This window comes from Rattus rattus, chromosome 7 (assembly GCF_011064425.1).
Source record: "Rattus rattus isolate New Zealand chromosome 7, Rrattus_CSIRO_v1, whole genome shotgun sequence".
Classification (NCBI taxonomy): Eukaryota; Metazoa; Chordata; class Mammalia; order Rodentia; family Muridae; genus Rattus; species Rattus rattus.
In genome coordinates, this window is record NC_046160.1 from 86815943 (window position 1) to 86886970 (window position 71028).

General features: G+C 41.9%; 2 protein-coding genes, 1 non-coding gene and 1 pseudogene across 3 annotated transcripts; 1 reads left to right on the forward strand and 3 right to left on the reverse strand.

Moving 5' to 3' along the window:
- Positions 1-3823: 3823 nt before the first annotated feature.
- LOC116906129 (pecanex-like protein 4) lies at positions 3824-15547 on the forward strand. Its single transcript, XM_032909124.1, is given in 4 exon segments — positions 3824-3887; positions 7481-8520; positions 9100-9286; positions 15395-15547. Coding segments are annotated over 4 exon segments (1425 nt in total). The 5' UTR covers positions 3824-3842.
- LOC116906342 lies at positions 14770-14973 on the reverse strand. The gene has a single exon (XR_004388622.1). It is a non-coding gene; the product is annotated as a small nucleolar RNA SNORA73 family (small nucleolar RNA).
- Positions 15548-32649: 17102 nt separating the features above from the next.
- Positions 32650-53470, reverse strand: LOC116905766 (dehydrogenase/reductase SDR family member 7-like). Its single transcript, XM_032908733.1, has 6 exons — positions 53344-53470; positions 51261-51413; positions 36778-36884; positions 35875-36114; positions 33671-33793; positions 32650-32865 (listed from the first exon to the last, which is right to left on the reverse strand). Exons 1-6 carry the CDS (start codon positions 53468-53470, stop codon positions 32650-32652), a joined length of 966 nt encoding a protein of 321 aa, XP_032764624.1.
- Positions 53471-68781: 15311 nt separating this feature from the next.
- The window catches only part of LOC116906130, a 31046-nt pseudogene continuing 28799 nt past the window's right edge, over positions 68782-71028 (reverse strand).

The following is a 71028-nucleotide window of genomic DNA, read 5'->3' on the forward strand; positions in this document are numbered from 1 at the left end:
CAACGTGATCCATTAAATAAACAAACTGAAAGAACAAAACCACATGATCAGTTCATTAGATGCTGAGAAAGCATTTGACAAAATTCAACACCCCTTCATGATAAAAGTCCTGGAAAGAATAGGAATTCAAGGCCCATACCTGAACATAGTAAAAGCCAAATACAGCAAACCAGTTGCTAACATTAAACTAAATGGAGAGAAACTTGAAGCAATCCCACTAAAATCAGGGACTAGACAAGGCTGCCCACTCTCTCCCTACTTATTCAATATAGTTCTTGAAGTTCTAGCCAGAGCAATCAGACAACAAAAGGAGGTCAAGGGGATACAGATTGCAAAAGAAGAAGTCAAAATATCACTATGTGCAGATGATATGATAGTATATTTAAGTGATTCCAAAAGTTCCACCAGAGAACTACTAAAGCTGATAAACAACTTCAGCAAAGTGGCTGGGTATAAAATTAACTCAAATAAATCAGTAGCCTTCCTCTACATAAAAGAGAAACAAGCCGAGAAAGAAATTAGGGAAACGACACCCTTCATAATAGACCCAAATAATATAAAGTACCTCGGTGTGACTTTAACCAAGCAAGTAAAAGATTTGTACAACAAGAACTTCAAGACTTGAAGAAAGAAATTGAAGAAGACCTCAGAAGATGGAAAGATCTCCCATGCTCATGGATTGGCAGGATTAATATAGTAAAAATGGCCATTTTACCAAAAAAGCAATCTACAGATTCAATGCAATCCCCATCAAAATACCAATCCAATTCTTCAAAGAGTTAGACAGAACAATTTGCAAATTCATCTGAATAACACAAAACCCAGGATAGCTAAAACTATCCTCAACAATAAAAGGACTTCAGGGGGAATCACTATCCCTGAACTGAAGCAGTATTACAGAGCAATAGTGATAAAAACTGCATGGTATTGGTACAGAGACAGACAGATAGACCAATGGAATAGAATTGAAGACCCAGAAATGAACCCACACACCTATGGTCACTTGATTTTTGACAAAGGAGCCAAAACCATCCAATGGAAAAAATAGCATTTTCAGCAAATGGTGCTGGTTCAACTGGAGGTCAACATGTAGAAGAATGCAGATCGATCCATGCTTATCACCCTGTACAAAACTTAAGTCCAAAGTGGATCAAGGACCTCCACATCAAACCAGATACACTCAAACTAATAGAAGAAAAGCTAAGAAAGCATCTGGAATACATGGGCACTGGAAAAAATTTCCTGAACAAAACACCAATGGCTTATGCTCTAAGATCAAGAATGGACAAATGGGATCTCATAAAACTGCAAAGCTTCTGTAAGGCAAAGGACACTGTGGTTAGGACAAAATGGCAACCAACAGATTGGGAAAAGATCTTTACCAATCCTACCACAGATAGAGGCCTTATATCCAAAATATACAAAGAACTCAAGAAGTTAGACCGCAGGGAGACAAATAACCCTATTAAAAAATGGGGTTCAGAGCTAAACAAAGAATTCACAGCTGAGGAATGCCAAATGGCTGAGAAACACCTAAAGAAATGTTCAACATCTTTAGTCATCAGGGAAATGGAAATCAAAACAACCCTGAAATTTCACCTCACACCAGTGAGAATGGCAAAGATCAAAAACTCAGGTGACAGCAGATGCTGGCGAGGATGCGGAGAAAGAGGAACACTCCTCCATTGTTGGTGGGATTGCAGACTGGTACAACCATTCTGGAAATCAGTCTGGAGGTTCCTCAGAAAATTGGACATTGAACTGCCTGAGGATCCAGCTATACCTCTATTGGGCATATACCCAAAAGATGCCCCAACATATAAAAAAGATATGTGCTCCACTATGTTCATCGCAGCCTTATTTACAATAGCCAGAAGCTGTAAAGAACCCAGATGCCCTTCAACATAGGAATGGATACAGAAAATGTGGTACATCTACACAATGGAATATTACTCAGCTATCAAAAACAATGACTTTATGAAATTCATAGGCAAATGGTTGGAACTGGAAAATATCATCCTGAGTGAGCTAACCGAATCACAGAAAGACATACATGGTATGCACTCATTGATAAGTGGCTATTAGCCCAAATGCTTGAATTACCCTAGATGCGTAGAACAAATGAAACTCAAGACTGATGATCAAAATGTGAATGCTTCACTCCTTCTTTAAAAGGGGAACAAGAATACCCTTGGCAGGGAATAGAGAGGCAAAGATTAAAACAGACACAGAAGGAACACCCATTCAGAGCCTGCCCCACATGTGGCCCATGCATATACAGCCATCCAATTAGACAAGATGGATGAAGCAAAGAAGTGCAGGCCGACAGGAGCCGGATGTAGATCTCTCCCGAGAGACACAGCCAGAATACAGCAAACACAGAGGAGTATGCCAGCAGCAAACCACTGATTTAAGTATAGGACCCCTTGAAGGAATCAGAGAAAGAACTGAAGAGCTTGAAGGGCTTGAGACCCCATATGTACAACAATGCCAAGCAACCAGAGCTTCCAGGGACTAAGCCACTACCTAAAGACTATACATGGACTGACCCTGGACTCTGACCTCATAGGTAGCAATGAATATCCTAGTAAGAGCACCAGTGGAAGGGGAAGCCCTGGGTCCTGCAAGACTGAGCCCAAGCAGGCGAACTAGATTGTTGGGGGAGGCGGCAAGGGGGGGAGGATGGGGAGGGAATACCCATAAAGAAGGGGAGGGGGAAGGGGGATTTTTGCCCGGAAACCGGGAAAGGGAATAACACTCTAAATGTAAATAAGTAATACTCAAGTTAATAATATATATATATATATTTAAAAAAAAAGAATCAACAAAACCAGGAGATGGATCTTTGAGAAAATCAAAAAGATAGATAAACCCTTAGCCAGCCTAACCAGAGGGCACACAAACAGTATCTAAATTCACAAAATGAGAAATGAAAATGGGAACAAAGCAGAAATTGAAGAAATTTTTAAAAATCATCAGATCCTGCCACAAAAGCCTATACTCAACAAAAGTGGAAATTCTAGATTTAATGGATAATTTTTTAGACAGATACCAAGTACCACAGTTAAATCAGGATCTGATAAACCATCTGAACAGTAAGATAACTCCCAAGGAAATAGAAGCAGTCATTAAAAGGCTCCCTACTAAAAAAGCCCCTGGACCAGATGGTTTTAATGAATTCTATCAGACCTTCAAAGAAGTCCTCATACCAATCCTTCTCAAAGTATTTCATAAAATAGAAACAGAAGGAGCACTACCTAATAAATTCTGTGAAGCCACAGTTACACTAATACCTAATCCACACAAAGACCCAAGAACTTCAGATTAGTTTCCCTCGTGAATATTGATGCAAAAATACTCAATAAAATTCTTGCAAACTGCATCCAAGAGCACAACAGAATGATCGTCCATCATGATAAAGAAGGCTTCATCCCAGGGATGCAGGAATGGTTCAATATATAGAAATCCATCAACGTAATTCACTTTATAAACAAACCCAAAGAAAAAATACATGATCATCTCATTAGATGCTGAAAAAGCATTTGACAAAATTCAACTCTCCTTCATGCTAAAAGTATTGGGGAGAACTGGAATTCAAGCTTCATTTCCATTCTTGACCTAATGATGGACAAAGTAGTTGAATTTGTTTATAGATGTTTAATTGGAAATATTTACAGGACAAAACAAGCCCAAAAGTCATTTCTTTTCTTTCTTTCTTTCTTTTCCTCTTTTTTTTTTTTTGTTTTGTTTTTGTTTTCCTCTCCTATTTTAAATTTCTTTTAGGTCTCCTTGTACCTGGGTCTCATTACTTGGGCCATTTTGAGGATCGTTTAATATGGATAATGACTCTAGAGTGTGGCTATACTTACTGCTGCATTAATGTTAAGGTCAGTACCCCTTGAAACTCTTCCAGTAGTCTTTACAGAGCATATGTCAAGTTTTACCCACTACGTACACATCAACAACTTAGCTTGAAAGAAGTGGATCTTATCCTGTGAAAATCCATGATAAATTTTAAAGATATATTTAAGTAAGCAACTATTGATAGCTGACTAGTGCTGATTACATACTAGAGCATGATAACAAGACTACCTACATTTTTCTTGTCTTTTTAAAATGTATTAATATTAGTATTATTTTATTACACATATGGTGGTTTGCCTATATATGTGACTACATGCCTGATATGTATGGAGGTCAGAAAAGGGCATCAGATCCCCGGGAACCACCATGTGGGTGCTGAGAATCAAACCAGGGTCCTCTGGAAAAGCAGCCAGTGCACTTAACTCTGTGCATCTCTCTGGAGATATATCCTAGTCTTGTTCTTGTCATCCATGTCTAACTGAACATCTCAAAAATGTGAATCAGTAATTTCTTAAGTTCCCATGTGTTACATAAACATTTTCAATTTACGAAAAATGCCCTCACACACACTACCCTCCACATTACAACATTCTTCTTTCTTTTAAGGGCAAAATTCTCTATGAGAGTTGTGTATTCTAAATTCTTCCCATTCTGCTTCACCTTACTCAAATGTTTGACTCTGTTGCCAACCTCGCACTCGTTGAATTTTCCAGTGACTTTCACTTTGCCAATAACTCCGGTGCGCATTCTTAGCCAGCCCCACTTAGCCAGGCAGCAGCAGCTGACAAGATACTTTGGTTTCATGAGTTGTCTGTACCAGTCCTCCGAGACAGCTGTCATTCTGGTTGCTCAGGTCACATGTAATAGACAGTTGTGTGCTTCCCACATTTGATCTGACAACATCCCTTCTTCGTCATGTAACTGTCTCTGTTTCCATCACCTCTCACCCCTGCATGTTTCATCCTTTACCCACCCAGATCATTTTAGTAGCCTGTTAATCTATTATTAAGCCAAATGATCTTGAAATAAGGTTAGTTCATGTCATTTCCCTGTTGGAAACCCTATAGTGCAGTGGTCCTCAGTCTGTGGGTTATGACCACTTTGGGGAATTGAATAACACTTTCACATGGGTCCCATGAGAGATATCCTGAATATATTTACATTTCAGCTCATAAAAGTAACAAAATGACATTTATGAAATAGCAATGAAAATAATTTATGGTTGGGGGTCACCACAACATGAGGAGCTATATTAAAGGGTCACAGCATTGGGAAGGTTGAGAACCATTGGTATAGTGGATCTGTTTCATTCAAAGCCAAGTTTTACTTCTACTTCTTGAAACTTATGTGCTACTTTAACCCCTGTTCTAGCCCACTGGCTGTTTCCTCTCCCTTCAGGTAATCAATCACGTGTCTCACCACCTTAAGGTGTTTTCTTTCTAGGCATTATAGCCATTGTATTTAAAACTATAGCCACTCCCATCCCAGCAGCCCCAACCCTTGCCTTGCCAACACTTAAACCTTCTCAAAACTGAATAAATGATTCCTTTTTATTGTCTGTGTCCTTCACTCATGCAATGCCACTGGGAATGTAGTTCTGCTTTAATCCAAGAAAGTAACCTAAGGCCCTGTAATAGTGCTCAACACTATAGCAGACCTTTAGTAAACAGTCCTGATCCAGAGTAAATGGATACACTCTTCCTCTTAACAAAGACTGGAAGAAAGTACTAGGAACCAAAATGCTGTCCCTTTACAACTGTGACTCTCAAAATTCACTCCTCAGTCTACGTGAATTAACTGCAAATGGAAATGCATGAGTTTCACTTTGGAACAAATCAGAAACTGAGGGTTGGTCCACTCGTGTGATCTAAAGTACCCTTTACATCTTATAAGTCACCTACACTTTGCTTGAATAGTCTGAGAAGGAACATGCAGACTATCGTGAGTATTTTTTTTCATTTTTTATTTTATTAAATTTTTAAATCATAGAGTTGATATTACCCAATGACATAAATCCTTCTAATGGTCTGTCATGATTTTCACACCATTTATAGGTAACTTTTATTGGTCTATCTATTATTTATTGGCTTTGGACTTACTAACATTTGTATTACTTTGAAATTTATAAAACTTAATCTTCATAAACATATTTACTAATTTTCTTGAACTCTTTGGTAATTTCATATGCAGATAATGTAGTTAGGTCATACACACCCCCAATCCACCCTCCAACTCCTTCCAGACTCTTCTCCCACCCTAACCCCCACCCCCATCAAGATGCCCAACCAAAAGCAAGTCTTGGTTTTGTTAGAACTCTGAGCCCCATCAGTGCTTCCTGTGTGCTGAGTGTGCAAGTGAGCAGGGCCATCTGTTGGAGCATTGACAACCTATGCAGGCCACAGCCCTGAAGAAAGTTCTTTCTCCTTCCCCGGAAGCCGTCAGTTGCCAAGCTCCTGTGCTAGGGTTAAGACATTGTGAGGCCTTTCCTGTGGACACCAGGATGGTGACCGCATGAACAGGGGACCACAGCAGCAGCTTCATCAGGTCCAGAAGACATGGTTTTGTAGCACTCCTGCTTAGCCTTGGGCCCGTGAGGTGTTTCGGCTCTCTCTTGCTGATAGTCTCTAAGCTGTGAAAGAAGTGGGTGTATGTAGATGCCCATGGAGGGTGGAGCACTCAATCCTTGCTCAGTGTCTAGCTGTCATATTTCCTGTGAAATAAGAGGAACCTCCCAGGAGACAGGAGATCTGTGGAAGGTCTATGTGGCATGTTGGTGGAGCAGCCCTTAAAAGTGGGTCAGGAAGGCACTAGTGGTTTTGTGATATATGTAAGTGAGTTACCAACTCTAATAGGGAAGAATAACTACTTTACTCCTAGTGTATTAGTCGTCAGCACAGCTAGACTGGGGACAAGTGATTCCCTTAATGAGCGCCTGGGGAATGTCTTGACGTCACCATGTCCAGGTTTGCCTGTGAAGCTACATCAGCATGTATCTAAAATTGATACAGGCACATACTCATTCACTCAACCCCTCATCTCATCTGGCTTAGACCCTGGGAATAGTCAAGACCAAAGATAGCTCTTTATAAAACTTAGGCTGCAGTTGGTTGAGATAGACAGTAATTAAATAATGTTATTAAAAATTAAAATAGGAATAGGATTTGATAATTCAGTACTCCCATACACTATAATAATTCTTTTGATCTCATATAAAGTAGGAAGAAAACAATACAGAATTATTGCAACACACTTATCTGTTCTGATCTTGCTTCCCCTCCTGCCAAACTAGTCTGAGTTACCAGTTTTTAATGTGTGAGGCATCCTTGACAGCAGATCATCTAATGAAGGTAAGGCACAGTATGCCACACTAAGTCTTAACTAGCTTCTAGTGGGATATTCTATAATTTCTTTTAAAATTGTAGTGGCCTTCCTTGTTATCTCTTTATCCAGCATCAAATGTGTTGGCTGACATAAAGCTTAAGTGGTATCTGCTCTTAGAATTTGCATTTTCCTTCTCTATATCTGTGTGATGAGATTCCACTGTACTCATGAGATTGGTTTCTGTTTGCTGGATAAGAGATGGTTGTGAACCCAAGGGCTTCTTTTTCTTCTTTAGGGGTTAGAATTGCAGGAAACATCCTGCCACACTGCTGAAGCCCAGAGAGTTGATGAAGTGTTTGAAAGTGCTTTCCAGCAAGAACACCCACAAGTGTGTTCCCTTAATGAGCACCTGGAGAATGTCCTGACGCCATGAACGGTTTTGCCTGTGAGACTGTATTCTGATGCCAGGAATTTCCTAAATGGAATAATTGATTTTCCTGAAAACTTGAAGGAATTTAAAGATAACCGTGTTAAGGTGCTTGAGTGGGTGCTAATTCAGCACTGCTCCAAAAGGCCCAGCATACAGGAGAATACTCACAAAACTGAGAATACAGGAGAATCCTCACCAGTGGTCCTGCTGGCTTCAAACAGTCCACCATGCCCCAAATCCCTGGAAGACTTAGATAGTTCAAATTCAGACACTGTCCATGAAAGTTGTGATAGTAATATTTTTGATAATGAACCAGCTATCAAAAACAGGAAGAAAAAAAAACTTAAGCTCAAAGTCTACCTTGTACAAATTTGCCTATTCCAGAGTGCAGATAAGCATTCTGCAGGCACTGGTACCAAAAATGATCTTTACAGGATGGTCATGTTGGGACTCACTGCTATTGACAAAGGACAGCGAGAAGATGGGGCATATATTCCTTTTGTGGAGTTCAGTTGTTCCCCATTTCGCTTGCTGAGTTTACCTGAAGAATGGAGATCTAACTGCACACCCCATTCCAAAATAATGGAGATGAGCCCCTTCTTTCCAGACGACTGTTATCAGTTTGTTCTAAGGGAATTGGAATGTTTCCACTCAGAAGGAAGGTCGTGTGTACTAGAAGAAATTGCAAAGGATACAGCTTTAAAAGACTTCTATATCCACACGGTGATGGCTTGTTACATTGGCTTATTTGGAATAGACAATGGCGTGCCTAGTCCTGGTCAGCTAGTAAGAGTATACAATGGTGGCTTGCCCTGGTCTGGCACCTTGAATTGGCTCTCAGAAAAACCAGAGCTTTTCCACCTAGTTCGGAAAGCATTCAGATAACTTGTTTTGATTATATACAAGTTGTTCTTATTTTTAATCACTAGAAGATTCTTTTATTTGTTTTTTGAGATGTAGTTTGCATGGATTTTTTTTATAGGACTCATTGGATTTCTCCAGTTCAGTTGCTTTCATTTTTCCCTCATTTTGTTTGTTTAAATTTTGTTGTTGTCTCTGTTGTTTTTGTCAGTATTGAGGGTAGAACTGGATATCCTGCCTCTGCCTTCAGAGTGCGGCTGTTAGAGGCATCGGCCACCACTGCCTAGCTTATAAGGTGCTGGCATCAAACCAGGGCTTTGTTGTGATGGTCAGCATGTACGCTGCCAACTGAGCTACACCTCCCTCTATGTTTTTTATCTGAAATGGATGATTTCATTTTAGGGGAGGCAGGCTATTGAGACGTGATCCCAGACCGGCCGTGAGCTCATTCTAGATAGGCAGGGATGGCCTGGTCACCTTGCCTCTGACACTGTCACATATGTGTCCCCCTGTGTCCTCTGTGACTTACTTCCACGTCCAAGTCTTAAAAATATTGAACAAATTGCTTTCATCTCCAAGGTTTTTTTTAATATTCTGAAATTGTTTGTGTTCCTATTTTTTAGGTATACACTGAAACTAATGGTTGATAAAGCAAGTTTGGGTTCAATAGAAGGCTTTAAGGAACTGACCAACTGCCTCAGAGAGTATGAGAGGGACTGGTACATAGGCTTAGTGCTGGAAGAACAGTGGAAGGAAGTGATTCTAGAAGAAAAGTTGTGTTTGTTCTGCCTGGGGTATGAGTCTAGTATGGTAAGGCATTTCCATGCAGAAACCTTAAAGATTGGATGTCAGTATGTAAATTGACAGATGATGTGACTTTCTAGCTGTGGATAATGTGTTAATAACAGTTAGAATGCATAGCCTTGGTTCTGTTATTAGATAGTGTAACTTGGACTAGCCAGTTCATTTCCTTCTGCTGGCTGAATAGGGAAATAGACAATGCTGTGCAGTTACCACACAACAGGTGACCTAAAGACAGGGCATGCAGTCTGCATAGCACAGTTGACAAAATGTGTTCAGGTTCAAGTATTCCCCCTTCAAGTGTAAGAATTACCACTTAATATTACCTCCAAAAAGAGAAATTAATTTGTAAGTAGTTCATAGATGTGCAAAAGTTCGTAGATGTGTTAGATGCTGGGGTAGGCCAACTCAGCACCATGGATCCTGGTCCAGGTGGTAGCAGAGTTGGTCAGCTCAGGTAGGAGGGCAGGGCCAGCTTTACTCAGTCCTCAGACATCAACCCAGGGAGCAACCCAGACCAAGGATGTCCCCATGGCCTTTGGTGGTAACATGGGCCACAGATATGAACATCGATCCCTGCTACCACAGGGCCACACCTAGACATGGTCCTTGGCCTCAGCACAGTCCCAGGGCCTCACCATGGCCTTAGGTGGCAGGGCAGGCTTTTCACATTAGGCTGTTCCTCACTATCCTCTTGTCTCCAGTTCTTCCTCACTCCATCGTGCATACACCATTCTGATTCTCTTTCTCTCACATTTCTCCAACACTTAGGAGATAATCTTAGTGACGCCTGCACCTCTGGGTGTCCTCTGCTCAACCTATGCCGTGTGCCAGCAAACAGGAATTGCTTCTCATTATTTGTCAATACATTCCACTCTACATTCCATTGCTGTTCCTCCCCAAAACAAAGTTTACAGTCCTGACTGACCTACGTGTCAAACATCTGGCTGCTGGCCATCTGCCCAGCTCTCAGCTCACTTGGCCCTGAGCAGCAAGCATGGAGGTACATTTCTATCCTGTGTCACCTGTGACATCATTTGTCAGGGCCCCCCCAACATCACATTCTTTGCCTTCTCTGGGTAATCATTCTCAGAACCTTTGCTGCCTTTCTTCTTCTGTCTGACCTCACAAGACTGTCACCTCCTCAGCAATTTCCTCTGCAGCTCATCACCTACATATACTGGACACAGTCCAATCCATTCCAAAGACTGAAAATACCACCACCAAATTGATGTTAAGCCGCATACACATGCCTAACCCAACTGAACCACTTTATCACTTTCCTCCTAGGTGTCACTTACTTTCTCTACCAGATGCTAAAATCTGACCCTCCTGACCTCTCCAAAGCTTACCCTTGGCCTCTAGGCAGTCTGCTCTTGTCTTCTCATGGAGAGCTAGAAAAACTCATTCAAAGAATAAAACCCAGAGGCCTGAGCTCTGGAGTTGGCTGTTCCCTGTTAGAAGCACAAGATGCCCTAGAAATGACAATTGAAAGTTTGAGAAGCTAAGAAATGCTTTGTGAACAACAAAAAAAAAAGTACAGCTCAGGGTTTCCAAAGAAGGAGGAGTAAAGCTGGGGATCCTAATAACTGAACACACAGGGCTGGAGACAGGTTCTAATTCAGAGGTGGAAAAGTCAGGGCAATGTGAATTCCGACTCCTGTAATCTGGCTTAAGGGGCCTGGATTTCTTTTGGCCCCAGTCACCACTCATTGGATGTACATCCTCTCTAGACCTAGTTTTAAGGTGTTGTTGTAAAAATATAAGAAATATAAAAATATTGGTTGTCTTTTACCTCGCTAGGTCTGGCACCTCAGTGTCCCAAGATATCTTCTAAATATGTTGGAAGAAACACATCCCAACTCCGCAGTGGCCCAGTGTCTCTTGCTGCCGCACACTTTCCTACATTCAAACTGTCACATAAAAGAACACAATAATCTTTGACCCAATTGATAAGATATAATTGCCCACCTAAACATACAAAGCCCAGTACCATCCGTCCCTTAAGAACATTTGTAACAACCTGTGAAGGTACTGCATGGAATCTTAATGTTACCCACCATGGCTTCTCACACTCTCCTCTCTCCTGTCTCCTCCTTTCTCCTGTAGTCTCCTCCTCTTTCAAACTTCTCTCCTGCACATCCTTCCTTCTCCTCCAATGACAGGCCTCCTTTATCCTGTACCTGCCCCTCACCTGTACTTTACAAATTCAATGGGGAGGTTCTGGTGAAGTCACCTGATTCCTGAGTACTTGACTAGGCAGCTGTCCTTGGGGCAGTGGAATTAGCATCAAAATACAGATAACTTCAGGGCAAACCACAACATTTCCCCCTTTTTGTCCAGTTAAAAAGCCTTTTCACTTATATATAAATTGAGTACAATTATTACCATTCTACAATTTATAAAGCATATGATATTCTCAACACCCAGTCCATCACTATATCAGTTAAACAGAACATTTAGTTATCCATTCCAGCTTAAGAAAGGCTTAAAATCTATATTATATCTTTGCTAGCTTGTATACTATCTGACAACTATTCAATAAAATATGTATATTCAGAGTTAAACAGCCTGATAGGCTATGAGACTATAATCGGTCTTCAACCCCATCAGAAATCTGAGAATAACCAAATATCTATACACATAGGAAGCCTAACATGGCTTCTAGAACTGAGAGGTTGCAGAAACAAATCTCCACTAGCACAGTCCCCTGTTAGCAACATGTGAGCACAAGTCTTCAGCCTTCTGGCCCAAAATCAACTTACAGACTCTAGAAATGCAGATTTTGAAGGGCTGATCACCCTGTCTTGGCAGGGTTTATCAGTCAACTATTCTGCATAATTTGTCCTTTTCTGGACAGTATTAGTCTGCAGATGAAACAGGCAGTTTTGTGTAGTGGCTGCCTAGCCACAAAGTATTGCCTCACCTGGACATAGAGATGTCCAAATTTTTCATTAAATCCACCAAAGGGTAACTATTAGGAGCAGATATGTCTCAACAAAAGATAAATGACTTTAAATCTCAAATTTTGTGGATTTCTGATGTTTTAGAAAAACATCTATCTATATAAGACAATCTGGACTGTTTTCTACATATCCAATATATTATCTTGAAAGTACTCTCACAAACTCAGAGCCATGAATTTGCTATTTGAACCTTAACTCACAGGTATAATCAACTCAGAAGTTTGTAATGACAACAATAGAAGGACTGGCTCTAAACCTTGTACTTTTAAACTCTTTTAACAAATAAATTTTATACCAAAACAAAGATATGATTTAAGTTTAGTTACCAAATGAGATTATAACTGTACACTTCAATCTAGCTAATTCCTCCCTTTTAAATTACAACCAATTTTAAATTCCACATAAAAACAACTTTAGAATAACCACTTTCAGCCCCCCAGAGTCCAGGGAATTGGGGTGACGACTCCTCTATAACTTCTTCAAGCTGTACATGGGCGTTGAGATATCTTTCGGGGTAGGGGGTAGGAAGATATGAAGCAAATGCTGTAGCCAATGTGTCCTGACTGCACCCAGCTGAAACTCCTTGAGACCAGGATTCCAAGTAGGCACACTCTGTAAAATACAACTCTCAAGACAAAAGTTTAGAATCAAAATCTTTCTTTGTTTGATTCTCCTGCATTAATTTTTCAGGCGATCTACCTCTATCAAATCTGATCAGTATGACTCTCTGAGGTTTTCAGAGCCTAATCACACTTTTTAAAAATAAAAAGACAAAATCTTTCCCCCAAAATATTGTGTTCCTTAGTCTGTAACCAGAAAAACTTGTATCTTGTACTCTCTTCCAGGGTAATAATATAAAACTCAAAGTCACACCCATTATGAATATTAAACAATTTTTTAAAAGAAGAAGCAAGCTAAACAATGAGTCTGATAGGCTTTTGTACTCTATGGTATCAGGAAATGAACCCAAAATTCCCATGGAGCCCACATTGAGAGAATTCGAGCTTCCTGTTGTGGTAAATATCAAAAGTAACCACAAACCTTTGCTAGCCGGCATCAATGAGCCATATGGCCTTTAGTGGGATAATTCATAAAACAAACCAAATACCTTCTATCAGTTCCAGTATCAATAAGTAACACATCAAACCAGGAATTTAGCCCAAAATATCTCAATCTGTCAAGCTCTCTACCCAGAGCCACAGATTTTTATTTAATCTTAGTAACTTCTATAATATATGTCTGCATTCACATTCCCTGGTGTGACAGATATTTATCACAACTCTCTACTTGGAGTTAGTGACCAATTTTTCCCTATCTAAGTTCCAAAACATAGATGAAAATCTCCATGTGATTCAGGTAATCTCTTTACTCTCATTAAAACAAACTTAAACACCTTCTATCAATTCTAAAACCAATAAGCAACTTAAAACTCAGGACTTTAGCCCAAAATATATCCATCTGTTAAGCTCTCTACCCGGAGCCACAGATTTTTCTTTAACCTTAATAACTTCTACAATATATGCCTGCATTCACTCTCCCTGGAGTTACAGACATTCATCACAACTCTCTACTTGGAAGTAGTGACTAATTTTTCCCTATTTTTTGAACCGTGGATGAAAATCCCCACCTGATTCAGGTATTCTCTTTACTCTCTTTTTCTAAAAACAAATTCTGGGGTTATGTTTGTAACCCCAGAATTGGATGGAGTAGAAAATGGGAAAAATCCCAGGGTCTTCCTGGCTAACTGGTTCAGGACAAAACAAAGCTCCAGGGTCAATGAGAGACCTTGCCCCAAATAATAGAGAGCAATAGAGGAAGGCAGTAGACATTTTCCTCTGACCTTCACGCTTTTTCCAGGGATGAAAAAAAGGCAGAAAGAGAGAGAGAGACAGAAAATCAGAATTTATCTGATTTTATCTATGAAAGTTATATTTTTAGAAATTTTTTGAGAAGTACAAATGTCAAAGCAGCAATAAAATTTAGGACATTTTTGTTCGACATTGAAGAACCCAGGGCCTTACATAAATCCACTGAGCTATAATGATTAATGAAAATTATAAAATTACTTTATCATGGCAAAGACTCAAGTCATAGAGCTGACCTTACTTTATGCATTGCTAAATTCTTTTGAGGGAGACAGGACAAACGAGACTCTCTGGGTTAGTTCACACAGACTAAGTAATCCAATTGTCTATTAATATAAAATGTTACTTACTCTACCAAACTCCTGAAAATAACTTTGTTAACCATATCATGGGAACATTTGTCAGGTATTCTTTTCCTTTCAAAGTGCTCTTCTCTGAGGGGAAATGCAGAGGGTCAGAGGCCCTTGTGTACACAGACAAACAAACACTGAGAAAGCCGAGAAAGTTAGACACACAGACTTCTCTCTTCACTGAAAGAATGTAATTTACAACTTGGTGATTTTTTTTTCTATCTGTAGGCCATGATTCACATGAATTCCCTGGATTATTATGTTCATTTATCAAAGATTGTTTTTACCCCCTTAAGTCTTTTTTTTTTCCCTTTGGTCTCCTCCATGGTTTGTCTCCTCAGTCACTGTCTACAGGACTCTGAGAAGTTGTAGGAATATGCAAGCGCAGACTCAAAGCCCAGCTTCATCTCCAACGTTGTGGAAAGGGACTGTACATCATCGGGCAGTACCCTATGATCCTGTATGCCACTAGGACAGAGCCCAGGAAGAGTGACCTGCCAGGATGTCCATGTTGGAACCCCCTTAAGTGTTGAGCATTACTTCTCAGTTACTAAAACCTATGAGAGATGTCATTTATACTTTTCAACAGCCTAAGTGGCCTCTATGGTATCTTAGGGCCAGACCAATCCTGACTCCCACAGGCATTGGGTTACCTCAGTCATTCTCCCTTATCTTAAGCATTGCTTCTAAGTCAACAGAACCCATCTTTAAGGAAGACATTATATGTACTTTGTAAGGATTTCAATGTAAACGTATCTTAAACTTTGTTGTTTAGTCAGGACTGAGTTAATTGTAACCAGGAAACTTTTTTTCCAAAATTATGCTGTGGGTAAGTATGGCTAAAATAAACCACCCAATGACAGATTCCAGAAGTTTGAACCAGTGACACATAACTAAAGTCTTACTGAACTGAATCTCACTCTTGCCTCTCCTCAGATCATTCTGCTGCCAGCCATAGAACTTGCAAGGACCCACACAGGAAAGCATATCAATAGTGGAAGCCGTGACAGCAACAAACTCCATCTCAGCCCCAGGCATATTTCTGCCACACCAGAAACACTCCAACTGGTAAAACTAGATCACAAATAACTCACCCACATACTCTTAACCCCTATACACTTCCACTGTGCTACACATACCCTATCTGACTGAGTCACAGGGTCTACTTCTCATTGTCATACTTCATACACCCTGGCTGTGCAAACAGAGAATATGAGACACTTCTTCAGTTCCCCATGCCCTACCCAGCACACACAACCATCACCCCACATTAACCCTGGCAGGTCACATCACCAGCATGCACTCTTCCACCCTAGTGCTCACTTGTGGCACACCTGAAGCCAATACTGAGTCCCTAGTGTACAATACAGCCATGTCTCACACCCATGAGCTCCCTCTGTCTCCCATAATTGTGCACACTCTGGTTCCTGAGGTCAGAGACCATCTGTCCCTGACCCCATAATCTCACAGCATTTGAGCACCTAATTAGTGAAGTCACTACACAGAGCCTGCAGCCCACAGCCCTACCACAGAGAGCACACTCTGACTCATGGTGTTAGAGGAGAAGGCCTTTACCCTTGGCCTTCTGCACACACTTATCCATACCAAGTACCCTGGACTGTGGGATCAGAACATACGTGGCTACCCTTCTATCCCAGCATTCCTAGAGCCTCACAGAACAGACCTCAGTCACCTTATCCATGAAACAGCACCAAGAATCCCCACAACTGAATTACAGAGACGTACAAGAATAAAGCCTTGACTTCAAATCCCAGCACCTGAATAAAAAGCTAGGCAAGGCCACATGTACCTGTAACTCTAACATTATGGTAGATGGAATAGAGGCAAGAGCATTGATGAGGTTTACTAGTTGCTGACCCAGCTTCCAAATCAATGTGAGTGCCTTTCTGAAGGGAATGAAAGGAAAATGACAAAGCATGAGATAAGACATCCTCCTCTGGCTTACATACATACACACACTGTTATATGCTCTCACACACTGGTACACATGTGCACATTCACCACATACAAACCATAGATGACACATACATACTTAGACATGAATATACATATACACAAAGTAGCAGTAATAACTAAATAAAAAGAAAATGTCAGCAACAAAAAGAACAGAGTCACATATGCAGACAGGCCCCTCAGAGTAGCAGCTGCCTTTTCAATGAGAACTTACAAAGCCAGAAGTGAACAAAAGAGTGGAGTTCAAGCTCTAAGAGACCATGGCTGCTGGCTCAGACTATCATTCCTAGAAAGATTATCACAACTGGAAAAGTAAGAAAACTTTGCCAGACTCAAAGCAGTAGATGGCCACTAAGTCCCCTCTACAGAGGACACTAGACAAATGTCTTCAGACTATAGAGAAGGATAAACCCATCCAAGAGACAATTACTAAGCAACTAAGAACTAAGAAAACATCAAACTTGCTGGAGAGATGGCTCAGTGGTTAAAAGCACTGACCACTCTTCCAGAGGTCCTGAGTTCAAATCCCAGGAACCACATGGTGGCTCACAATCATCTGTAATGAGATATGATGCACTCTTCTGGTGTGTTTGAAGACAGCTACAGTGTACTTATATATAGTTAAAAAAAAAAAAGAAAGCATTCAAACTCCATAAAAACCAACAATACCATAGGAATTAATACACCTTTCAATAATAAGTCCATTATCAGTGGACTCAAATTCCCAATCAAAAGACATAACTAGAAGATTGGATAAGAAAAGAAAATCCTTTTTTATATTCCCCATGCCTCTTAAGAAACACACTTCCCCATTAAAGATAAATATGAACTTACCATGAAGAATGGGGAAAAATATCCCAAGTAAATGGAACTAGGAAAACAAACAGGGCTTACAGTACCTCATAAAACAGGCTTCAAAGCTGCTGTACTAGTTTCTAATGTAAACTTAAAACAGAACAAGGGAATAGGAAAAAACAACAACTGAGGCATCTGCTTAATTAAACTTGCCATGGGTGTGTCTATGGGGTATTTTCTTAATTGCTGACTAATGTGACTGGTCCCAGCCCACTGTGGGCAGTGGCATTCTCTAGGCAGGTGGACCTGGGTTATTTAAAAGAACTGACTAAACATGAGCAGGGGAGAGTAGGCCAGTAGGGAACAGCATTCCTCCACATCTCAGTTTCAGTCCTTGCCCTGGCTTCCCTCAGTGGTGAGTCATGACATGCAATTATAAACTCCTTACCTTCCTCAGGATCCCCTTGATCAGAGTGTTTCATGGCATCAAAAGAACAAAGCTCACATCAAGATTATAAAAGCTGAACGTTGAAGCCTAGTATTAGTAAATAGTTGATAAATCCTGTTTTGTTCAGAGAGAAAGGATAGAAATATCCAATATCCAGAAGAGAACACAGTGCTTTCATTTCTCATAACCTGAAAAGAATGTAAGAAGGCATCCTCAAGATTGATGGGAGAAATGAGGTAACATTGGAAAATTCTCAGAGCTGTACCCAATGCCTACTCTCTTCTTAGGAAATGCTAATTGTTCTTAATACTGAGAATGTTTAATCTGTTATTTGAAACAAAACAGGATAGTCAATAGTCGTGACATCTAATTCCTCCAGTCAGAAACAGTGAAGTTCCTAATATTCGTGGCCTAAATTTTCTTCATCACGTCCTATGAACTTATCATTTACCTTGTTAAAATCCTCATAGAACCCCCATGACAGAGGTATTCATACTTTAGATCTCAGAAAGAGGAAAGTTTTGCAGAGATTAATTTACTGCAGTATACTGTAAATTCTGTCAGGATGGAATCTTTCTCTCTTGGGTAAGCTGTGGCCTATGTCACTAGACAAGAGACTGATATCTAGGACGTTGGACTTCCAGGTGCTCTGGGGACGTTCAGGGTTACCTACAGGATAGGCACTGTCTAGAGCTCTACAGTGTACACATTCAAAAGTTCAGTTTTTCTTGATACAGGTCAAACTGAGGACTCTGTACTGAGCAAGTACTCAATCACTGAGCTGCACTCTTAACCCTAAAGAGGTCCAGTATGTGAAACTCTACTCTATCTTAGACTTGAAAAAATAGAACTTGTCCTTAGAGGGTAAAAAAGAGGTAACATACTATGACAGATACCTCTTATGGGGAGGGAAATAAGCATGCACCATGTTTAAAGAACATAAGAAACAAAAGAGTAGAAACCTGACAAGAATGACACAGCTAGTGTGATTTGCCTGATCAGAAATTTCATAAAAGGAGTAGGGAGGAATTATTTCAGTTCATAATAAAGTAGGCATGTGGTACAGCACTGATGTAAAATCCTATCAAGGGGTGGTCACGACTTTTACATCAGGGAGGTTAGTGAATCCTCATATCCCTAGTGCTTGATTGTGAATGCCCTCAGGTTTAGGTTTGCTAAGCAAATGTCAAACAGAAGTCCCTGGCCTACAGAGTATAATGAGTATGAAGAGAACAAATTGAATGTTGATGAATGGCAAAGTATTGAGATGTTCACTCCACCTCACACCAGTCAGAATGGCTAAGATCAAAAACTCAGGTGACAACAGATGCTGGTGAGGATTTGGAGAAAGAGGAACACTCCACCATTGTTGCAAACTAGTACAGCCTCTATGGAAATCAGTCTGGAGGTTCCTCAGAAAATTAGACATTATACTACATGACAACCCAGCTATACTACTCCTGGGCATCAACCCAAAAGATGCTTCAACATACAACAAAGACACCTGCTCCACTACATTCATAGCAGCCTTATTTATAATAGCCAGAAGCTGGAAAGAACCCAGATGCCCGTCAACAGAGGAATGGATTAAAAAAGTTGGTACATCTACACGATGGAGTACTACTCAGCTATCAAAAACAATGACTTCATGAAATTCATAGGCAAATAGAAAATATCATCTAGAGTGAGGTAACTCAATCACAGAAAAACACACATGGTATGTACTTACTGATAAGTGGAGATTAGCCCAAAGCTCAAATTACCCAAGATACAATCCACAGACCACATGAAGCTCAAGGAGGACGTCCAAAATGTGGATGCTTCCGTCCTTCTTAAAAGGGGACAAAAATATTCATATTAGGGGATATGGAGACAAAATTTGGAGCAGAGACTGAAGTAATGCCCATGCAGAGCCTGCCGCACATAGGTATACAGCATATATATGTATGTATCCACCAAAACTAGATATTGTTGATGAAGCAAAGAAGTGCATGCTAACAGGCGCCTGATAAAGCTGTCTCCTGAGAGGCACAGCCAGAGTGTGTCAAATACAGAGGGTAATGCTAGAAGCAAACCATTGAACTGTGAATGGGGTCCCCATTGGAGGAATTAGAGAAAGGATCAAAGGAGCTGATGGAGCTTGCAAACCCATAAGAACAACAATATCAACCAACCAGAGCTCCTAGGGACTAAACCACTATCCAAAGACTATCAATGGACAGACCCATGGCTCCAGCTGAACACGTAGCAAAGGATGGCCTTCTTGGACACCAATGGAAGGAGAAGCCCTTGGTCCTGCCAAGGCTGGCCCCATAGTGTAGGGGAATGTTGGGAGGGTATTTGGGGAGGGGGAACACCCTTATAGAAGAAGGGGAGAGGAATGAGATAGGGGGCTTATGGTTGGGAAACTGGGAAGGGGACTAACATTTAAAATGAAAATAAAAAATATCCAATGAAAAAATATATAAAGCCTACCCTACCCATGGCTCTTCTCCTAGTCATCATATCCCAGGCCACAACTCTGGCAGAAGCCTCCTTTTCTAACAGACGCTATGCTGGCTGTCACAACTTCTGGTAGGCCACTTGCCAGTTGACTGCCCCCATACTTTCTGTTACTGTCCAACCTACCCACAACTGTTCTTCTCCTTCTTGGCCTATCCCCCAACTCTACAAGAGGTCTCCTGCTTGACCAGAGGTCACAGCAGCCACCATAACTGCAGCCCCCAGCTCAAGCTGAAATCCCAGCTCAACCACACAGAAAATATTTTAACCAAACTATAGAAGAAAAAATTTTAACTTAAAGAAAGACATGCCTATAAAGGTACAAGAAGTCTACAGAACACCAAAATAGAGTAAGCCAGAAAAGAAAGTTTCCTTGCCACATAATAATCAAAACAATAAAAGTTGAAATTAAAAGCAACAAGGGAAAAAGACCAAGTACAAATAAAGGGGAATAAGTAAATTATTCCAAAGTTCTCAAAGGAGACTCTAAAAGCCAGAAGGGCCTAGACTCTAAGAGTCTAGAAAAACTTCCAATCACCACAAATAGAGGAAACAAGATACTCCACGATAAAGTCAAGTTTAAACAATATCTACCCACAAATCCATCCCTATAGAAGAATTTTACTGAAAGGAAAATTCCAATTCTAGGAGGTTTACTACACCCATGAAAAAAACAGGAAGTAATCTTATACCAGCACAACCAAAAGAGGGGACACATACACCACCACGAACACCACCACTACCACCATAAACAACAAAAATATAGTAGGAATGAACAATTATTGGTCATTGATATCTTTCAATGTCAATGGACTCAATCATTCACCAAAAGACACAGACTAACAGAATAAATGGAAAATCAGGAACCATCCTTCCACCGTACATAAGAAACACTCCTCAACATCAAAGATAAACATTAACTCAGAGTAAAGGACTGGAAAAATGTTTTTTTCAAGCAAATGCCCTAAGAAACAAGTTTCTGAAGCCATCTAATATCCAACAAAATATACTTTAAACCACAGTCAACCAAAAAAAAGTGGGAAAGAACACTTTATGCTTATCAATGAAAACACCCACCAAGATAACCTTACAGTTCTTAGCCTCTATGCCCCAAATTCAAAGGCACCCATATTTACAAAGGAAACACTACTAAAACTTACATCACTGATCAAACCTCATACATTGATAGTGAGGGACTTCATTTCCTCATTCTCACTAATGAACAGGTCATCCAGAGAAAAAATAGAAATAATAGAGCAAACAGATATTACAAACCAAATGGACCTAACAGGTTGCCTACAGAATATTTTACCCAAACAATAAAAAAAATATGCTTCTCAGCACTTCCCACAACATTCTCCAAAACTGATCACATACTTGGTCATGAAGCACGTCTCAACAGATTCAATAACATTGAAATAACCCATTTCAATTTCAGACCATCATGGACTAAGCTGGACTTCAACAATAACAGAAACAAAAGAATGCTTATAAATTCATGGAAAGTGAATAACTCTCTAATGAAAGACAACTGGGTCAAGGCAGAAATAAATTAAAGACTTTCTAGAATTCAGTGACAATAAATACACAACACACTCAGATTGATGGAACATAATGAAAATGGGTATAAAACAAGATTTCTAAGTGCCTAAATAAAGAATTTGGAGAGAATTCATACTAGCAACGTATCAGCACACCTATAAGTGTAGGGGAAGGGGGGGAAGCAGCTCATCCGAGATGAGTAGATGGCAGGAAATAATCGAACTGAAGGATGAAATTAATAAAATAGAAACAAAGAAAACAATGCAAAGCATTAATGAAACAAAGTGTAGGTTCATTGAGAAAATTAACAAGATAGACAAACACTTATCCAAACTAACTAAAAGACAGAGAGAGAAAATATTCAATTTAACAAAATTAGAAATAAAAAGAGGGGCATAAACACACACACACACACACACACACACACACACACACACACACACACAAATCAAAAATCCAAAAATCAATCCTAGGTCATAATTTAAAGAACTGTATTTTACAAAATCAATGAAATCAATATGAGAGCCCCTAAGCAAATAGAAGCAGTCATTAAAAGTGTCCCTCCTCCCCTGGCAAATGATTTTAGTACCAAGACTTTCAATCCTCCTCAAATTATTTCACAAAATAAAAACAGGAAATATTGCCAAATTCATTTTATGTGGCCACAGTCCAGAGTGAAGAAAGATGCCTAGTAATGAGGAATTTGGACCCTGAACCAGCCATATTATTTAACAAGGCAAGGATCCCTGCCCTGGGCATCAACCCTGCCACAATACCTTTGACCTATAATCTGTCCTGCCTGCCAGATATGCTGGGGTAATAGTGGCACAGAACTTGTGGGAGTAGCTAACTGTCTTAGTCAGGGTTTATATTCCTACACAAAACACCATGACCAAACAAACTGGAAAGGAAAGGGTTTACTCAGCTTACACTTGCACATTGCTGCTCATCACTAAAAGGAAGTCTGGGCAGGAACTCACACAGGGTAGAGGCAGGAGCTGATACAGAGGCCATGGAGGGCTGCTGCTTACTGGATTGTGTTTCCTGCCTTGCTCAGCTGGTTCTCTTATAAAAACCAAGACTACCACCCCAGATATGGAACCACCCACAATGGTCCCTCCCACATTCGATCACTAATTGAAAAAAATGCCTTACAGCTGGATCTCATGGAGGCATTTCCTCAAGAGAGGCTCCTTTCTCTGTGATAACTCCAGCTTGTGCCAAGTTGAAACACAAAACCATCCAGTAAACCAAACAAGGAGAGGTCCAATGCCATACCTGAAGCACCCTGGATGGCCAGAACCCAGAGAGGCTTGACAGTCCTGAGACCCAGCATAGAACCAAACATGACTGAATAAAAGAAAGTCAATGAAATGATTCCTAGTGATAGTCTGCTTATACTTTTACACCACACATTAGCCTAGTTGTCATCAGACACATGTCATTCAGCAACTGATGAGTGCAAATGCAAAATCCTACAACCAAACACTAGGAAGTACCAGGGGAACCCTAGAGAAGAGGGGAGGAAGAATTGTAGGAGCCTGAGGTGTTGAGGTCACAAGAAATCCCACAGAATCAACTAAGCAGGGTTCATAGGGGCTCACAGAAACAAAGGCAATAATCACAAAGCTTACATAGGTCTGACCTAGATCCTCTGGGTATATAGTTGTATAGCTTGTTGTTTGGGTGGGACTCCTAACACTGTTTTTGCCTGCTCTTAGGACTCCTTTCCTCCTGACTCATCTAGCTTTGATATGAGGGTTTGTGCCAAGTCTTACTATAAATTTTTATGCCATGTTTGGTTGATATCACTAGGAGGCCTGCTATTTTATTTTTTAAAAAAGGGAACAGAGGAGGAATGGATATAGGGTAGAGGGGAGGTGGTAGAAACACTGGAAGGAGTGGAGGGAGGGGTCAAGCAACACAAACAAAAACTCAAGGTGTGTGGTATCTGAGTCATGACATCTGAGATTGACCCCACAGGGCTACAAAAATAAGCAGACACACACAAACACACACACACACACACACACACACACACACTTAAATGTTATTTTATTCAATTATGTAGAATAATTATCCATTTTTAAATATTCATGGCAATATTTTACTTTTTATTCATTTCATCTTGAAAAAGTTAAATCAAATATTAAAATGAAGGACAACAGAGGATCAGATGCCTGAAATCCCAACACTCAGGAAGCTATGGCAGGAGGGTCCTGACTTAGAATCCAACTTACTTTCGCAACCACAGCGGTACCCAACTTCAGCTCACTACTTGAGTGTAAGTATCTGTGTCTGTCTCAGTCAGCTGCTTGTTAGGCCTTTCAGAAGACAGTCATGCTAGGCTCCTACCTGTAAGCACACCATAGCATTGGTAATAGTGTCAGGCATTGGAGCCTCCCTTTGAGATGGATCCTAAGTTAGGCTGGCCAATGGACTTACTTGCTCTAGAACTCCCAGAGTCCTGTGAGAAGTCCATTACCTCCCACCCACCTATGCCAAGGTGGTACCTCCATGGACTTACACCAGACACACTTCTTAATGGAGGTTCAGCATGAAGACAAAGCTTTGGAGGGTGAAATCCCCACGGTAAGTCATACCATGTACACCCTGAGAGAAACTGAAACCAGGGTAAAGGAGCAAAACACATTTCCCCCTTCATATCACTGTTCATAAGAGTCACAACAGGGAAACAACCCAGTGACCTACACTCGCTACTAGCAAACTCAGCTTGAAATGGAGAAAAAAAGTCAGCAGCCCTGACACACTCTAGGATGTTTAGGAAGTATCTCTGCCACTGTATTCTTATGTAGTGCCCATAATAACGCTATGACTTGTTACTATCCTCAACTCTCCACCGTGAGTCCAAGGGTCACCTGCTTAAGGCCATGGGCAAGTAGGCCTTGGACCTGGAATTTTTAAGCAGAGATCACAGCTCTGACCTAGGGTACGGATCTCTCACTTCTACTGAATCATTCCTTACCAGAGCTTCTCTGTCACTTAGCTGGAGGCAACTTCCTAAGTCATCCCCCTGATTCAAAACTCAGGGAGCTTTCGATGAAGTCTGCTCAACCATTCCACATGGTCAAGACCTAGAACTAGAAGGCTTACAAGTGACTGGACGCAAAGAATGCTGGTCCATATCTCAACTTGGAAGAAAGCAAAAGGCCCTCCTCATGGTATTTCAACCTCTACATCTTAGGATAGCAGGCAAATGTTTTATACTCTAAATGTCTTTAAGCATTTTCTTAAAGTTTACTCTTGGATTTTCCTTACATAATTCATTTTCACTACAACTTACAAGAATAAAAGTAATTAGGTGTCTAAAAACTAGAGCAGACTGCTTAATTAGTGGTAGGTTACAGGATCTATATTAGGGTCCTCTTTTATAGCGATTTTTATTTATCCAGCTTTGTTGTTGTTTGCCTGTTTGCATGGTTTGAGTTTGTTTGTTGTTCATTTGTTTGTTTTTAAGACATGGTTTCTTTATTGTGTAGCCCTGGCTATCCTGGAACTCAAAACTCACTGTAGAAGAGGCCAGCCTCAAATTCATAGAGATCCATTTGTCTCTGCCTCTGCCTTAAGTATTGGGATAACCTGATATGCCAACATACCCACATATACACCAACTTTGGATTTTAGTGGTTGTATCAAGTGCTGGAGAGACAGCTTAACACTTAAAAGCACTTGCAATTCTTCCAGAAGACCTGAGTTTGGATCCTAACAACTACACCAGGAGACTCACAACCTTGCCCAGGCATCCTGACCATCTTCTGGCCTTCACAGGCACCCACAAAGAGGTAACAGATACACACACATTAAAATATACAAATACATAAGTAAAAATTAATCTCAGAAAATGTTTGTTATAAGGTATACAGAGGGAACAACTTCAGCAATGAAAACAATATCCAGCAATAGCCTTATACCTGTGATAAGAGATTTTAAGCTTTATTCAAAACTCAGGCAGCTTACCATGAAGTCTGCTCAACCATCCCACATGGCTAAAACCTAGAACTAGAATGCTGTAGGATCCTCCTGGGCCACCTCAAGTGGTTGCCCTCTGCTGAGCCTTGGTGCTGTATGTGGAAGCCTTTTGTTGCTAACAAAGGAACATACTGAGCTTTCTGTTTGGCACCTGGGAGCCTATATCTTTGATGTCAGCTCTTGGTTCTGGTTTCTGTCTTCCTGCTGAGAATGTAAACTCTTTTTTCCATTGTGCTTCCACTCAGTGGACTTGGGGTATATATTCTGTGAACCTCAATAAAGCTTTGGCATTCTCTTAAACGAAAGAACCAAGTATGTGTTTTTCCTTAAACCTTGCAGGCCTATGCCCACCCAGCTCTTGGTGCCCTGGTGGCGTGGATGCCGTCATAACTCATTACGTCTGCTGGGATGTAAACCCATGAAACTTTTTTATTCAGAAACAGGTATTATTCCCCACTCAGCATTGTAGTAAGCAGTCTTGTTGCCTTCATATTTGAGTTGAACAGAGTGCTTTAGGGCCAAGACAGAAGAAATAGAACTGCACAGTAAGTGTGCATGCGTGCATGGCTATGTGCATGCATGTGTTGTCTGATGCCCCCACCAGCGGGAACCCAGTTGTCCCTGGGGGTCAAGAGGGACCCATACCTGGGGGAGAATGGGTGAGAAAGAGGAGGGAGACCAAGCAGTGTCCTTGTCAAGGTCTGTTTATTGAGTGGAATGTACAGCATTTACAGCTCTGAAGCAGGAATAGAAGCTTAGGGCTGGGGGAGTACTGGGAAGTGCCCAAGGACATAAGGTGAATCATTAAACCGCAAGATATCCTCCTTAGACAATGAGGCAACAGTCTTCTGGGGACATGTTCTTTCTTTGAAAAGATCAGGAATCTGCTCAGGGCAGGGCTCTAGCTTTGCCCAGTCCGACAGTCTGATCCCGGTCCCCAACATCTCCCCCTTTCCTTAACTATCAGTGGGAGAAAGGTCTGGGCTATATGGTGTGCATCCACAACCAGACCCTATAAGGAATCGGTGAAGCCCCATGTCTTAGGCTGCACAGGTTGTCCCATGTCTGGCACTCTCACTTAGGTTTTATTATTCTTCCCAGGGTGGAAGTAGTGGTCTATAATTGGTCAGACAGGCTTCACAGAGTGCACATCTCGGAAAAGGTGAGCCACACTTGGAGTTAGGACTGCACCCAATGGCTAGGAACAATCTTATGCTTTAACACACTGTTCAGGGCTATACCTGTGTGTTTTGTGAGAGTGGGCGACCCAGATCATGGACCAGTGCTAATCCCATCATAGGGTTACTTCACAGCGGTGAGGTGTGCGCCTGGTATGTGGCACCATAATATTCCTGTCATTAAAGTTTCCACCAGTGACTGATTTTCCAGCCTGAGTTATAGGCTGTATTTAAGGTGGAGAAGTTGAGGCCAGTCGTGGGCAACCCAAGGGGAGTGAGTATCACACTCCCCAGTTGTCTCCTCCTCCTCACAATGGAGGCGGTGGCAATGGACTGAGACCTGCTTGGTAGCTGAATCCACCTGGGACTTGATAACATCAGTTAACTTTCTAAGCACCCATGGACCAAAGGAGACAAGTAGCAGGAGTCCTATAAAGGGACCCAGGATACTGGGTAGAAGAGGTGAGCAGGGGAGAGGCAGAAAACCAGTTTTTATACCAGGCTTCACTCTTTTCTCCTTCTCTTTGTCTCTTTTGTAGACTTTCTCTAAATTTTGTAGGCTGTTTTCTACTAATCCTGTCTTATCAGCATAAAAGCAACACTCCTCCTTGAGGGCCACACAGCCCTCCCTGTTGTAGAAAGAGAAGATCTAATCCCCTTCTATTTTATAGAACAACCTCAGCCAAAGAAGCAACTGAATCTTTAAGATAGGTTATTCCCTGTTGAAGCTCACTGATGTCCCTATCTACGGCAGCACTGAGCTGATGATAGCTCCACTGGGAGGTGATCACGGAGGCAATCCCAGTTCCTGTCCACACAGCTGACAGGCCTAGGAGTACTGCAAGAGTCATAGCAGTGATGGGTTCTCTCTTCATACACGTGGAGGTGCCTCTTTCCCAGAACTACAGGAACTCAAGATTGGGCCAGGGAACTCGTGCAGTGGTGGTGGAGTTGGCAGACACCACATCTCCGGCACCATTAAGGATCCACCCAGGTATAGTTGAAGATCTGGTGAGGCGATGTAGCAAGGGCAGATGTGATGATGCTTCCAAGGTTCCAGATGAAGGGGAACATGGTCAGCATGGTCTGTAATTAAGCATAGGTAGAGTTTTCCTCAGGGTTGTCCCTGGGTGGGTTAAAGGTCTTAAGGCTCTTGGGTAGCAAACCGGCACCCCCAGTCTTTGAATCATAAATGCAGGCTGATCCATGTCCCCAAATGAGGACCGGTCAGAGCCATACCATTGGGATGTTAACAGGTCCTTCCAAAGCACTTGTGCACCTGGGAGGGGGAATAATATTCCCCCATTTGACTGTAATTTATGGATCATAATTTTAAGGGTTTGGTGAGTTCTTTCAACTATACCCTGTCCCTGAGGATTATAAGGAATGCCCGTGACATGTTTAATTCCCAGTTGGGAACAAAAGTCTTTAAAATTAGAACTAGTAGATCCAGGTCCATTATCTGTTCTAACAATCTTAGGCTGAGGTAAAACTGTGAGGCAAGCCAGAACATGACTTACAACATGTTTGGTGTCGTCCCCTGTCTGCAGGGATGCATAGATAAAGCCACTAAGGGTATCAATGGTGACATGAATATATTTTAATTTACCAAAGGAGGGAAGATGGGCGAAATCCATTTGCCAGAGCTCTCCAGGAACCAGCCCACGGGGGTTGACGCCTAGGTGGGGTCAGCCAGTAGGGTCACGCAGCCTTTGCAATTATGGACTATTTGGTGAGCCTGTTCATGGGTGAACTTATATTTAATCCTAAGAGTTTGTGCATTAAACTGCTGTAAGTCATGTGCTTTTTGGGCAAATGTAAGGGGCATAGAGAAGGCCCCCTGGGCCAAGGCCATGAGCTGGGTGAGGTGATAAATGGCATCATTAACATCGGCCAATCGCCAGAGACCTGGCAATCCGGTATGTGCTCAGATGTGTGCCACAAAGAAGGGGCAGGAATGCTTCTGAATATACTTTTGTTAGGTGGTAAACAGGTGGGCAGCATTGGGGGTAGGCCGAATTATAGGGGGATAAAAAAGGCAAGATATGAGCTATCTGTATATATCTTAAAGTGTGCATCAGGCAGCACACGAAATACTGCGAGGATGCCTTGAAACTCTACCAGCTGAGCGGAATCTAAAGGGGTAGAGAACTGTTGTATTTGATCATCAATGGAAAATGCGGCTTGTCCATTAGGGGAGCCATCTGTAAAGACAAGGTGGACTCCCAACATAGGGTGATCACATGTTACCTTTGGAAATACCACTGGGACTGTAATTTTGTGAAAAAACTGTATCAAGTTATCTGAGGGGTAATGATTATCTACCTTACCCTGAAAGGCAATGCAGCTAATTGCCCATTCCTATACATGTTGACTGAGCCAAGAGACCTGGGAGGGGCTGTAGGGTAAGATTAAAGCATCAGGGTCCCTCCTTAAGAGCTTATGGGACTGTTCTCTTCCAAAACGTATGATTTGTGCCACCAGCAAGGGATGGGTGGGAAGGACCCTAGTTGAGGAGGTGGTTAAATATATCTAGTAAAGAGGATATTGCTGCCAAAAAACTGCTGTTGGGGAGAAGTTGGTAGGAAGGACATCATTGGAAAATGTCGAGAATACCAGTGAAAAATCACAAGGAGGAGCTTCCTGTTTCTCAAGATTGTTCTATAAAGTTTTAATCTAACTTTATGGTCAGCTAGTTCCTGGGAGAAGCTTCCTGCTTCTCAAGATTGTTCTATAAAGTTTTAATCTAACGTTATGGTCTGCTAGTTCCTGGGAGAAGCTTCCTGCTTCTCAAGATTGTTCTATAAAGTTTTAATCTAACTTTATGGTCAGCTAGTTCCTGGGAGATAGTTGCGGAACTCGCTGATGTAATTATCATTCTATAGTCCTAGGAGAAGCTTCTTAGAACATACAATTCCAAGGCCTAACCAGTTTTTTTCTTCTACTCTGAACCTTTGTCTGGGGTGGGGGGTGCAACCTTAAAACTTCAACCTTTCATTCCCCACTTCTTCTAGTGGCTAGTTCTAATCATAGAACTAAATTAAAACATGATATTGCTGACATAACATCAAAATCTGAACAGCACTTACTCTTTCTCTAGTGAAGGTAGCTAGTTTATTTAATACACATGGACTTCTAATCAGAAACAGAAGCAAAATTAAGAATGGTCTCATAAGGGAAGATATCAGAGTAGTCATCCAAGGAGATCTACTAAATCATCTCTCGAACCATCGTTGATGCACTTCTTGGTCTCTCTGTCTTTTGTCTAACCTTTTTCCAAGTTTACTCATGGAGTCTTTAATTACTCCTGAATGGTCTACATAGAAGCAACATTCTTCTTTTAGTGTAGCACACAGACCGCCTTTTTAAAGGAATATATGGTCTAATCTTCTCCTATTCTTAAGGACTACCTCTGAGAGGGAGGTTAATGATTCTTGTAGGTCAGCTAAAAAGTATTTTTTACTCTTTTTATATCTAAGTCAATGGTAGTTCTGAATTCTCCATAAGCCTTGTGTTGCTGGGCAAAAGAAGATGTCCTTGCAGCTGCCCTTGCAGCACCTAGACTCAGCCTTAAGATAGCCCTAAGTAATTCTCAACTCTCTTTTGTGTCTTACTAAGTCTTTAGCATCAGGATTCCAATCTGGCCACTATCTGAACCTACACACAAAGGTTATGACTGCCTTTCAGAACTTCTAAACTTATACAGGTTATGATCTCTGAGGCACAGTCCCAAGAATTGTTAGGAGTACTAACATACGCAATGTTACATCATTTGCAATAGAAATCAAGCTTATCCCCACACCTATCCCGATGGAACCCAGGGCAAACATGAAATCTTTGTTTCTAAAGCACACTCCTCAAGTGAGCATTATAGATTTCCTGTAACAGCTCCTAACAAGCATCTCAAGTGGGATGATGAGAAAATAAGAAGAGAGTCCAGAAAATAGAGGTCCGCCAAAGAGGGCAAATAGCATTCAGTCACACAGAAAGATAATCAAAATATTAACAGACAAAAAAACAAAAGTGCGCACAAAAACAAAAAACAAGCGGCCGCCACAAGATTGCCACAAAACCAAAGTGATTCAGATGGGAGCTTCCATGAGCTCACCAGAGACAGATGAAGGGGAGCAAATTCCACATCACTCCTCCTTCCCAACCAGAACCTTCCCATTGTCAAAGTCACAAGTGACACAAAACAAAGATCTAAGACATGCAGAAAAAGACTACTCTGGAAATACAGATGGCTGGGAGGGTGGGTCTTTTCTCCAAACCAGGAGAATCACCGAATCTTCACTGGCACCCAGACAGGAATCTCCCAGGAGTCCCTGGGGTCCCACATCTCCTGGGAAGTCTCCCAGGGCAGCGCAATCGGTGAGCCACTGGCACGTCTACTGCTCACACTCTAGTCTCTCCTGAGACACAAGCCTCCCTCTCAACCCAAGATGGGAGCAACTGAAAAACCAGAACTCCAGAACTCATGAGCAAATACAGACCCAGAGTAGCAAATACAGACCCAGAGTTTAGCCAGCACAAAACACAAAGACACAAAGACAAAGACGCTATCACCTAAATCGGAACAGCCTCGGATCCTTTTCCTTACAAGAAGTCATTTAAACACTTTCCAACCTTGTCCCAACTATAGGAGCTAATTTCTGGTCCTTCAATAATAAACTAAGGACAAGCTTCTGACACAAAGGGAAAAAAATTTAATGAGATCCTTTTTTCTTAACTCTTACTCCCCTTTCCCTGAGAGAAGCCTTAAGGTCTTTGATAAAGACCACTTCCTTAGACATTTTTTGCCCATTGTCAATTAGACAGAAAACTCTTGCCTGCTATGTCTTTCTCTCATGAGCAGTGAGAGCACACAGCTATGAATACCAGATCAGCGCAGCTACTTTCACTTTATCTGCGTCGGTTTCTGGACAAATACCCGGGGTCCTCAACTTCTTTTTCTGTCTGGTGAGGGTCTGTACCTGGAGCCATACATTGGGCACCACTTGCCCCCACCAGCGGGGACCCAGTTGTTCGTGGAGGTCGAGGGGGACCCATACCAGGAGAATGGTCGAGAAAGAGGAGGGAGACCAAGCAGTGTCCTTGTCAAGGTCTGTTTATTGAGTGGAATGTACAGCATTTACAGCTCTGAAGCAGGAATAGAAGCTTAGGGCTGGGGGCGTACTGGGAAGTGCCCAAGGACATAAGGTGAATCATTAAACCGCAAGATATCCTTCTTAGACAATGAGGCAACAGTCTTCTGGGGACATGTTCTTTCTTTGAAAAGATCAGGAATCTGCTCAGGGCAGGGCTCTACCTTTGCCCAGTCTGGCAGTCCAATCCCGGTCCCCAATAGTCTTAGATTAATGGGTTGTTCTGAAGGTGGAGCACTCAAGGGTATAGGGATTCCTGTCCCCAGGAGAAGTAGAAAGGTGGATAAGTTTCTCTTCAAGAAAGTGAGTCCTGAGCTAAGATGGAAGGCCAGGTAGGACATGATGGGAAGGAGCAGAGAAGAAAGTTTTCTGAAATGTACTCTCTCAGTCATTAAGTATAGAAGATAACGTTGCTTGCAATGTAAAACTTCTAGAACACCTAGACCAGTGGCGATTGAAGGTAAGTTGTCAGTTACGTGTGATGTTAGAATAATGCCTATGTATTTTTTGGTATTTATATTGTGAGCTGGGTCTTGAAGTTAGCAAAAAGTATCCTAAAGCATTTGAAGACTTGATATTTGCATGAAATATGCACATAAACTACTGGAAACAAGTGAGTCACCTATACCATGTTATTCCTAAAACTTTCGATATATATTTTCCATAGCGTCCTTGAAGTATCCAGAATGGCATATACTGACACACATATGCCTGAAGCAAGGTAGGCTGATTAGCTATCCAAATGTTCTCCAGATCATTGGCCAGGGAGACAAGGATTAGCTGGACACAACGGCTTGTTTCCATCTTGAATAGCGGAATCTTAGGCAGTTTGGTCTAAAAAGGTTTGAAAGGAAAAGGATGATGAAGATTTATCAAGCTTTTTTCTTTTCTACAGAAATGATATATTAAGAAGGAACCAGTGGAACACATGCAGTGTGGAGCTTTGCACTCATTACAAGTTTCTATAGGTGCTGATGCATGTCATAAATTTCCATGATGTCTCACCAAGCCTCATCAGAATCATACACAGACTAGTGGAGACTGTACTGGCTAGCAAAAAGATCAAAGGTCTTCATGTTCTTTGCCACAGCACCTAATAACTGTTAGCATTTGAAAAGCCATATGAGGGGCTGGAGAGATGGCTCAGTGGTTAGGAGCACTGACTGCCCTTCCAGAGGACCTGAGTTCAATTCCCAGCAACCACATGGTGGCTCACAACCATCTGTAATGGGATCTGATGCCCTCTTCTGGTGTGTCTGACAACCATATAAATAAAAATAAATTAAAAAAAAAAAAGAAAAGAAAAGCCATACGAAAATCTCACAAAATGAAACCACACCCATCCATGGTGATGAGGTAAAAGAAGATAAAAACAGACTTTATTACCAGCTATAGAGTTCGTGTACAACAGTGGACAGGGTGGACAACTTGGCACTGATACTGTAGTGATTTTAGTAGCCTGATAAAAACTGGATACCGAGCATTGCCAGCTAATGGTCAGCTAATGGTAACAAGTCTAGCAAGAGTGGTTATGTGGCTAATTCATACACACTTCTAACAGAAACACTCATCTGTATGATTCAAAACTATGGGATTAATAGTAAACCATTCCAACTATTTTCCAGTTAAAAATGTTTACCTTCGTGAAGTCTCCAGTAAAAACATTCTGGAAAATATTCGAATGCACAGGTCCTGGGCAAATCGTAGACAATGTTATACCTGGATAGTCAAAAAGTTCAGTTCGAAGTGCATCAAAAAACCCCTAATAGGCAATAAAAGAAGAAAGAGAAATTAGAGGTCTCATTTCATCCCAGTTCCTCCTGATTAGAGGAACTGTATTCTAAAATGCTTGAGTGAAGGACGGTGCATGTGCACACATGAAGGACATCGACCTTATGTACATGGACCATAACATAAACACAGAGGCAACCCAAGCAGGGTCTCTCAACTGTAGCCAGATTCCAGGGGCTCAATGGACACTAGCAGTAGCTTCTGCCATTAATGCTTCCGTGCGAGGCAAGCAGCAAGCAAGAACCTCTTATCTCTGAAGAGCCCTGTATACCTCTCCTTGTCTAGACCTCACTATCCCATTGTACAAAATGCATGTTTACAGAGGATCCCTGGTAGCAGTGGAGATGCATCTTCATTCCCTAGATAGATAAAAAGAGAAATTTTTTTTAAAAAAATGGGGAAAAGGCAAAAGGCAAAAGAAAAAACAAACAAACAAACCAGGAATGGAAACTGATGAGAATTGGTTCTAATGTTTGGTCTTAATTTGACTCCCAAAAGCCTCATTTCCAGATGCTTAGGGTCTCTGCCCCTAACTGACTTTACTCAGAGGCAGATGGATAAGATTTAAGAGCTGCAGGAAAGAAACCATCAGCAACGTAGGTGGAAAGGAAAAGCAGCCCTATAGCGGCACTGCCTAGAAGGTAACAGGGCTTCAAAGATAAACTTCAGATTTAGAATGTTAGGTAAGCCAGGAATACCAAGGGGAGTGTGTGCTAGCTGTGGGGAGGTTTAGAAGTGCCCAACCATTGAGCTAATCAAGGCATATTAAAATTACTGTGTGTCTGTCTGTCTGTCGGTCTGTCTCTCTGTGATTAGTGAATCCAGAGCTCTTGGGTGGGTGCAGCACATGTGTGACCCACCAGGATCCGAAATGGATTAACAATTCACCACTACACACAACTTTACAAAAACTACCATAGATATTCATTTTTCAACTTATATTGCCATTTTTTTCTGGTGAATTAGGTTATATGAAGTAAATTTAGGTTGATGACTAGCACATAGCTAGTAATGAATACAATGGGATTGCCTTCTGTTGGACTTGTAAAAGAAGCTAGACTGGGAATGAACCCACTATTATTATTTTGCTATATGGACATAGTATCAAGTTGCCTTCTGAATTTGTATCTCTAGAGCTGGAGAGCAAGTTCAGTGGTTAAGAAAGTTCTGGAAGTGGTTCACTCTTCCAGAAGATCCTGGTGGGATTCCCAGAATCCACAAGGGGACTTACAACCACCTATAATTTCATTCCCAAAGGATCTAACATCCTCTTTTGTCCTATGTAAGGACCAAGCACACACCTGGTGTGTAGACATGCAATCAAGTAAAACACACCCATAATATTTGTACATATGTGTGTGTATGTGTATATATGCATGCACAAACACACACACACACACCAGGCTAGCCTTGAACAATATCTGCCTCCCAATTGCTGGAATTAAAAACATGTGCCTTGTTAATAAAGATGAAAAAAAAAACAAAAACAAAAACAAACAAACAAAAAAAAAACATGTGCCACCACATCCCACTGTTAGTGTCACCATTAAGCCAACCTAAGAATTCATGTTATTCTGATGTTCATTAGTCATAAGATAAAACCGAGCAGGCTTTTCTCCTAGCCTTTGCCTTAATTTGCTTTTTTCCATTAAGCCAGAACGAACAGAGTCCATGTTTCCTCAGGAGCCCAGAACCAATCATCAAGTACTCTAAAATATAGAATGAGAGCAGAGAAGAAAGGGTAAACTTGAAATTTGTCTTGAAAATCTAGCAATGGGCTAAGGCAAAAGACAATATATACTTGCTAGAGCAAAAATAAATCTGTCTCCTCAGGATTCATCTCATGCAGGTGCAAAATACAAAAAGAAATCTATTGAATAAGTAATAAGCATGCACGGCTCTAATATTTTTAGTCACTGGTGCTGTACTCAAAGTTCTTGTCTTTCTGTAGCCCCACATTATCCCTTAGTCCCCTCTACCTCATTCACTGATGGACACATCCCCCATGCACACTGCAGTCAATGCTAAAAAATTGAGTTGAAGCAGCCTTACCCGAAGAGCAAATTTGCTGGCAATGTACCCACTGCAAAAGGGGAAGGGTATAATTCCCCCAAGGCTGTTCACGACCACAATCTTTCCTTGCTTTCTCTCCATCATATGAGGTAGAACACACTTGGTCAATGACACTGTCCCTAAGTAGTTCACCTCTATTAGCACCTTGAAGATATCCATGTTGGTATTTTCAACAAGGGAAGCATGGGCTACTCCACCGTTGTTGATCAGAATGTCAATCTAATGAAATAAAATCCGACAGAAGATTACTTAGAGATGATTTATGAATGGAATTCTTAGTGGTAAGTGGTTATGTTGTTAAATGAATGAATCAGTACAGCAATGTTACATTTCTAAAATCAACATAAGAGGATAAAATCAATTCAGTTATAGCGATATATGCCTTGAATCCTAGCACTTGGGAGGAAGAGGCAAGCAGATCTTTGAGTTCAAGGCCAGTAAGGTCTACACGATGTGTTCCAGGACAATCAGAGCTAGATAGTGAAGTCCTATCTTGAAACAATACAAAACACAAGCAAACAAAAGAAGGAGATGAAAAATCAGTAGAATTCTCCTATTTAGTTTGAGTAATATTTCACAAAATACACCAAAATGCATAAACTTCAAAGCTGTGGTGAAATTTTGGCCATTTTACCTACAATAGGAATTAGGAATTTAAAAGGTTTTTAAAAAAAAATACAAAAAAAAAAAAAAAACCTAGTGGCCTAAAGTCCAAGACCCAGAGATCAAGAGCTTGATGGATGCGATGATCCTGACCCATTAATGGCATCCCATGTGAATCGCTTTGAATGAGTCACCACAGGTAAGACTCTCTTTGGCAATTTTAACCAAACTGGAGAAAGTGATACAATGCAAATCCTATCAACAAAAATGGTTACTTACTCTCCCAAACTCCTGGAGAACAGTTTTGGTAGCAATGTCATGGGAACTGGTGTCAGCCAGGTCAAGGGGCAAAACCAGGATGTCTTTTTCTTTTAGGTAGCCATTCTCTGAGTTAAGACACATCAGCACATTAGTGAGAAAGCCATTCTACAAGACAATCAAACTATTTCCTGCTCTAATAAAGACTATTCCTGTACCTTTCAAAGTCATGGAGAGACATAGTGGGACTGGTAAAAAGAACTCTGGCAAAATCGAAATTATTCTACAACAAAACAAAACAAACCACAAACACAAAAGATACTCAAAAACAAAGAAAAAAACAAAAAACAAAACAAACCTACAAAAAACCCACAGCCCATTTAGAAGCAGGGTTACGTTTCTTTTGCAGTATGCTCACAAATTATCACTACTATCCTTTGTTTTTAATTTGGTCTGGCAACTGAACCCAGGATTTCATACCAGCTAAGAAGTGCTTTACTACAATGCTAAATCCCCATCTCCACCCAGCCCTTAGCTGTTCTTCCACACAGTTCCAGAATCAGTGAGTTTCATTTAGATCACGTAGAGTTCAGAGCCCCACTGCCAGACTATATGTAAAGCAGACACTAGGAGGCAAATTTTGTTATTATTTTGCAGAAATAGAGATTGGACTTTTGGTCTCACCTGTGCTAGGCATGTCCTCTACCATAGCTACCTCCGAGCCTTCAATGAAGTGATTTGTAAACCCTAGAGACTAGATTGCCTAAACAGACACCAATCAGTGCTGTTTCCTTCCCCCAAACCCCACCCCAGGCAGGAGATGCCTCCCACAAATATAGTCACTCCAAGGTGTGCTGATTATCTGGTGAGTCTATGTGGCATGAGACCAGCCCCATTCTCACATATTGCAAAGCTGTAAGTGGCCATCAGGTGCTCCTGGTACAAAAAGAAGAAAAGCTCCCAGAGAAAGAAAGCTGCTAGATAATTGCAACATGACTTGTCTGTGGTCAACAACAGACCCTGGATAAGAAGGATAAGAAACCCAAACTTCAGGACTCTGTCCCTCCCTGTACCTAGCAGACTAATCTTTAGATGCCAAGAAAAGAGATACCACCACTCTAACTCCCTTCCTTCCACAGGTGATTCTTTTTCTTTTCACTGTATTTTTAGCATTTTTATACTTTCTTTTCTCAAAAATAAGCATTTACAACATTCTTTGGATTCCCCTTCTTATATTTACCTAATCTGCTGCTCATGGGCAGTTCTCTATTGCACTAACCTATACAATATTAGCAACAGAGAAAGGAAAGTCAGCAGCATGCTGCAGAATTCAGCAAGGAGACTGAGATGAAATGCTGACAAAGCCAAACGGAAATGAATGTCAGTTAACAGCATTCTCAATAGACCAGCTCAAATGGAAGAAAAAGCCTGAGGCCTGAAAGCAAAGATGGGAGGAGTGGGGAAGAGAAACCTGGATATTCAGTCACACTGTGAACACTGGAAAAACAGGTGGCCACAGTTCAGGCCTAGCACACACCTTTAATCCAAGCCCTTACTGTTGACTGAAAACAGGATTAAATAAGGTCAACTGAAGGATGCTAGAGGCTTTCCCCCAGCCTTACACCCACCAGCCTCAAGGCAAGTCTAGACCAGGTTCTAGCTTCCCGTTCTAATCTAGGCTATGCCAAGAACCATTCTCCACTCACAGGAACATTCTTGAGTAGAAAATTCTCAGAACTTACTGACTGATGCTTGTTAGCCAGTGAAATTTAAAGGTCAATATGATTAATTTGAACTGTAATTTGCTGAGGTAGCCTGTGCTCCTAAATAGTATAAAAACTGCTTGTAACAGTCATCCTGGATCACCTTCTAGTCATCTGCCTTGAGAAAGGTCTTCCCTGAGGCACCAGAACATAAAACCTCTGGCTTTGACATTGATCTGCATCTCAGTATCTCACTCAGGGGCAGCTCAGAGTACCACTAACTGAGGGTCAGGGATCTTACAAGGGCAGCGGTGGGGAAAAGTCAGATGCTAGTTTCCTCTGTCTCTCTGAGCTAGCAGGTGTTCACCCCAACATCTGGTTCCTGAGTCTTTGGTAAAATAAAACAATCGAGATTTTGATAAAAAAACAATGTGGGGGGGGGGGTAAAGTACCACCAAAACTTATAAGAAAGAAATAGAAAGAAAGAAAGAAAGAAAGAAAGAAAGAAAGAAAGAAAGAAAAGAAGTAAGAAAGACAAACAGAAAGAAAGAAAGAAAGAAAGAAAGAAAGAAAGAAAAAAAAAAGAAAAAAAAAAAGAAAAAAAAAAAAAAAGAAAGAAAGAAAGAAAGAAAGAAAAAAGAAAGAAAAAAGAAAGAAAGAAAGAAAGAAGAAAGAAAGAAAGAAAGAAAGAAAAAAGAAAGAAAGAAAGAAAAGAAAGAAAGAAAAAGAGAAAGAAAGAAATCTGAAGAAAGCATTACCACAACAATCAAAATATGATCAAGAGATCAAACCTAAGAATTTTTAGGGGATGACTTGTGCTGTGGTGGCCCATGTCTTTAATCCCAGCACTTGGGAGGCAGAGGCAGGTGAATTTCTGAGTTCAAGGCCAGACTAGTCTATACATGGAGATCCAGGACAATCGAGGCTACACAGAAAAACGCTGTCTTGAAACACTGAAGGGCGGGGTATGGGGGGTATACTATAAATCAGTTAGAAACTGAAAAGGCCAGTAATGGACAGTAGATAGAAACTTCTTCCCCTAGACCAAGAACTCCAGACAGTAAATAAGAAGAGGTGCAGTCCTTAAGAGGATTCCTACCTAAAGGCATTGAGACATAATCTTTTTTTTTTGTATTTCTGACCACCAGAGGAACAACTGAATTGGATTATTCTGGAATTTTTAAAATAAAATAAGAAACACACACACACACACAAAAAAGCCAGCAAGTACACCGACTGTGAGAGGAATGGGTTCTTTGCCTTTGAGGGCAAAGACAAGAAAGAACATGACTAAAAACCCAGCAAGCTTGTACCTGTGACCACACAGAGAAATGGGAGCCAGGAGTCCTTACAGCTCAGAATTGCTGACAGGCTTATTAATCAGGCCTTACAGATCTCTGTGGTGGAGGACCAATGGCCATTTCAAAAAGGCAAAGAACTAAAACACAAGTGGCATCATGAAGAGAGCCTGTGACTGCTGAGATGGGGCAAAGACTCTTGTATCTTTTATATTCCTGGGTGAATGTAGTCAGCAAAGAAAAAGATAACAGAAGAATAGCAGACAGAGATTACACATGCCAGAGCAGAGTCGTGTGTGTGTGTGTGTGTGTGTGTGTGTGTGTGTACACAAACAGAGAGACAGAGATTTAAGACTATATAAATGTTAAACAGCTCCTGAAGCATCTATTAAGTGAATGTGACAAGATTAGAACTGTGTGAATGTAGAAAGTATTGCCTTCAGTTCATTTTTAAACCTTATTTCATTCCTTTCATTTTATATCTCTGAACACTGAAAGATCCTCGAAGAGAGACCCTTATTCAAGTCTTTGGAAATCACGGACCCCATACACAGAGAGACCATTTTGGATGTAATAAGCAAAGGCGAGGTTTATTACAGAGATCTATTACAGAGATCTCCGGGCTGACACGTATCCTGTGCAGGAGACAGAGGTGTCTACCCCGAAACTCAAAAGTCAGGGGTTTATATAGGGAAGGCTAGGGGGTTTGGTGCAGTTTCACACAATTGGCTGTTTCAAACAGTGGCGGCTAATTTTTGGCGTGGCTGTAAGTGATTGTCTCATTTAAACATAGCAGTGAGATCACAACACAGCAGAAGAGTACGTGCTGACTGGGGCATTCAGGTTTTTAGAAGCCAGGGGCTTATCAGGGTTTGAAGGACATCTGGTTAAAGTGTGACTCTGAGTAAGCTGGGGGAGATGCCCTCCTGCCAAATGGTTTATGAGTCAGTCCTGATAGCTTGGGCTGGTTCCTGCATTCCTTTTCTTTATCCTTATGGTCTGTTAGTCTTAGTGGCAGGGCGGGCCCCATCATGCCTGGACTTGCCAGGACTTGTTTTTTACAGTGTTTAGCCCTGAGGCTGTGAATTTTGAAACTTATTCTTTTAATTTTATATTTTTAAACCTTAAATCTGTATAATTTTCCTTTCAAACACAACACAAGCATTCACATGTATGCATGCATACACACAACACACACACACACACACACACACACACAAATGTGCACACACGTGCATGCACACCACCCATAACTTTAATATCTGACATAAAGCAAAATGAATTCATTCCTAACTACATTTCCTTAGTTGTGCCCATAAGGCCCTCTTCTAAAGCAAAGACCTGAGCCATTTCATCATTAAAGTCCACCAGCACCAGCTTACTCGCCCCTCAATATGAAAAGTTGGTATAAAAACAATAATGGAAGGCTGGCTAGAAAGAAGAAAAAGCTAAGCAAGCAGGTCTGCTTAAAAGGTGACTGAAGGGAGAGACAGGAGGGAGAGAGAGAAGCCATGGCAGGACAATGGAGATTGACATAAAGATCTTGCTCAGTGTATTTACAGGTTGTTATCAATGTTCTTAAGGGATGGATGATACCAGCTTTGTATGTTTAAGTGGGCAATTAATATCTTATCAATTGGGTCTAAGATTACTGTGTTGTGTGTTCTTTTATGTGAGGGTTTGAGTGTAAGAAGTGTGCAGCGGCCGAGGCAGAGTTGGAATGAGAGATATCTAGCAGATATCTTGAGACACAGCAGAGCAGACCCAGAGAAGTAAAAGACAACAATATATTTTTTTTTTTTATTTTTACAACAACAGATGGCGAACTAATGTGATGGGTAAGAATTCACAGGTAATCCTAATAGTTGAGAGAAAGTTTTTATTTTCTAAGTAAGAGGAAGCCAGCACCACATTAGTCAAGTGATATCTTAAGGGTGGGAATTCAAACAAAGAAACAGGGAAGTAGCCTGGGCTTGCAGACTGTAGGTCCCCTGCTGTATGATAAGTAATGGCAGCTCAGAGAGTTAGAGATTAAAAGCTGCTTTTTAAAGAAAGTTGTTTAGAAAGTCTTTCAGGATACTCATATTCTTTTTAACATGGGCTCCATGGGAATTTTGGGTTGAAATCCTAGTTACACAAGCTACTTCTTAATTACAGGTAATATTAAAAGGTGATTAAGTTTGTTTTTAGAAAGAAGAGAGTAAAGAGATCACCTGAATCATGTGGGAATTTTCATCTATGGTTTGGAACTTAGATAGGGAAAAGTTGGTCACTAACTCCAAGTAAAGAGTTGTGATAAATGTCTGTAACACCAGGGAATGTGAATGCAGACATATATTATAGAAGTTATTAAGGTATAAGGAAAATCTGTGGCTCCAGGTAGAGAGCATAACAGATGAATATATTTAGGGCTAAAGTCCTGGTTTGATATGTTACTTATTGATATTGGAATTGATAGAAGGTATTTGGTTTGTTTTATGAATTATCCCGCTAAAGGCCATATGGCTCATTGATGCTGGCTAGTGAGGGTTTGTGGTTACTATTGATATTTACCACAACAGGTAGGTCAGATTATCTTAAAAAGAATTTTGGGTTCATTTCCTAATATCAAAGAGTACAAAAGCCTATCAGGGTCATTGTTTACCTTACTTTTTTTTTAAAAAAACCTGTTTAATTTCATAATGGGTGTGACTTTGAGTTTTATGATTATATTATTACTCTGGGAGACAGTACAAGATACAAGCTTTTCTGGTTACAGAATAAGGAACAGAGTATTTTGGGAGAAAATGTTGTCTGTGTTTGTAAAAAGTGTGATTAGGCTCTGGAAACCTCACAGAGTCATACTAAACAGATTTGATAGTGGTAGACTGACTGAAAAATTGATTCCGGAGAATCAGACAAGATATCTTGATTCTAATCTTTTGTCTTGAGAGTTGTATTTTGCAGAATGTGCTTACTTGGATTCCTGATCTCAAGAACTTTCACCTGGGTCCAATCAGGACACAAAGGATACAGCATTTGCTTCATTCTTCCTATCCCGTTACCCCCAAGTAAATCTCAACCTCCATGTACAGATTGAAGAAGTTATGGAGGAGTCATTGTCCCAATTCCCTGGACTTTTGGGGGGCTGGAAGTGCTTATTCTAAAGTTGTTTTTATGAGGAACTTAAAATTGGTTGTAATTTAACACAGAGGAATTAGCTAGATTGAGTTGTACAGTCATAATCTCATTTGGTAACTAAGTTAAATCATATCTTTGTTTTAATATAGAATTTATTTGGTAAAAGAGTTTAAAAGTACTTCTACTGATAGTGAAAGAATAAAGATTTTAAACTATCCACTACTGACCCTGCTGTGAGGACAAGTGCACCTCACAGCAAAGAATAACATAACATGTTTTGGGGATGTAGCCTGGCTATAGCCACTACAAACCATCTGGCCTCGATAAGGCCTGACTCAACAGTCTGGAGAAAAACAAGAACTAGGGTCAGCTTGCCCCAGAAGCAGGGTGGCCTAGAATTGAACTGAGCCCAAGGTACAAACCAATGAAATTGCATTGTGTGACTGTTGCCAACTACCTATGTAATTTTCCCTATAAATACCTTCCCCAAATTGGACTCGGGGTCAACTCCTATGTCTCCTGTGTGAGACACACGTCATCCCCAGAGCTCTGGTTCCTAAATACATCTCTTGTTCATTACATCAAGACCAGTTTCTCGTGAGTTCTTGTGGGTTGTATCATCTCGAGATTTAAGTGAGGTCTTCCCCACCCTAGTGGTCTTTCATTTAGGGGTTCGTCCAGGATCTCGAGACCAACCATGACACTGAAGACCTTCTTAGAGGTAAGGCAGATCCCCAATGGTGTCTGAGTGTGTGGCCGCTGTCTTTGTCTGTCTCTGTTCTGGTTCTGGTTAGTATCTGAAAAGTGCTTTCGGTTTCCCAGCCGCTTTCTGGAGCTCTAAAGCTCAGAAGCTGTGGTGGACAGACATGTCCAGAGGACCACAAGCTGTAGCCCTTGGGGATGCTTCAGGGCATCAGGAGAGCCAGGGATGCCTGGTGGTCTCCTATTAGGTAAAAGAGGATAATGTGTTCCTCTTGGAAGAGAAAGTTCAAAGACCTCTTCTGTCTGAAACTGCTTTTGGCTGGTGCCTGCGGACTAGGCATGGCAGTTGTTGTCTGGATATTGTGGTCTCTTTTTGTTGTCTGTTGTTTATCTGTTTAGTGTTTTTTTGTGACGATGGGACAGACAATAACGACTCCCTTAACCCTGACACTAGATCATAAGACTGAAGTTAGGGACAGAGCACATAATATGTCAGTTGAAGTTAAGAAGGGAAAGTGTCAGATTTTCTGCATGACTGAGTGGCTGACTTTCAGTGTTGACTGGCCCCCCACCCACCGAGGGCTCTTCAATGGGACTATGATTCTTGATGTTAAAGCTGTTGTTTTTAAGGAAAAACTGGGAGGGCATCCTGACCAGAAACCTTACATCTAGGTCTGGCAAAACCTGGTTCAAAATCCTCAGTACCCTCTGCTCCTCCTAAGATCTATCCTGAGATTGAGGAGCCTCCTGAATGGCCAGCTCCTCCCTTGTATCCCCCATTTCCTCCCCAGCAGCCTCTAATCTCTGCTACACAGGAAGAAGCAGGGAGTGTGTATCCGGCTACAGGTACCTGAAGCCACAGGGCTCAGAGGCCAACAGAACCTGACTCCACAGTAGACATGCCTTTATGCACTTCTGGTGTATGCAACTTCCTGAATCCTCTGCCACTCTGGAGGCAGACACTTCTAGTCCGGCCCAGGGGACATGAATTTGACCAGCACTCACCCCTGACTCCTCTACTGGCCCAATTCTTGTTTTCCCTTGCGGGCTTATAGACCCCGGGTCCAGGCAAGGGGATACAGCGCTTTCATTGTTGGCCTTTCTCCTCCTCGGATCTTTATAATTGGAAACTTAATCATGGAACCATTTATTTTTTTCATCAAAGAGTTTTACTTGGTCCTCTTGGTGCTTAACTTAGAAGTTAAAAATAATTTACTTAAGAAAAATTGTTTTCGGGGCTGGAGAGATGGCTCAGTGGTTAAGAACACTGACGCTCTTCCAGAGGTCCTGAGTTCAAATCCCAGCAACCACATGGTGGCTCACAACCATCTGTAATGAGACCTGATGCCCTCTTCTGGTGTGTCTGAAGACAGCTACAGTGTACTTATATAATATAATAAATAAATAAATTTAAAAAAAAAAGAAAAGAAAAATTGTTTTCTGCCAGGGAGTTTTATCATTCTCTCTTGAGCCTCCTACCCAAGGAGAGATGCCCCTCCCTTTGCTCCCCTTGTCCAGGCTAGCAACTGTTAACAGTTGTATATGTAGGACTCCAGGTTAGCGAGTGACCCTGTCTGAAGCAGGCATTATCAGAACCTGAAAGCTTTACCTTGGATCCTGAAGAAAAATTCTCCCTGTTGCTTAAACATTCACAGCTTCTAAGGAAGGGACAGTGCAGAGTAGGGAGGTATGGGACTGAGGGTGGCAGGTTCACGGGCAAGCAACTTGCAGGCTGTGTGTGGGCAGAGGCCTGACCAAGTGGGAGAAGTGTTTCAAGGTGAAGGGGCTGGTGCTTTGACAGCAAAAAGAGAGTGCATTAAAAGAACTTTCTTTGAGACAGAACCTACCTCCCTCCCCTTATCCGTTGGACTTATTCCAAGAGAAGAGTCTGTCTCCAACATTGAGTCACCTTCCCTGTTAAGTCATCATTGACATGGAGAGTGCCTTTGATCCTATCCCCTCAACAGCCCGTTCCTGCCTCTGTCATCAAAATGCCCCAGGTTTGGGGGCAGGGACACCCCTAAAATAGTTTCAAAGAGAATCTACAACAAACTGTGAAAAACTTTGTTTTGCCAGTCAAAATTTAGAATTCAGACTTTGCTTCTGGCCAAGGTCAGGATTAATGTTTTCTTTTCCATGGGCCTTTAACCCAGTGAGACAGTTTGGTAAAAGGCTGCTACTGAGGTCCTAAAAGTCCCAGGTGAATTGGTTACAATTCTTATGTCAGCCACTTGGCAACTATCACCCAGGTCCTAACAATCTCTTCGTTCTTTTGTTATTACTTCTTACTAGGAGCCTAGTGTCATTTGGAGGCTGGTTCTCTTGAGAGGCAAAGCCACCAAGCTGACACTGAAGAGAGATACTCCTTGAGGGAAAATCTAAATCCAGAGAGACAGTTGGTAACAGATCAGCTGCCTCTCTGCTCACTTTTCCGTTTCACAGGCACAAAGCTTGTGCTTATTTTTACAACGACCTTTTTGTCCCAAAAAGGCCTCCTGGTTTAGCTGTGTGACTAAATGCTATATGTCCTCTTCAGTGGACCTCTATTCTCTAGATTCTCTTCTTGTTTTCTCACCATCCCACTTGAGATGCTTGTTAGTAACTGTTACAGGTCTTCTTTACCACCGAGAAAAGACAGAATCCTATTAGAGGCCAGAAAAAATGTTCCAGACATGGATGGAAGACCCTCACTCCTAACTGTTGACTTCAAAACCCCTGAAGGTAGTGAATGCTCCAGGTCTACCGCCAGGATCCAAGGGTGGGTCTCCTAGGGGCTGGAAAATGCCCCATCTGTCTGGCTAAGGTAAGAAAAAGTTATGAAGAAAAAGTTACAGAAACTTGAGGGGTTAAGATAAGTTGCTGAGAGAGTTAGTTTAAATTGCAGAGAAAGTAAGGTTGAAGTGTGGTTCAGGGTCTGTGCACATAAGTGACAGAATCTAGTAGCTTTAGAGGAAGATGAAGAAGATAAAACAGAAAGACTGAGGAAGAGAAAGGGGAAAGAAGGTAAAAAGAGCAGGAAGCTAGGGAAGAAAAGAGACAAAAAGAAGAGGAAGTTAGAGAGCTAAAGAGAGATAAAAGACAAGAGAGGAACATATACTGGCCACAATAGTTAGGGAACCTAAGAAGACAGTATGGGACAACAGAAGAGAATTCCTGGCTAAAGATCAGTGTGCCTATTGCAAGGAAAAAGGACACTGGGTCAGGGACTGCCCCAGGAAAAACAAGAGGGGCCTCTCCAGCAACCCCGAAGGCAAGTCTCTGATTCCTAGAGTGCTGGCTATGCACAAAGATAGAAGGGAAGCCCGCCCAGTTCTTTTGTGAATATGGGGGCCCAACACTCTGTGCTCCTATGCCCAAATGGGCTAGTGTCCAGCAAAAGACCTTGAATACACAGGACTACCGGCAACAAACGATACATATGGACTACCCGAAGAATGGTGGACCTTGGCGTGAACGGGGTATCCCACTTGTTCCTTGTGATCCCAGACTGCCCCTATGAGTCTGAACCCTGCAACCCCACTCCCAGACCCCACCTAGAGCCCCTCCCCCTTCATGACTGTCAGCAGATGCTCACTGAAGCACAGGGGTGGCATAAAGATCTGACTGACCAGCCACCAGAGGAGGTAGATCCCAACTGGTTCATAGTTTGGGGAAGCTTCTTAGAGATGGAAAAATATGGGCAGGGGCAGCAGTGGTAGATGGATACAGAGTCATATGGGCTCAGGCCCTACCAGAAGGCACCTCTACTCAGAGGGTAGAGCTCCCTCCCCTCAGCAAAGCCCTTGAGCTGAGAAAGAGACTTAACATCTATGTGGACAGCAGGTATGCCTTTGCTACAGTCCATCAGCAGAGGGGCCTGCTGACATCTGAGGGCAAGAAAAAAGAGATTCTGGCTTAAGGGCCCTCCACGACACAGCCAGGCCGAGGAAGAGACTCTGGTACACCTCAAGGGGAAAGAAGACAGTGCTACAAAAACAGGCAGAGGCTATGATAAAACAAATGCATCAATGGACTCACTTAGGGGTAAGTAAACTCATCCAGATGTTCTCAAAAACTAAATATAATATCACAGGTCTCAATTATCTCGTGGAACAGATAGTGCACTGATGTATACCATGCCAAAAGTTTTTCAGGAAAGTTGACTCTGGCAGGAGGCTCCATGGGGAATGTACTGGATCCTACTGAGAAGTAGACTTCACAGAGATAAAACCAGAAAAATATGGTTACAAATGTCTACTAGTATTTGTAGATACTTTTTAGGAATAGGTAGAAGCTTTCCCCACCAAGCAAGAAACAGCCTCGGTAGTCATCAAGAAGATACTGGAAGAAATCTTCCCCCTGTTTGGAGTGCCCAAGGTAATCGGGTCAGACAATGGCCCTGATTTCGTTGTCAAGGTAAGCCAGCGTGTGGCCAGGTATTTAGAAGTCAATTAAAAATTATATTACATCTACAGAACTCAAAGTTCAAGACAGGTAGAGAGAATAAATAAAATTCTGAAAGAGACCCTGAGCAAATTGACCATGGAGACTGGCACAGACTGGGTAGCACTCCTTCTCTCTTGCTCTCTTCAGAGCCAGAAATGCCCCTTCCAGCTTCAGCCTTACCCACGCCCACAAAGAGACTACAGAGTTCAGGGCAGGTAAAAAAGATAAATAGAACTGTAAAAGAGACCTTGACAAAATTGGCCTTAGAGACCAGCACGGGAGACTGGACTGTCCTCCTTCCTTTTTATCTGTTCTGTGTATGGGATGCCCCTGACCCTTTTGTCCTAACACCTTATTAGATTATGTATGGGAGCCAAAACCCCCCATTGAATCGGGCGGGGGGTGGAGGGCTCTCTCCTGAGGCTCTTCCTAAAACCCTGTTTCTTCATTTACAGGCTTTAGAAACAGTCCGAAGTGGAATTTGGAGCCAAGTGAAGGACACCTACAAGACGGGAAGTCCAGGGAGTCCAGGGTGCCTCACCCATTCCCAGCTGAGGATGAAGTCCTGGTCTGGCGACACCAGGCTGAGAACTTAGAACCTCACTGGAAAGGACCCTATCTAGTACTGTTAACCACTCCCACTGTTCTTAAGGTAAATGGTATTGCTGCATGGGTCCATGTCTCTGTTTTGAAGATAGCACCAGATGTTCTCAGAAATGAATGGAAGTTAGAAAAGACTGCTTTGCTCTTAAGCTTTGACTCTGTTGTAAGCGCTTATAATCCCCATATCCCCCAGAAACTGATTTGGTAAGTTTCCTGCCAGGCCTGGAAGGTAATATGGTCCATCTCCAAGGTGACCCCTCCATACACATGGTGGCCCACTCTCACCCCTGACTTTTGTAAGTTGGTAGCTTGGCTGGACACCTGGGAGATTCCTGACACAGATCCTCAGAGTATGCCTTTAGAAGTTCCAAAGAGATTTTCACCTGATGGCAAGTTCGGATGTGGAAGTCCAGAAGCAAGGTGCCAATTGAGGAGACTGAGGTTTTACGTTTGCCCCCGAGATAGCCGAGACTGGGCTACCATCAGGCATTGTGGGGGCTTAGAAAGTTTATACTGTTCTGCTTGGGGAGGTGAGACTAATTTCCATGCTCCTAGGACCCTTAGTTAATCCCCTGTTACTTTTGACATTTGGACCCTGTATTTTTAATAAGTTAATAGCCTTTATTAGAGAAAGAGTTAGTGCACTGCAAATTTTCATGCTTTGACAACAATATCATGACTCAGAAGCCCTTAGGGAAAAAATTGAAGAAGGCCCTAAGTTCTAAGATTAGAACTAGTCACAAGCAGAAGTGGGGAATGAAAGAATAAAGATTTTAAACTATCCAGTACTGAGCCTGCTGTGAGGACAAGTGCACCTCTCAGCAAAGAATAACATAACATGTTTTGGGGATGTAGCCTGGCTAGAGACACCACAAACCATCTGGCCTCGATAAGGACTGACTCAACAGTCAGGAGAAAAACAAGAACTAGGGTCAGCTTGCCCCAGAAGCAGGGTGGCCTAGAGTTGAACTGAGCCCAAGTTGCAAACCAATGAAATTGCTTTGTGTGATTGTTGCCAACTACCTATGTAATTTTCCCTATAAATACCTTCCCCAAATTGGACTCGGGGTCAACTCCTCTGTCTCCTGTGTGAGATACGTGTCATCCCCAGAGCTCTGGTTCCTCAAATACACCTCTTCTTCATTACATCAAAACCGGTTTCTCGTGAGCTCATGCGGGTTGTGTCGTCTTGAGATTTGAGTGGGGGTCTTCCCCACCCTGGTGGTCTTTCAATATCATTACAAACTTCTGAGTTGAATACACATGTGAGTTAAGGGCCAAATAGCAAACATATTGTTGACATTGTGAGAGTACTTTCAAGATATTTTTAAGATACAAAGACAACAGTACAGATTGTCTTATATAGGTAGATGGTTTTAAAAATGTCAGAAATCCACAAAATTTGAGACATAAAGTTATTTATCTTTGTTGAGACATATCTGCTCCTAACAGTTCCTCTTTGGCAGATTTAACTAAGAATTTGAACATCTCTACCTCCAGATGAGACAATACTTTGTGGCTAGGCAGTCACTAGACAAAACTTCCTGTTTCATCTGCAGACTAATACTGTCCAGAAAAGGACAAATTATGCAGGATAGTTGACTGATAAACTCTGCCAAGAGGGGGTGATCAGCCCTTCAAAATCTGCATTTCAAGAGTCTGTCAGTTGATTTTGGGCCAGAAGGCTGAAGACTTGTGTTCACATTTTGCTAACAGGGACTGTGATAGTCGAGATTTGTCTGTACAACCTCTCAGTTCTAGAAGCTGTGTTAGGCTTCCTTTGTGTATAGATATTTGGTCATTCTCAGTTTTCTAACGGGGTTGAAGACTGATTATAGTCTCATAGCCTATCAAGCTATTTAATTCTGAATATACGTATTTTATTGGATAGTTATCTGATAGTATACAAGCTAGCCAAGATATAATATAGATTTTCAGCCTTTCTTTAGCTGGAATGGATAACTGAATGTGCTGTTTAACTGATATAGTGATGGACTGGGTGTTGAGTATATCGTATATTTTATAAATTGTAGAATGGTAATAATTGTACTCAATTTATATATAAGTGAAAAGGCTTTATAGCTGGACAAAAAGGGGGAAAGGTTGTGGTTTGACCTGGAGTAATCTATTTTGATGCTAATTACACTGCCCCAAGGACAGCTGCCTAGTCAAGTACTCAGGAATCATGTGAGTTCATCAAAACCTCCTCATTGAATTTGTAAAATACAAGTGTGGGGCAGGTACAAGATAGAAGAAGGCCTGTCTTTGGAGGAGAAGGAAGGATGGGTGGGAGAAAGGTTTGAAGGAAGAGGAGACTGGAACGAAAAGGAAGGGAGACTGGAGGGAGAGAGAGAAGAAATGGCAAGACAGTGGAGGCTGACATAACGATCTTGCTCTGTGTATTTACAGGTTGTTATCAATGTTCTTAATGGATGGATGGTACTGGGCTTTGTATGTTTAAGTGGGCAATTATATCTTATCAATTGGATCTAAAAAAAAAAAAAGGTGACAGAAAAGGAGGTCTGGGCAGTACGAACGCTTGAAGCTCAGTGCAAACTGCACAGGACAATCCCACCTTCCCTCACTTGCAAAGCTACACTAAGTCTGGACTCTCACTGCTAGGAAGCAGGGCTGTTGCTAGGAGTTGACTCACCCAGGCATCTTCTCTTCACCCGCTCCAGCTCCTGCCCCCTTCGGGCTGACAGCACCAGACAGACCCTGAGTTTAGATAACTGGAAAGCCAGCTCCTCACCAATGCCGCTTGATGCTCCAGTAATCCACACCACCTTGTCGGCCAGTACCTGTTCTGTGAAGGAAGGAGGAAACTTGGCTGGGAGTGTGATGCTCAGATATCACGGAGAAGCAAAACAGGAGTGGGATGTGGTGGCAAACACTTTGGATCCTAGCAACAAGGAGGCAAAAGCAGGTGTATCTCTGTGAGTTCAAGGCCAGCCTGATCTACACAATGAATTCCAGAATAGCTAGAGGCATGTAGAGAAACTGATTCAAACAAGAAAAGAAGAAAAAAAGACTAAATAATCTTTTAACCATGTCGATAAATATGACAAACCTACCATGTGGAATTTAATATTTCAAATCTCCTAAGACTTCTGAAAAAGGAAAATGTTTTCCACCCATCAAATATTTTGAATATTTCATAATTCTTGGTAAAATCTCCAGCCTTTATTCTAACTTGAATGGTTTCATTCTAAGACTTTATTTATCTATGTGTTTGATAAAGAAAGTTAAAACTTCTAAATAGAAACTAATTGCCTGGATTCAACTTTCTTACTCTTGAAATGGGAGATTCAGATTAAGTAACTGGGTCCCTTCCAGTTTTGTTTCTCTGTGCACTGGCTGTCAAGATTACACAAGTTATGCCCTAAAAATGACACACTAAAAAGTAAGATTTTGGTCTGTAGGGATGAGTTTCACAGGGAGGCAGGGAGACAAAAATAGGTTATCAGTTTTAGCATGCCCTGCCACTACCCCAGACAATTTCACCCACTCAGCATGAATAACGTTGTCTTCTGAGCTATCACTTCTAAGAAAAAGTCACCACAAACTTTGGGTACTTGTATTAAGAGACCAAGAAAATTTGACTGAGATCTTTAGGATCCAAAGTCTACTGTGAGCCTGCCATGCACTTACTGAATGTGACTCCCCTGTTTTTAAAGGAGCACTTGAAAGAGTCAGAATTGGGGTCAGTCTGAGGCCAGTGGGAAAATTCCACCACAAACCTCTGAGCACAGAAAGACCCCTCCCTTCTAGTAGGATTAGAGCTAGTTTAGTTCCTAGAAGATCTACAAGCCAAACTCTTGAACAAAGCCACCTGTAACTCCCCATCTGAGCCCCTCGGAAAGTCCTGGAATGGTCAGTGGACCACAAGGTCACTTCACCCCACTGATAGTACCCTGCCTAGTCACCATAGTTTGAATCTGCCCCAACTGTCTGCAAGGTATATAACTGCCTGTTAGAGTCTGCTCAAGGTTGTCTCCGCTTGAAGTGGATTACCCGGACATGTCAGAATGATCAAAATTCTCTTGCCTTTGCATCGATTACCACCTCCGTGGGTCTCATTTAAGAGGTCCTGGAAGAAATTCAATTCCAACCTCACACACTGACAATGTCTACTTCTAAAGTTGGGCTAAATTAAAGATGAAAGATGTGAAATGCTAGTTCTTCAAAGGAGAAGCAAGACTAAGACCAAAAGGCACTAGGCAGACTACCCACTAGAGCACAAAAATCACGTTACCTCAGAAAGAACACCTGGGGCTTTTGTGATGTTGAGCTTCTAGGCCAATGAGTAGTCAAAAGGTGAATTGTCTAAGATTCTACTTCAAAACCTCGCAGAGTGAAAACGCCCAGATAAACACTTTTGGTGTGAAGAGGCACCTTAGCATGGCACAGAACTCACTGTTCAACACAGGATTTTTGTCTTAGCTCTCTGGGGTTCCAGTGAGGCAAGGTCTTAAAGATGTTCTCTTAGGAGTGCTTTGGCAACCAACTGCTAGAAATGTTTCCCAGCCAAGAGGTGAAAACTTCCTCTTTTTATATCTGGACTGGCTATAAGACTGCCTGTTCCCTTTACCCATTCTCTTCCTCCCTAACCCTTAACCCTAGGAAAGGCTCAGGCTGGATCACTGAGGCTTCAATAACCACTGGCAGTCAAGGAGGACCCGACCAGCAGAGATCAGGACTCCCACTTGCAGCTGAATGTCACAGAAGGTTCTCACCAGGACACCGGCCCATCCACGCAGCCCGCAGCAGTGTCAGGTCACTATCCAACCACCGGAAGCTCAGCAGCCCCAAGACTAGCAGCAGCAGGGCACACAACGCCAGCATCCAGAACTCAAAGCCCATCACAGCTAGGAAAAGACAACTACAGCTCTGGAGTCTGCTGGTGGCAGGGCTAAAATATGCATCCCTGGGCTCTGGCTCCACCCAGGTGCAGGCAAGGGAGGAGTGCCAGGTGCTCTCTGCCAAGTGCTGTCCCTCCTAAGTACTTTGAAATGAGGTATGCTGCCTCCAAGAGAACAAAGACACTGACTGGACTTCAAAAAAAAAAAATGTTGCAATAGGAACAAAAAATAAACACAGCTGGAGAGATGGCTCAGTGGTTAAAAGCACTAACTTCCAGAGGTGCTGAGTTCAAGTCCCAGCATCCACATGATGGCTCACGACGATCTATAATGCAATTGTGGTGTGTCTGAAGACAGCTACAGCATATTTATGTAGAATAAATAAACAAACCAATAAATAAATGAATGAATAAATAAATATTTTTTAAAGTTTTTTGTGCGCTCTTACTCTTGCCTTGCTCTCCAACCTCTGTCCTCTCCCCCCTCTCTCCAACTACTCTACTTCTCTTTTCTTCTATTTCCCCTCCCCTCCGCTCCCCCTAATACCTCTTGACTCACATCCACATGCCCTGAAATAACTCTATTCGAGAGAGAGAGAGAGAGAGAGAGAGAGAGAGAGAGAGAGAGAGAGAGAGAGAGTTGTTTTGCAGGAAATTCTTTTCAAAACTTTAGTTACACTTGGTGGAAGACAAACAACCATATTTTCAAGGCCCAGAGTCACCTTTCCCTCACCTCATTTGGCTGCCTCTGCAGAAAATGGAATTCTGTCAGTGCCGGGTAGATACTCCAATGCTCTCAGTAGGCCCCGCCCCACTGGAGACCTTTATCAAGTAGATGAACCAAACAGTACATAGGTTATTCAGGCAAATGAATGCCTCGCTAGTAGACTTTCTTTTGATTTATATTGTTTGTTTTTCCTCAGGAACTTAAAAGTACAAGCTGTCTTCCAGGAATGATGTGCCCATTGCCCTCAAAAACTTACTGTAACTCTGGTTATTTAACACTTGTACAAGGTCACCTCATGGGGTTATTCAACTTTCTGGAAAGCAACATTAACTGAACTCAGTGGGTTTTAAAAACCAACTAAACCAAACCCAGAATGTGGCAGGGAGAAAAATAACCCCCATATCGGAGACTACAGTTGTTGATGGAAGGAGTTGGGTATATATCAATACAAGATCTTTTTCATGACTCTTTCAAAGCCAATTGTAATTTCTCCACTGGAGACCAGGGTACAACTGATAGTGGAGTATGGAATGGTGGTGTTCCTGGTTAACTGTGGTGCCAACATTCAGTTATTAATTACAAAGTAGTCAAGAAAAAAACAGCATCCCCTTTTTCAGAAAAAGTTACTACCAGAGTCTTTCCTTCTGTGGTCAGAGTGCCAGTTTACAGACAGCAATCATCAAACACAGATTTCTCTACGTGCTGGAATGTCTAAACACACTTTTATGTCAAGAATTGTTTTGCAAATTAAGCCCTCAAAAAAGAACTTTTCTCCCTTGGTTTAACACCGAATAATGAGGCACAAGAGACTACAAAATTACCATACCTTTGAGACATAAGGCTGAGTCTGACAGAGAGACCACTATTGAAAATTTGAATGAGTGACAGTGGTTTCTCTCTATTGCCAAGTTGTCTACACATAGCACTTTATTATCTGTGCCAATCTCAGAATGCTAAGGGCCATCAAGCCTTGTAGTATAGCTGTTGACATCATTTTACCTCTTATGAGAGATCTCTTGGACTATGAAATGATATGTATACCCAAGATCTACTGTGAATATAGAGCTATATACCAAGAATATGGCAACGCCAAAAATAGAAACTTTAAGAGGAGTAAAATGATGGACTAGTTTAAAGGAAAATCATGCAAGGTTCCAACTAACTACAGGGTGCGTATTATATCAACAATGCCTAAAGCCAACAAAGTAGGACTTCTGATAAGTTGAAAGTGGGACTCTGTCCTATGGAAGTGGTACTTCTTGTGTGTATTCAAAGAGATCTGTAAAGGAAATAATAATCTTCCCTCCATAATAAAAGTACTGGAGACCTGAAGTATAATATTAGAGATAGGGTTGGTTTGGGGTTTTTTTTGGTTTTGGTTTTGGTTTTGGTTGTTTGTTCATTTGTTTGTTTGTTTGTTTTTCGGCTTTTCAAAGGCAGTTATCAGTAGATTCTTGTCTATGCAGGTGAAGGCAGGCACAAGATAAGATAAGACCTGTGATTAGGCAGTGAAAAAGTAAAATGGGACAGACTTTTAGATAGAGGACAGAGAGAGGAGAAAGTGGAAGAAGAATCAAGATGGAGGAGGAGAAGGATGACCCACATCTGTATGGCCTTAAAGGGCCACAGGTAGTTATGACTATTTCATAAGGGATGGATTTTAATGGGACAATTTGTCTTCTCTAGGTGGACAGTTAATATTAATATTAATTGATTCAGAGTTTATTGTGTGGATGTTCTGTATGGGGAAGATTTACTGATATAAATCTGGTTGATAAATTACAAGCTTATTAAGTTTTGATGTTAATGGGTTATTGGGAGTTGTGATGATAATCTCAGAGGGTGGATGCTGAGAATGTGAGCAGATTCTGCAGCAAGAGAGTCACAAGAGAGAGGCTGCTGCAGGGCTCAGAGAGTAGCCAGTGGCAATGTGGGATGGAGATTGGGAGCTTAGCAACTCAATTGAGATGCTTTGCTGATTTAGATGAAAATGCCCCGCAGACACCCTGTGGCCCGCCAGAGCCAGCACTAGCTTGGGTTGTTGTATCTTTTTTAATATTTACTGCGACAGCTACAGGCATCAGCCTAAAATGTCAAGTGAGGCTGCTTCTAGAGCAGAGAACAATCTCATAACTGAACGTGTGTGTGTTGGATCGTAAGCCACATTCTAACATGTCACTTGGGTCTTATCTCTCTCCATTGTTTTTCTTTTTCCCCTCAAAAAAATCTCTATGTGCGTCCAAATCAACATTTTACAACCTGTTTTATTCTAACATTTGTGGGAAGTATGAACTTTGAGGTCAGCTTTTGCTGTTAAAAAGTTTTTACTCTAAGCTTCTAGATTGGTTGGGAGGAAAATTGGGGGTGGGAGGAGAAATTTGGGGTGAGATGAGAAATTTGGGGTGGGAAGGGGGAAGAGGGGTAACCAGAGCATCAGACCCCAGCAGAGGTCCAGGGTTATCTGTGTGAGAACTTAAAAGGGCACTTGTGAAACAAAACGAGCCAACACATTTGATTTCTTAGACCTATTGAGGTTTTCTTATTTGTCTTGCTTATTGGTTGCTGCTGGGGTTGTTTAAGCTACATTACAACGCATCAGGAATCTTTAGTATGGTGTTGAAAGGCCTCAGAATGGACACATGTGATACCAAGGAATACCCTTGGGTTTTAGTTTAGGGAGCGAAGACCTCTACCCTGAGGACATGCCAGGGACTGTCAGAAAGTACTTATATTCATATCAGGGAGGTGTGTAAGTCCTAACCTTTTTCTTAGATTGAGCCTGTCCTTTGTTAGGGAAAGGCAGAGGCTTGGTTTTATTTCCTGGATATAGGTAAAGAATAAAATGCTCTTAAGATTTCTTTTTTTAATTGTGGATTTTACATACTTATGTAAAATAAATGGGCACATTTGCTTTAAAGAAAGATAGAACAGTTAATGTCTGTCATTTAAGGCGCCATAAATCATGAAAACTGTTAATAATTTGTTAGCCAAGTGAAACACCCCCAAAGGGAGCCCCCTTGCTCAAGTCTCGAGACAGCGCACACCCAAAGACACACAGATGACCGTCTTGCTGTAAACACATGAGGCAGTTTAATTTGGCAGAGCGCTCCGGGCCGACATGTATCTCACGCAGGAGAAAGAGGAGTCAACTCCGAAGCACAGAAGCTTAGGGTTTATATAGGCAGAGGTGGGGGGGAGCAGGGGTTCCTAGTGAGGCAACAGGAAAGGTCAGGCTTAATCTCCTGGGAACAGTCCTTGGTTCCTGCTCCCTAGGGTGAATGTTTATCTGAGTTGACGAAACATCTGGTTAAACTCCAACCTTGGTTTCCTGGAACATTATCTGCAGGACACAATGGGGGCTTAAGCAAACATCATAAGATCAGGGGGCAGGGGTCTGTGCTCATTACTCACTTGAACATGTCCGGTGAATGTCTTTCTCAGGAATTTCCCATGCTTGCCATCCTATATCCTCTCTATCTTTAATGGCCCGCCAGTCCCTGGAATATCTCCTTCTTTCCCCAGCCCAAACAGAGCCCTGGGGCCTAGAGTTAATGAGTCAGTCTGCCCTCCTGTATGTTTAACTGCTTGTGCTCATGAGTCTGCTGCTATAAGTTGTAAACTACTCTAAAATCCCCTCTCTCACAAGCATAGTGGCATACACCTTTCATCCCAGCACTTGGGAGGCAGAGGATAGTGGATCTTTATGAGTGTGAGGCCAGCCTGGTCTACAAGTTCCAGGACAACCAGAGCTATATAGAGAGACCTTGCTGCACCCCTAACACACACACACACACAAACACACACACACACCACCCATGATTTTAATATCTGACATAAAGGCAAAATGAATAAGGATTATTATGAACGTAGTAAGGCACAAAGAAATATTCTTATGGTAGGATACATTAAAAAGAATATAGTGTTAGGCTGTAACACTGAATACCAACAGTGCTGAGATAATAATAATAATAATAATAATAATAATAATAATAATAATAATAATAATATAGCTACAGCAACAATAATGATAATAGACAAAAAAACAGAGAACAAAGCATGGCTACAACTGATTTAAACGGAGCTGTCTGCATAGTTTATCTTCATGTTACAGCTATGATCGCCATGCTGCTTGAAAGTTATACTCAGAATGATAAAGTGGCCTCAGGGAAGGACACTTGCCACCAAGCCTGACAATCTGAGTTTGATTCCTGGGATCTACATGGTGGAAAAAGGAAACAGACTCCTCTACATATACCCACTGGCAAATTCCTTCCCCAACCCACCTCAGAATAAATAACATATAAAAAAATCAAAAACAAAAAAAACAAACAAAACCCTAAAGTTCACATTTAAAACTGTCAGCAGCAATGTTTGGGAGACCTCAGACCTGCTTCTGTATTGTTTACTCTAGATAAGGACTTTGGGCACTGTGTTACAAAACCTGAATGTCCTGATTCCTTTACCACAATCAATGACAATGCTGACAACATCACAATGTTGACGCCCACTAACCCATTTCAGTTTGTTCCATCACTGTCGACTGGAGCTGCAACCTGTCTGAAAGCACTGTCAGAAAGAGCTGGGTACAGTTGACATCCAGAAGTAAAGGGGCTGCAGTTGCTCTGATGAAACTTGGAGATCATTTTTCCTCAGTGCGTCTCATGAAACACTTTGTCCTACAAAGATTCCTGTGCCTCCTGAAAGGGTCCTAAGCCACTACATGGAGATCCTTTCTTTTAATATGGTATGGAAGGAAACGTTGTTTTGGAACATTCTTCTTTATCAGAGTTATTTTTCTATTGCTGTGATACAGTATCACTACCAAGGCAACTTGCATAAGAGTTTCTTTTGGGTTTACAGTTTGTGGTGGTTTGAATGGAAATGGCTTTGTTGTAGTAGGTGCAGCCTTGTCATTGGTGGTGGGCTTTGAGTTCTCAGATGCTCAAGCAAGGCCTAGCATCTCTTTCTCTTCCTGCTGACTGCTGATCCTGATAGATTGTGAGCCTTCGGGGGCCACTTGCTTCTACACACTTAGGGGTATTTGACAACAGGCCAAGAATAACAAGTGAGCTCAAGGATGGATTCTGATTTGGGGGCCCAGACTCAGAAAACTGACCCAGATTAAGAACATTTACATTTGAGTTAATTCAAACCTCAGAGCAGGCTCCAGCTGAGGCACTCTGGCAGTCCTTTTGTCTTGGTCATCCTCACCAGAAGGTGTTTACAGGATTTTGTTTATTGTCTTGCTTGGTCCTAGACCCAGAACAGATCTTACTATTCTGCATATACTTAAAGTGGTAAAAAAAAAAAAAAAAAAACAGATTGGAAAATAATAAACCCATTTCAACCTCAGCACTGGCTGGAGTCATGCTACAGTATTGTCTAATTGTCTTTTTCTTCTTAATCTTCACTCCTGCCCTGGGGAACCTGTTGACTGAGCAGGTTTGGTCACTAATACAGAACTTTTGGCTCCTCTAGCACCATGGCTGCCTGCGTGCTTCCAGGTTTCTTGCCATGATAGTAACAGTCTGAACCTCTGAACATGTAAGCCAGCTTCAATTAAATGTTGTCCTTTATAAAAGTCGCCTTGGTCACGGTGTCTCTTCACAGCAGTAAAACCCTGAGACAGAATGTGGTACCAGGGACTGGAATATTGCTGTGACAGGCCTGACCATGTTTTTACTTGGAATTATATGGAAAATTTTGGGACTCTGGACTAGAAAAATGATTGGACTGTTGTGGAGGCTGTTGGGCCATACTATTGAAGCATAAAAGTGTAAGAATCGAAGTGAGTCTTAACTCCTGGGAGACACCCCCCTCCCCAACCCAAATGAGACACAAGAACAGAATTTGATGCAAATGCAAGAGGTCTATTTTCCGGCACGTAGGGGTAGAAAACCCTCAATCAGCCCCTTGTGGAGAGTGACTATAACAAGCAGTTTTTATAGCTTTTAGGTGTATAGGTTACATAAGCAAGGTTACAGTTTAAACTTATTGGTTAGCATATTGACCTTTGAATCTACTGGCTAGCAAGCATGGGCAGAATATGACATGCCTTGGAACTCTATCTGGGACCAGAGGTTCAGGTGACTGTCAGTCAGTACTTTCTCTCTCTTTCTCTTTCTCTCTCTCTCTCTCTCTCTCTCTCTCTCTCTCTCTCTCTGTGTGTGTGTGTGTGTGTGTGTGTGTTTTAAGAATATTCCTGCTCTTCTCCAGAACTACAGGTAAAAAATGGAACTTGGCCTAGTTTGACCTGAGCCAGATAGGTGTTAGGCTGGTGAAAAGCCCTAGGGTCCTTCAGAAGATGGTGATGCTGAGCTTGACTTGAACTGTGGGGTAACTGACTTGAAAGGTTTCAGAGGAGAAAAATTTTAGTATGTGACCTTGAGACAGGTTTTGTGATAATTTGGTAAAGAGATGTCTACTTTCTACCCATCCCAAACAAATGTACAAAGAAACAAAAATCTACCTGAAGCTAAACTGAAGAATGTGGATTAATTACATTTGCAGAGGAAATTTCAAAACAGCCTAGCAAGGACTGTGTCCTGTGGTCATTAACTGCTATGCTTATGCAGATCAATAATGAAAAGGAACAAGGTGAACAAGGAAAAAATATAAAATGTACAATTTGAGGAGAAAGGGGCATAAGGAAGCATAAACAGATTAAAGAAAAGCCTGATACTAAATGGAATAAAGGGAGTGGTGACCTCAGAAGAATGCCCACCTAGCTAAGTTTTCAACTTGTGAAAAGGAATTAAAGAAAAGCTTAGAGCCAGGTGCGGTGATACACATCTTCGATCGCAGCACAAAGAAGGAAGAGGCTGGTGGATCTCCAATTTCAAAATAAACATGGACTGTGATAGAAAAGCAACAGGAGTAACAGCAGAAAGTCAGTCATTTACAAGTACTTTGCGGTTTGGGATCAACAGCACACACAACATAACTGTAAACTAACTCATAACTATGAAGGATGTGGAAGCCACTCCAGGGCAAGGGTAAGGGGCATAGAAAAGGCCCCCTGGGCCACGGCCACTAGCCAGGTGAGGTGATCAATGGCATCATTACCATCAGGCAAGGGGCCTGGCAATTCGGTATGTGCTCAGATATGTCCCACAAAGAAGGGGCAAGAACGCCTCTGAATATACTTTTGTAAGGTGGCAAACAGGGGGCAGCATTGGTGGTAGGCCAAATATAGGGCACTGTTTCTAACACGGGGCTAGAAAAGGCAAGATATGAACTATCTGCATATAGGTTAAAGGGTGCATCAGGCAGCGCATGAAATACTGCGAGGATAGCTTGAAGCTCTACCAGCTGAGTGGAATCTAAAGGGGTAGAGAACTGTTGTATTTGACCATCAATGGAAAATGCGGCTTGTCCATTAGAGGAGCCGTCTGTAAAGACAAGGTGGACTCCCAACACAGGGTGATCACGTGTTACCTTTGGAAAGACCACTGGGACTATAATTTTGTGAAAAAATTGTATCAACTTATCTGACGGGTAATGATTATCTACCTTACCCTGAAAGGCAATACAGCTAATTGTCCATTCATCTACATGTTGACTGAGCCAAGAGACCTGGGAGGGGCTATAGGGTAAGATTAAAGCATCGGGGTCCCTTCCAAAGAGCTTATGGGACTGTTCTCTTCCAAGATGTATGATTTGTGCCACCAGCAAGGTATAGAAGGAAGGACCATAGGTGAAGAGGCGGGTAAATGTATCCAGTAAAGAGAATATTGCTGCCAAAAAATTGCTGTTGGGGCAAAGGGGTAGGAAAGACATCATTGGAAAATGTCGAGAATACAAGTGAAAAAGTCACAAGGAGGAGCTTCCTGTTTCTCAAGACTGTTTTACTTTATGGTCCACTAGTTTTTGGGAGAAGCTTCCTGCTTCTCAAGATTGTTTAACTTCATGATCAGCTAGTTCCTTGGAGAGAGTTGCCAAACCGGCTGATGTAATTACCCATTCCATAGCCCTAGGAGAGGCTTCCTGGAACATACAATTCTAGGGCCTAACTGGTTTTCTTTCTGAAACTTTGTCTAGGGGGAGAGAACTTTAACATTTTTACCTTTCATTCCCCACTTCTTCTAGTGGCTAGTTCTAATCATAGAACTAAATAAAAACATGATATTGCTGACGTAACTTTAAAGTCTGAACAGCACTTACTCTTTCTCTAATGAAGGTAACTAGCTTATTTAACACACATGGACGTATAATCAGAAACAGAAGCAAAATTAAGAAGGGTCACATAAGGGAAGATATCAGAGTAGTCATCCAAGGAGATCTTCTAAATCAGCTCTCGAACCATTGCTGATTCACTTCTCAGTCTCTCTGTCTTTTGTCTAACCTTTTTCTAAGTTTACTCATGGAGTCTTTAATTACTCCTGAATGGTCTACATAGAAGCAACATTCTTCTTTTAGTGTAGCACACAGACCTACTTCTTTAAGGAATATCAGGTCTAATCTTCTCTTATTCTGAAGGGAGTACTGCGAAGTGCCCAAGGACATAAGGTGAATCATTAAACCCCAAGATATTCTTCTTCTTTGAAAAGGTCAAGCCCTTCTCAGGAATCTGCTTAGGGCAGGGCTCTTGCATTGCCCAGTCCGGCAGTCCGGTCCAAGACAGAACCCCTTCATTTTCTTGCTTAACACAAATAACTTCTGTGTGTGTGTGTGTGTGTGTGTGTGTGTGTGTGTGTGTGTGTGTGTGTTCTTTACTCCCACAGGCTTTCACCCGATTCTCAGTACCATGTCGCTGAGGGCATCGACACAGCCCCCTGATAGGCTAAGGCAAGAAGACTGCAAGTTTGATTATTGAGTAGGCTATAGGTTGAGGTCAAGACCAGTTTGGACCAATTAGTGATACTCTGTCTCAAGACGAAATGTGAAAAATGAAGGTGTAAAACCTAGGAGATGGCATGCAGGCCTGAACTTAGATTCATAGAAGCAAACCAGCTGTGTCGGTGGCTCTGTTAGCTCAGGTCTCTGATAGGGACAATGACAGTCAGAGAGAGGAGAATCCCTGGAAGTTTATAAGCCAGCTAGTCTACTGTATACCACAGAAGAAAGGAAGCTGTCTCAAATGAAGTAGAAGGTTGAAGGCTAATCTTCAAGGTTGCCCTCTGACCTCTGCATGCACCCAACAGTGTAAGCAAGCCTGTATTCACACATACATCATACACACAAGATATTTTTTAAAATGGGCTGAAGGTGTAGTTAGGTGGTAAAGTGTAATATTGGCTTACAGACAATTCTGCTAGGCTCCACCCAACAGCTACCAACCAACAGCTTGCACTGTTGAGAGTCACTGCCTGGTATGAGTCAGATGACTGATTGCTACCCCAGCACTCTTTACTCTTTCTCTCTGTGCTGACGCATAGCCAAGTCTCTTCTTCTCTTTCTCTCTTTCTCTCTGTCCCCTCCAACCCCTTTCTCTGTCTCTACCCTTTCCATATTCCCACTTCCTTCCCACTCTAGAAATCGTCTCTATATCAGGTCTATCACCTGGCATGATTTCCCTTACTCCCGCCACATTATATGCCACCTTACATTTCATAACATGTATGCCTAGTATGTGCACAGGCTCTAGATTCAACCCCCAGTTCTGAAATAGAAAAAGAAGCAAACTGTGAATGGGGGTTTGTCCTGCACTTCCAAGTCTTCTGCCAGCTCAGGCCGCAACTCTCCTCTCCAAAGGACACAACAGCACAACACTGTGTTGGAATCAGAGATCTGACCCCTCACATGAATCTAGTGACACTGATGCCTTCACCCAGGGCTCCTCAGTCTTCAGAACTGTGAACATTTGTATAGATATTCATATAGTCTACAGGTAACCAGTAAGTGGCATTGCCATTCAGAAGCACAAGTGAATTGAGACAATGTTAACTAAACCACTACAAGTCCTTAGTTAGGTTTTGAAAGACCCCCCAGAGTGGGGAGACCCTCACTCAAGTCTCGGGATGACGCAACCCCCCAAGAACTCACATAAGACCACCCTTTCTGTAATCACAAGAGGTTTATTGATAGGAACCAGTGCACTGGGTTTGAGACTCGTATCCCACGCATGGGGTAGAGGAGTTCGACCACAAGTAGCTGGGAGAAGAGGTATTTGAAGGAAGAAACTACAACCCAAGGGAGTAGGGAGGGTGCCATTGGAAAATGTTGAGAGTACCAGTGAAATATCAAAAGGAGAAGCTTCCTGTGTTCTCAAGATTATTTTTTTTTTTTTGTTCTCAAGATTATTTAAATTTATGGCTAGCCAGTTCCTAGGAGAAGCTTCCTGTTTTTCAAGGTTGTTCTTTAAGATTTTAATATAACTTTATGGTCAGTTAGTTCCTGGGAGAGAGTTGCCAAACGGGCTGGTGTAATTGCAGTTACAGGGCCCGACCAGTTTCTTTCTTCTGCTCTAAATTTTTGTCTCTGGGGCAACTTTAAAACTTCTACCTTTCATTCCCCACTTCTTCTAGTGGCTAGCTCTAATCATAGAACTAAATTTCAGTATCTTCATAAAATTGATTTTCTTGTCCTCCTAAAGCATGATATTGTTGAAATAACATCCAAATCTGCACAGCACTCACTCTTTCTCTAATAAAATCTACTAACTTACTAAGGATTCATGGCCCAAACTTAAGAAGCTAAAGTAAAATCAAAAGGGGCCCTATTAAGGAGGAGATTAAAGTTGTCAGCCGTGGAGATCTGTTAAACCATCTCTCAAACCATCCTTGTTGTGCTTCTCTGTCTCTCTGTCTTTTGTCTAACATTTTTTAAAGTTTACTCATGGAGTCTTTAATTACTCCTAAATGGGCTACATAAAAACAATATTCTTCCTTTAGTGTACCACATAGACCTCCTTCTTTAAGGAATATCAGGTCTAATCTTCTCTTATTCTGAAGGACTACCTCTGACAGGGAGGTTAGGGATTCCTGGAGGTCAGCTAAAAAGTCTTTAACTCTTTCTATATCTATGTCAATGGCAGTTCTGAATTATCCATAAGCCTGGTATTGCAGGTCAATAGCAGATGTCCTTGTAGCTGCCCTTGCAATACCTAAACACAGCCCTAAGATAATTGCCAGAGTAATTCTCAACTTTCTTTTGTGTCTTGCTAAGACTTTAGCATCAGGATTCCAATCAGGACATTATCTGAACCTACACACAAAACTCATGACTGCCTTTTAGAACTTCTACAATTATATAGGTTGTGATCCCTGAGGCACATTCCCAAGAAGTGTTAGGAGTACTAACGTACGGAATGCCTTCATAATAAGGGGATGTTACATCATCTGCAATAGAAATCAAGACTACCTCCAGATCTATGTTTTGGGGACATATCTCAATGGAGCCCAGGGCAAACATGAAATTTATGTTTCTAAAGCATTCTCCTCAAGTGAGCATTACAGCAACCTCGCAGTCACATCTCTGATATATCCACTTATCTGATGTGCAAGTCTAGGGAGCTTCTAAAAATCCGAGTGTCCCTCTAGGTCCCAGCACCCTCCCAGTCCCAACAGCTAGTACGTGGCTGGTGAGGGCTGACACTTGACTGCTCTCAGGGTGGTCAGCAGCACCAGGTACTGTCCTTTCCAGAGAGGCTCGAGTGTCTGGGACCAATGTTGTCGTACGTGGACGGAATCTCCAACGTGGAACTGGTGAGATGTATCATGGGCCCCCAGGACATAAGTTCTTGCCAGCTGTAACCAAACTTCTTTCCGTATCACCTTTTAGCCTGGCATATAAATCATTGTTACTATGAAATGGTGGTTCAATAACATCATCTAATAGAGTCAGAGGAGTCGAAGCCCCATATAAGATCTCAAAGCGGTAGGGCTGAATCTGGAAGGGATATTTCTTGCTCTGAAGAGAGTAAGAGGGAAGGTGTGCCACCCAGTCTGCGCAAGTCTCCATGGTCAATTTGGTCAGGATCTCTTTTAGAGTTTTATTTATTCACTCTACCTGTCCTGAACTTAGAGGTCTGTAGATACAATGTAATTTCCAATCGACCTATAAATATCTGGCCACACCCTGGCTTACCTTGGCAACAAAAGCCGGGCTGTTGTCTGACCTGATTACCTTGGACACTCTGAACCAGGGAAGATATCTTCCAGTATCTTCTTGATGACTACTGAGGCTGTCTCTTGCCTGGTGGGGAAAGCTTCAATCTATTCCTGAAAACATATCTACAAGCACTAGGAAACATTTGTAACCACATTTTCCTGGTTTTATCTCAGTGAAATTTATTTCAAGTTCTCATTAAACTTCCTAGGTCTTTTTGCCCTGTTTGCTTGCTAAGCATTTACTTACTGACATACGTTACACTTTTCTACTGTCTCTTTGGCTAAAATCTTAAAGTCTATCACATATATCTTAACTACATGGGTAAGCTTCTTATCCCCTAAATGAGTCCATCTGTGCATTTGGCAAAGTGAGTCTCTGGGGAGTATAGCTTTCTTCTCAAGTGTGCCATTGTCTTTTTTTTTTTTTTTTTTTTGAGCAATTTGGGCCTTTTCTTCTGTTATAAATTCTAAGTGAGGCCATCCCTTAGTCTGATCCCAGTTCCCAGTGGCTGTCTCTTGTGGACCTGCAACCAGGATAGGCTCCTGCATAGCCATTTTTTGAGCCATTTGATCTGATTTGTTATTGCCCCATGCCACTGAATCTCTTTCCTCCTGATGTCCTGGGTAATGAACAATATTCACAGTTGTTGGCTTCATCAGGGAATCCAAAAGATGGCAAAGGCATCTGCGCTGATGTGCTGGGGGGTAGAGGTTCGTCCATTTCAGATGACATTTGTGTTGTCCACCATGGCAGCACCCACTTATCTCTGACCTTCCTGAAGAGAACTGTTCCTGTCTGTAGACAAGGTACCCTCGGCTTTTAGCAGGGGTTGATCAGTCAGTCACAGAGGTCTTTTCTCCATCCATGGGCTTCTGATGTGGTGGCTCCAAGTCAGGATTGGGCAGCAGATTGCCCCCAACAGGTGGAGAATCTAGTCCATGTCAGCTGACCAGTGACCCCATCCTCTGGGAAATTCCATTCAAAAGGAAAACATAAGCCACTCTACCACAGTTTAAGTCCTGAACTGGGTGATAATTGTTAGTGCCCGGCTGGCAGGAGCAGTGTGTTCCAGGCAGACTGGCACTAAGACTTCCTAGGACATCTCCCAGGGCAACACAGTCAGTGATCCCCTGGCACATCTACAACTCACACCCGCCATCTCTCCCGAGACATGAGGGACTGCAAAACCACAATTTGAGAGCAAATACAGAACCAGAGTTTACCCAGCACAGATACATTAAGACACAACACAGACACAGATGTTATCTCACCTCCAAGTGGGTCTTCGGAGACGAGGGTGGTCACCAATCACGGTCGAGCCCCCAGATGAAAAACCCCTGGAGCAGGGAGACCCTCACTCATTTAACCCCTAAGGCCCACCAGTTTCTTTTTTCTGCTCTAAACTTTTGTCTAGGGGGCCAACCTTAAAATTTCTACCTTTCAATTTCTGTTAACCACATTCTAAGTCTGCATTCTTTTTTTTTTCCTTCCATTTCTATTAAATTGGGTATTTCTTATTTCCATTTCAAACACTATCCCCTTCCCCAGTTTCCTGTCCATCAGCCCCCTAACCCTTACCCCTTCCCCTATCCTTCTTTATGGGTATTCCCCTCCCCACCCGCCCCCCATTACCACCCCCCTCCCAACAACCCCTCACACTGGGGAGTCCAACTTTGGCAGGACCAAGGGCTTCCCCTTCCACTGGTGCCACAACAAAGCTATTCACTGCTACCTATGAAGTAGGAGACTGACATGGGTCAGTCTATGTATAGTCTTTGGGTAGTGGTTTAGTTCCTGGGAGCTTGGTTGGTTGGCATTGTTGTTCTTATGGGGTCGCAAATCCCTTAAGCTCTTTCAGTCCATTCTTTAGTTCTTCCAATTGGGGTCCAGTTCTCAGTTCAGTGGTTTGCTGCTGGCCTTCAGTTCTGTATTTGATATGTTCTGGCTGTGTCTTTCAGGAGAGATCTATCTCCAGTTCCTGTCAGCCTGCACTTCTTAGCTTCATCCATCTTATCTAGTTTGTTGGCTGTATATGTATGGGCCACATGTGGGGCAGGCTCTGAATGGGTGTTCCTTCTGCCTCTGTTCTAAACTTTGCCTCCATATCCCCTCCTAAGGGTATTCTTATTCCCCTTTTAAAGAAGGAGTGAAGAATCCACATTTTGGTCATCCTTCTTGAGTATCATGTGATCTGTGCATCTTGGGTAATTTGAGCATTTGGGCTAATGTCCAATTATCAATGAGTGCATACCATGTGTGTTTTTTGTGATTGGGTTATCTCACTCAGGATGATATTCCAAGTGTGCATTCTTAAATATGTTAAGAGTTATTTTATTCAACAAGGTACCACATACTCTTGTACAAATACAAGATAGAGGATAAAGTTTACTTTATTATTCATCACATATTGAATAGAAAGTTGTATCAAAAATTAAACTCAAAAGTAGTCACTGGCCTGCCTTCTGTGCGCACGCTTACTGTGCATATGCTGTTTGTCATACTCAACAAGTGGCTCAGACAACCCTGGTGGCTCTTTCAATCCCTCTTTGCCTTCCAGAATGTATATTGCAAGTCTGGATCCTGTAAAAGAATAAGAGGAGCATCAACCAGAACCAGACCTTCTGCTTCATGACCTGTGTCTGACAACCAAGTGTCTCCGTTTAATGAACTATATCATCATTCAATCAATAGCGAGCTTTGTAATCCTCTGGCAAACTTTAACTGGAAGTAAACCATTACACCAATATCTACATGTACTGGCAGATGCTGCCCTGTGGCTTAGCACAGGGCAAAAATGGCATCAATTCTTTCCTACTCTTACACAGTGAGTGCTCTTCTTCTTCCTTCTCAGGACCACACCCACTGATAGCCTAAGAGTACACAAAAGAGATCAGAGTATCTAGGATTTAATTATCTGGCTGATTATGATGGTGCACACTCTCAATCCCAGCACTGGGGAGGAAGAGGCAAAGGGAGCTCTCCAAGTCTGAAGCCAGCTTGGTTTATGTAGGGAGGTCAAGGGGTGTCAGGAGTAGGTAGATAAGAAAGGAAGGGAGGGAGAAAGAGAAAAATATGGATATGACTCTAAAATTATTTATGAGCTTTTGATATACTCTTTGCAAGATAAGACAAGGCAACTTGTTAACCCCTAAATGTGGTTTTCTTTTTGGGAAGGGTAAGCAATTACTCATCCAAGAATTTACCAAAAGACAGATAAAAATAATTATTGGTGTTGGTGGGTTACTTGAGAGGATCCATATAAGAAAGAGAGAACTACAGGATGAAATCAGGCTTCTTAACAGCAAGAGCAGCCTCCCTGGGACTGAACTGGATAGTCTTATTGACGCTTTTTATTTTTATACAAAAGGCATCTTTTTCAAGTCAATTTCTGCATACCACAACTTCTTACCTGACCTAGGGGCTATCTTGAAAGACATGCATACCTAAGCAATTCTCAGGAGACTTTCTGGTTTGCCAGGCCTGTCTCCAGACTAAGATAGGCAAAGGCTCACACTTTCAAGGGAATAGCCCATAAAATCTCAGACAATCATTGATGAAAGCCTACTTCCAAACCCAGGTGTCATCACCGCAGATTCCTGCCAGATATAACAGCTCTGCTAAAATGTTGTAACAAATGATAGTTCAAAAGGGGGCATAGTCACTGCCCTATGGGGGGAGAGAGAGAGAGAGAGAAAAAGAGAGAGAGAGAGAGAGAGAGAGAGAGAGAGAGAGTAATCAGCCACCATATCTGTTTATTTAGAAAGATAGTCCTAAAGCAAGTAAAATCATGGGACAGACAGCGTGAGGGGCTTTTCCAAACATTGATGGAAAGAGATGCTGGCAACCTTTGTTTTGATTTTACCCTATACAAAGTTCACTCTTCCAGATTAGAAGCCATGTGATGAAACCATCCAATACGCTGTATGGGTATAGAATCTGTTCTACATTCTTTGGTATTTTATTCATGAGACTGTTGTACAGTCAGAAAAACAACAACAAAAATCTTTCAAAAACTTTTAAAACGACTTCCTCTGATCCAAACATTATTGTGAAGAAATAGAAAATTGCTCTTACCAAGTTATTCCTAACGTTTTGGATTCTTTTCTTCCCCAATTTGCAGGTTAGCCATAAGGCCCAGGTTGGCATATACTGCCAAATGTATGCACCCAACAATATGGGTTGGTCAGAGATCCAAACTTCCTTCAGATCGTTGGCCATGGAGATGAGCATCAGCCGCACACAGCGGCTTGTCGGCATCTTGTAACTCTGGTCTATATTCTCTCTCATGGGCTGAAAGTCAACAAGAGGTTAACAGTGAGGAAGGGACCCACAGGATGCGATCTGACAACTGGGGTCTGGAGGGGACTTCATAGGTGCCACTGAAGGGTTCTACATTAAGATATTTCAAAGAGCCTAAAAGGAGTTAGACATTTACCAGGTAAGATTACATGTGCTGAAGTCTCTCTACTCTTAATCACAATTGTCTCATTGTAGGGAGCGGCACTGTAAAAGAAAGATGGCGCCAACATCCAGTCCCGCCTGGTAGTAAGCACCTTATCACGCATGCTCAGGCTTGTCCCCTTGCCAGGGTGGCTGTACAATAATGAGGTGATCCGGCGCCCTCCTGTGGTGAACAACAGTACTGCGCATCGTGGGTTTGCACCTGGCGCGTCAATCTGGCCGGAGGGTACCATGCTAATGGGCGGCGATTCATGTCCGCCAATCCCTGGAGGACAAGTAGCAGGGGTGATAATTGGGGTGATTAGGTGCTCTGCCAATCCC

Bases quoted from the DNA above. Each gene is read 5' to 3' on its own strand.
- LOC116905766 (XM_032908733.1), bottom strand. From the start codon at position 53,470: ATGGGCTTTGAGTTCTGGATGCTGGCGTTGTGTGCCCTGCTGCTGCTA. The intron at 51,414-53,343 runs GTGAGAACCTTC...CTTCCTTCACAG, and splicing joins GTGGATGGGCCGGTGTCCTG to AACAGGTACTGGCCGACAAG. The intron at 36,115-36,777 runs GTAAGTAACCAT...TTATTTCATTAG, and splicing joins TTCTCCAGGAGTTTGGGAGA to ATTGACATTCTGATCAACAA.